This window comes from Lactuca virosa, chromosome 8 (genome assembly GCF_052849685.1).
Source record: "Lactuca virosa cultivar CGN04683 chromosome 8, Lactuca_virosa_CGN04683_v6, whole genome shotgun sequence".
NCBI lineage: Eukaryota > Viridiplantae > Streptophyta > Magnoliopsida > Asterales > Asteraceae > Lactuca > Lactuca virosa.
Genome location: NC_136433.1, coordinates 71,163,943 through 71,235,512, shown reverse-complemented (window position 1 = coordinate 71,235,512; position 71,570 = coordinate 71,163,943). Strand labels below are relative to the sequence as shown.

Sequence of the window (71,570 nt, the reverse complement as noted above, 5' to 3'; positions counted from 1 at the left end):
TTTAAATAGAAATATTATTTAGGATAAATACTCTTAACGAAAATTGTAACGATTTTAAAATCTCAAACTATATAAGACGTATTTGGTTTAAATACATTTAAGGGTGAATCCAAGTAGTGAAACGACAATTTTTCCGTTACACCCGTTTTTCAATAATAATTAACCGGGTACTTTTTACGACGTTAGTTATTGATTATAAATTTGGATAAGATTTTACTATAAAGGGTATAATGATTTTATTAATAAATAGTTAAGGGGCTATAGTGTAACTTGAAGGATATATTGTCTTAATACAAGAATAAATGAGGGACCATAAATATAACTATAATTTGTAAATTTCAAACCAAACACGTGTAAGAAATATAAGAAAGGTCGTATATATTTTATTAATTAAAAATAACACGCATTGTTTAAATATATGATCGTACAACTTCATTTAAATAATAGGCATATGTGGAGATAAATGGTGGAGGAAACGTATCGGAAGAAATATTTAAGTGACACGTAGTAGTTTTGTTTTGATCTTATCCTAACTTCGGTAGTAGTATAAATAGAAAGAAATTTTGAGTTTTTAAATCATACTATTTTATTAAATTTATAAAATATTTTGGAAGGGGGAATTTCACTTAATAAGAGCTTGAGGAGTTATTGTCAGAATTAATTACGATCTGAGATATAAACTTGGAATATAAGGTGAGTGCATCGTTACTTTCATCTTACACATAGATATGAAGTATTTAATATAAATTACATGTTATGTGTGCATATTATCTGTGCTCTTGATATTTATGCTAGATGAACGTTTTATACATGTTTTTAAATGATTTAAACTGTATATGTATTTTATATCTACGAATATGTTGAGTAGGACATGGGTAGATAAATAATGAGGAATGAAATATGATATAGAAGAATATTGGCAGCCGCGCCATAACCCGTAGGTATTTTTTATTTAAGTGTTCACCAAATGTACTCTAAATATCCTGGCAGCTGCGCCTAAAGGATAATATTGGCAGTTGTGCCTAATAGAGCACATCATAATTCTGGCAGTTGCGCCTAAACGATATTGGCAGCTGTGCCTAATTGATAATATTGACAGTTGCGCCTAAATGATAATATTGGCAGTTGCACCCTAAAGCCCTAAACGATATTGGCAGGTGCGCCTAAATGATAATTTTGGCAGTTGTGCCTAATAGATAACATTGGTAGTTGTTCCATTGGCAGTGAGGGAACTTCGTGCATGTTCCTTAGGACAATCCTTAGGAATGAATAAATGAAGAATAAATGATTCTTAGGGTAGATCCTTAATAATAAAGAAGATAATGGGGATGGGTAATTGGGTTAATTGTTCGATGATGAAACATAATAACTATATTATTGTGGGTTGAAAACCCTATGTACTCACCAGGTTTCCCAACTTTATTAATGGGGATGGGTAATGTGGTCAAAGTTGTGATCGCATGGACAAGACATGCGATTGCATGCCTTCATTTTTGTCTCTTTTTGATTGTCGTTCCTCCTTCCAAGTTGTTCTTGATCATTCCTCGACATCCTTCCTTAGTTTAGACTCCAGTTAAGCTCCAAAGCATCCACTAACGCATCTCGGACTCGCGTAATCATCCATGTGCTCCAAATTGCCCTGAAAATGATAACAAATGTGAGCGGTATAGGCATTCTACAAAATAACCACGAAACACACAATACATAAGAAAATTTTGGAGCGAGTTAGCTTTTTATAATGAAATACCAAGGAAATTATGCTAAAAGATGCATGTAAAATACATCTAACAATAAGATCCGTACTCGAGTCAAGGATGACACGGAGATCTTAAGAAGCTTCAAGTGTGAGAATTCCCTAGAGTATATTCTGGTTGTTTATATGTTTGTATTTCAGTATGGTGGTGACTACTCGAGGAGGAGGTTTTGGTTCAAGTCTTGGTTCTCGCTCCAGTGCCGAACCGATTGATGAAAGGATACACAAGTTCATCACGTCTGAGATCACTCGTGGTATTATAGAGGCCACCCTGTGATGTTCGTTACCATCAAGGAGGGGATCATAGAGCTTTTGGATGAGCGTTTAGGGGCATTTCCATGCTGAGATTGTAGTGGGTCAGTTGGGGGCTCGAACTCTCTATTTTCAGAAGTTCAAGGCTTGTGGAGCCCCAAAATTCTTCGGGAATGACCCCATTTCTAGCCGACGATGGATCGTTGACATGGAGAATGCTCAACGAGCGAGTTTCTGCCCTGAGGGGTCGAAGGTGGGATTTGCTTCCTGCCTTTTGAGGGATGTAGCCCATGATTGGTGGGAGGAGGCCAAACACTCTCTGGGAGTTTCGGTCGTGGCAACCATGACTTGGGATATAAGGAGGAAAGCACATCAAAGGGACCAAACATGACATAAAGGTAGATATAAGGAAGAAAGCATCAAAAGATGGAAACTTGAGGACATACAAAGAGTCCAGAAGATGCACACAAGCAAGGGAACGATTTGCTTGCTAAAACAAAGAACCTACTCTTCTTCATCCTTCAAAACCACCAAAAGCTTGCAAAATGAGCACAAAAAGCCCCAAGAGGCTAGGGTTTGCTTCAAGGGTTGTTTACGAGGTGGTGGAGGCTGAGGGTGGAGGAAACCCTAGCCATCACTTCCTTTAAATAAGGTTCAAACATGTAGAATTAGGGTATTGGTCATAACATGTCACCACGTCTTGGCCCATAGAGTGTCACGCCGTGGGAATCAAAATGAGACTCGCAATCAACCTTGTCATTCCACGTCGTGGTGATGCCTCTACCATGTCGTGGCCTTCCATTTTATGCAAAACTCAAAAATTAATTTAATAAGTAATACCTTAAGATTTCAGATGTTACATTTATTTATTATTATACTAAATTAGAGTTTTCATTTTGCTTATGAATATACTATTCATATTTAGTTTATTGATCTACAATAAGCTACTAAGTCAAATTTTTTATAGACAAATTTGTTAAATCAAATAGCCTCTTTAAAGACATCCTAAATTATTAAGGTGATGATAAATCATTTGATTTGGCATCAAATTTAAATGATACTGTTTTATATAATTATATGTGTTTTTTAAACAACAAACTTAACAAATAAGTGTTTGGTAATACATATGATAAAAAATTAGCCTAACGTATATAAATATTACATTTTTGTTCAAATGTAATGTGTGATGTGTGATATCCATGTGGCATATCTTATGCTTTTAAGTATGTTCAAAACACTTGAGTGTTGGTTATAGCCAACGTGAAGCCAACATTCTAATGGAACCTTAATTTAGTCTATTACTTTGATGTTATAATAGACTTAGTCTTATGTTGATTGTATTTGTCTTATGTGATTATCCTATATGTTTTATCTCACTTATCTTCTTCTAGATTTAAACACACGACCCGAAATATTGAAAGATGTAATTTAGTAAAATAATATTGATATAAATATGAAAGTATATTGTTATTATAAGAATAAAGAGATATGTTGTGTAAAATGTATAATTAAAAAACATTGGCACGTGGATATAAGGATGTGACACTTCAAAGTAGCAGACACGTGTTGTCAATGTATAACATGTGGCGGTGAAAAAGAAACATGTCAAGGACGCGACGCATCGAAGAAGAAGCACAACTCATGCAAGATGATACATGGCTAAGTAGACGACACATGTTTAATCATGGCGTCTTCTAGATACGATACATGGACGCAACGTGTCGGTTGGGATTTCAACCAAGTATAAATTGTGTGAAACATGCATTTCAGTGGTTTCTTTTAGGAAAACGAGATTGGAAGCTTGTGATAATGACTGGTAACATGACAAAGTAAATTGTGGGTTGAGTATACGAGGATACAAAAACTAGACGGATCAAGGTATCCTCTTATTTCGTATTTTGTGTAGGTAAGAGGTATAAAGTAAGTATGAAGGGTTGTGGACCCTAGATTATGAAAATTTATTGATCCATTAACGAGTAGTTATCATAATCAAGGAGTTATTGGGTAAACGATCACTATTTTTGGATCCTTTTACTTGGGTGTTGGTTGTGTGATGGAATTTTAATTCTTAAGGAAAGTCCCAACATATATTGTTTGATGATAAACTATAATAACCATTTTCATAACATGTATTATTTCGAGGGGTATAACTTGTTTTAAGACAAATAAGAGAAATAAAGCATGGAGTTTGCTTTAAGTTACTTATAGAAGGTGTATTGGTGTTTAGTTTTGAAGTATAATTAGAATATGAAAAGTTATAAAGTACATTGTCATTTCTAGAAAGACGCGACACAACTACGTATATGCGTGACGCGACGGTCGAAGTCATGGTCAATGAAAGCCAACGACGAGGTTGCGCCAAGAGGGTGATATTGGTTGAGATGCGAAGATGTTTTCGGTGTTGGATACATGTTGAGAGGTCGAGACACGTGGTAAGTAGGCAAAACACGTGGCAACAAGAGGCGACATGTGGTAGGTAGCCAGACGTGTGGAATTGGTCGCGACATAACATACTTGAGGTCACAGTGTGATTCCCCGTATATTTGGTATATATCAACGATTTATTTTGTTTATTTGGAGGGTCGGACACAAGTGAAACTAGAGAGAGAACTACGGAGAGATGGTTCTCAGGATCATTGATCATAGAGTCGATGCTAGAACGTGAGGGTATGAGTATTGACCGGTGTGACACCCGCATAATCCGGTACACGTAAAATGTTAATTTTATACATCATTTTATTGATTTAATAATATTAGTGTATAAAATAAATATTATTGGTGTATAAATCATATTTAAGTTCATATTATGAGAGTATAAATAAAGTAGTAAATAATATGAATTTTATTATGGAAAATATAAATATTATGAATAGTATTTCATAAAAATAAAAGTGAAAATATATTATTTTTTAGCCAAATTAATGTAAAATAAAGTGGAATACACGTGAATACGAACCTATTGACATAAAGAACGTCGAAAACGGAGTTCGTATGAAGAAGTTGTGATTTTTCAAAGATACACATTGTTAATTGTTTCCGGTCGTTGTTTATAAATATCAAGGTTCTAAAATGCTCGCCATGGCTCCAAGGCTTGTGTCTACCGCCAAGTTTTACCAAAACGCCGCCTTAACTCATATATGTGTATTAAAAAGAATAATAGTTGAAAATACATATAAAAATATTAATTATATACAAAATTGTCGCCTTAAGTCATGCCTTACAAACGACGTGGCTCGCCAAGGATCGGAAAAAGCTTGAGTCTTGACATTGCCGCCAAGTCACGCCTTACGTTTTTTAGAACCTTGATAAATATACAAAGTAAAAATATATTACGAATTCGCATAAATGATCTAAAGGAAAGTTGTATTAGACGAAAATGCGAAACTGTATATATAAATAACATCAAAAATGGAGTTCGTATGAGAAACTTAGAATCTTCAAATATAATGAGATAATAGCAGTTTCCAACGCAACAGCCAACAAAACGTCACCTACCAAATGCAAGGCTCCCAAGAGGCCACATGATTTCCTAGATTCCCCCCCCCCCCCCATAAATAACAAACCACCCTTTCTAATTTGTTGCTAATTCCTTCTTTCTCCTCTCGAGATTCTAGTCCCTCGTATTTTTATTTCAACCCATAATATTATTATATTTATATTGCAAACACAAACATTATGAAACAATACATATATGATACATCTCTATGATAATGCACCATTAGTTATCCAACCCGTCGATTCTCACACATTGATCCTATAACAATGATCATATGGGATCTAACCTGACGGATCACTATAAGCAACTAGTTGACTATTTTGCTTTGGGAATTCCTTGTCAAGTGTAAGTCAATAAAGGAAACCATGGATGGGATCGAGTACGCAAATGCATATCATACCTACTCGAAGTTATAGATGATTCACCAACACCTACGGATTTCTAACCCGATAATGTTCCACAAGACTGTCTAGAATAGTCAGTGGTCGTCAAATTGCTCTGTTAGATGACTTAGTATATATTATACTCTAGCACGTAATGGTACCATGACATGTAATAATGCTACAGAACATAGCTCTCCTCTCCATTCCAATATCACATACACCCCGAGACTACTCATTATCCAGTTTAAATGCAATTTAATCACGATAATAAGAATAATAAATATATCATGTTAACTAGACAATGTATAACCATATTTGTCATGCACAGTACATGTCATGTAATATTATCGAATATACATTTAACACATATTCTACATAATAATCATTCAGTACACATATAATCATTCAATTGATATAAAATACTTTTATATGAATGTGTGTCGTGAAAGCAACTGCACATTCACCTTTAAAATGGCGGATGTTTATTCGTGCAAATTTGTCTTACGTCTTAACACTTTTGCTTTCCTTTCCAATGATCTAAACACAAATATTGTTGATACTAATGATCGCCTTATGAATACATAGTCATATGCAATCGGGAATCAGATAGACAGACGAAGCAGATGATCCCACCTTAAAGCAATAAATCAAACGAGAACCATGCAATAAGGCTTTAGACCAAGAGTTCTCAGGCTATCTAATATAAACTACATACGACCCCTAGGGTATCTACTCAACGATCAACCAATATTATCATTACCCTAACCAGTCATGACATCTAACAATATCATACAATCCACATGCAAGACTCTACAAGTCTAACATATCGTGATACAAAGTGCCATACACTGCACATACATGACAAGGAGTTATCCTAGTCAACCAGCATACTCGTACTATAACATTACCTATATCCTACCATATAAAGTGTATATAATGTCGTACATAACATAGTAAAAAAACTCCCTTGAATCATAAAATCGGAGAAGCACTGCTGCACTCTCAACTCCTTGCACCGATCGATCCTGTGAATCGTCTAACACCAAATAAAGGTCAAACCTCAGTCTACAACACAAAACCTTCAAGTTTGACCCAAGGTCGGACTGGTTAAAAGTCAACGGTCAACAAAAGTCAACAGTCGTCGCACCGTGGTGGACCCTTGGTCGTGGCGTGACTAAGTCCAAAAAAAAACGTGTTGCAGCGCTGTAACATCCGGATTCCCAGGTATCTCATTTTAAGTATTTATCTTGAATTTTAGAGAGGGACTCGGCAAGTAGGCGCTCAGACTCGTCGAGTAGGACCGCGCATTTCTTGCCTGATTTAATGAAGGACTTGACGAGTCGATGCGTGGACTCGGCAAGTTCGCGCTGTATTTGGAAACCCTAATTCTCGGGGTTTGTGCCCTATTTAAAGGCCTTTATAGCCTCCATTTACGGCCAATGTACTCCTGAGAAACCCTAGAGAGCAGAGAGAAAGCTTGTAGTGCAAGAGGAAGGCTAATTCACCATTTCTTGCATGCTTTAGCAAAGGAGAAGTGGTTTCCAACAAGAGGAGGTCAAGGGAGCTGTGGATCCAGGGTTTTCAAGTTTAGATCTACACTATTGAGGTATCAAATCGAACTTCCTTTCTGTTTTGGGTTAGGATCTATGATTTAGGGTTTTCTTTAACCTTTTAAGGCTTGAAAAGTTGAGCTTATGGTTCCTTGCTGGGTTAGACCTCAGATATGGACACATAGAGGTCCAGAGAACCTTCCCCTTTCTGCTTTATGCTTGTTCATGGAGGATTGGAGACTAGGTTGCCATTCTTAGAGTTATTTCTCCATTTATGACTTGATGTGGGTTGCATGTACGTAAAGGTTGCACCTTTACGTGGCATTTGAGCACTTGAAGGGTAGATCTGATAGTTAGGGAAGCAGATCTGACCTTAGAAGGTCATTTGAGTAAGAACATGGAAGCAACTCACCGAGTCCACAAGTGGACTCGACGAGTCGAGTCGGGGTTGCCCCGCGATTCTTGACAGGTGGAACCCGTCGAGTGGGTCGATGACTCGACGAGCCAAGAGAGGCTAGAAGGATTCAGAGAACCAGCATGGACTCGCCGAGTCGCCCATGTGCACTCGACGAGTCGGTCAAGGTTTGACCATTGACTTTCGTTGACCTTAGGGTTCTGGTCAAGACTGATTCAAGAAAGTTCAGGGAAGGGTAGAATGGCCTTCTACCCAATCTGTAGCGATGAGGCTATGAGAGAATATTGATCGGGAATGTTATTTGAATAATAGGAGGAGGCTAGGTCGGGACGTTAAGCATGAGAGTTTATCCGACTTCATTTGAGGTGAGTCTTCTCACTATACTGTACCTGGAAGGGTACCTATGTGTGACCGGAAGGTCTTGTATGCTATGAGATGTATGTGTTATATGTGGTTATGTGATATGTATGTGCTATGTGAGTTATGTATGTTATGTATGATAAGGACCGGAAGGTCATGATGATAAGGACCGGAAGGTCAAGAGGTTACGGACCGGAAGGTCGACACGGGTAGGACCGGAAGGTCTACCGGAATTCGGGACGGAAGTCCCCTGAGACACATGGATCGGAAGATCCTACAGGGTTATGGCCTGGAAAGACGTATGTGTTGTATGTGGTATTTGGGGAACTCACTAAGCATTTATGCTTACAGTTGTAGTGTTATGTGTTTCAGGTATTAGCGAGGACCATGGGAAGGCGCCGGCATGATCCGTACACACTTATGGAGACTATGTTTTGAGATTCTGGGATTTGTTTGTTAAGATGACTTTGGATACAGTTTGCTGTTATTGTTTTTGATGATTGAAAATATGATTTAAAAATGAGAAAAATTGTTTTGAAAATTTACGTTGTTACAAGCGCGCCACCACGCCACGGACCTTTCTTGGTCGCGTCGCAGTTTCGATCAGAATCACTTTCTTCATTAAGTGCTTAATCCTAATATATCAAGGCTCATCTTTTCAGTTTTGGTTCTTCTCAATGACTTAATGGATAAAGTTTCTAACTTTATCTATCCCAAGGTCTAGATCTAACTCAATCCAAAACCCTCACAATATTAAGTCTGTAAAAGCTCCTAATTATAAGCATGGTTGGAAATGGACATAAGCAACCATCTTTTCTTCTTCCACAAGTCCACAATATGACAAATTGGCATCCAAAGTTCTAGAGTTACTCAAAATCCAAGAACACAAGGCCAAAGTGACCAAAAACCCATATAAATCTTAACCCAAAGCACAAACTTTAATGAAACTGAGGTCTTGAAGACTTACAATGCAGAAGATGGGAATAAGGGAAGATTCTTGAGTTGAGGATTGAAGCAAACACCAATATTGAACACTTGAGAGCTTCAAAGATTACCAAAATCTCCAAAGATGCAGCCACGGGGTTATAAGGCTAGGGTTTCGAGTTGGGGGAATGAAGGCTGAAGAGAATGATCTAGTTCTTGAGTTAATGTCTTTAAATACGGAAGAAACCCTACCTTTCATGGGCTTGGGCTGCAGCTTCACTGCGTTGTGGTAGGCTATTTGTAACCCCCGTGTTTCTAGGCTAGGCATTAATATTGACGTTATAGACTAGGTTAACCTTTGTAACTCATTTTGAAGAAATGAAAAGGAATTATGTGAATATTATGTAAAAATTATGGTTTTATGCTTAATTATTAACGTTTAATTAATTAAGAATAAAAATGAGCGTCAAAAATAAATATTAGATAAATCCGATATCTATTAAGAAAGTTGTAGCGGGCGTAACAAGGATTACAGATATATAAAGAATACCGAAATCCGAGTTATAACGAAGAAGTTATGACCTGTAGAAGTTTCGCGACAAAACCGGCACTGTGCCGAATGTCGTAAAAAGTGAGTTTATGATAAACTACTTTTTAGCATTAGTGATCTAAATGAAAGTCGTAGTGTTCGTTAAACCGAGAGTATGTATAAAAAGAACGCCCAAATCTGACTTCGTATGAGGAAGTTATGATTTTTTTAAGTTTCAGCTTAGCAGTAGACAGCTAAAAACTCGAATTTTAGATCGAGTGATTTTTAGCCGACACAACCTAAACGAGAATCGAAGGTCTCGTCAATAGTAGCACAACGGTAAAAAGACAGACGAAAACGGACGTCGGATGAAGAAGTTATGAATTTTTAACGGATTTCCTGTCCCGGTCTGTTAAAAATAATAATATAAAAATTAAAATCAAAATTAGCCGACGAAGTCGAAACAAAAGTTGTAGAGCGTAACTTTACCTACGCGTGCATATAAAGAACGTCAAAAACGGAGCCCGTATCCGAAAGTTATGGATTTTAGAAGTTTTAGCACAAAAATCGAGAAAAAAATGCTAAAACCGAGGAATTTCGCATGGCTGGTGTTCGACCACGTCACCCGGAATCTCGCATGCATGCCACGTGCTCACTGCTGATTCGACTGAAGGGAGGCCCAACCGAAGCAGTCCGCGTGTCGCCTCGTGTCCGAAGGAGCTTAGTCATCGATGTGTTGTGTAGCCGAGGGTCCGACGCGTGCCTTCTCATGAGGTGTCCGACCTTCGCATGGTGTGCCACGACCGAAGCCTCGGACCTAGACCTCGGTCCAATCAGAGGCCAACAGCTCACCCCTCGCACGTGCAAGGCACCTGACTTCGCTTCGGATCTGCTGACGCGTGGAGACTTCTCAGCCCTTGGATCAGGAGCCTCGCCCCTATAAATAGAAGGGTGCGAGACCTCCCGGGTATATTTTGGAAACTTGTCATTTTTAACCCCTTTTTCAATATTTCTTTCATTCCAACTTCCCCCAAAGCCCCGGTATTATACCAAACACCCGAAATACACCCCGAAGTGCCCGAGAAGCCCGAGAAATTTATCTTTTCGGTTTTGAAGCCCAACCCTCGCAGAGCCCGGTTTCTCAATAAAACTCCCGGTTTTATTAGAAACGATTGTTTTAGGAAACGAAGTGTTGCCCGATTATCAGTAAATCAGGTGAGTGTGTAGTCACCTTCATCTTACACCTAGATATGAAGTATTTTCTATAAAATACGTGCTATGTGTAATTATATTAATTGTTTAATTTAGGTGACTGTTGAATAGATGTTTTATACAAGTTTTAAACTGTATGTGCATTTTTATCTACAAATATGTTGGGTAAAACATGAGTAGATAGTTGAAGTGTGATGAAATAAAATGATGAGAGGCATCGATGTGATAGTGATCCAGTCATCTAGCGGAGTATGGATGAAGACCACAGACTTTTCTAGACAGTCCAGTGGAACGCTGGCAGACTCGCAACATGTAGGTGTTAATGAACTTGGGTGTTCATTTGTTGTACTTCATCCCCCACATGGTTGTCTTATTTGACATAAATTGATAGGAAACCCCCAAAGCAGTGTTGTCGCCCCGATGAAAATCCTTAGGCTAGGTCCCTTGTGATAGGTGTTTAGGGACGTAAAGTGAGGATAACGGGAATGGGTAATCAGGGTTATTGTTGATTGATGAACTTAATAAGTTTATTATTATTGTGGATTGAAAACCCTATATGCTCACCAGGCTCCCAAGCCTGACCCACTCAGCTTTTTATGTTACAGGTAGTGGACCCCGAGCATAGTCGGAGGATGATGATAGATTTTTGAATTATAGGCCAGTAGTTGTAAATAACTGTTGAAAGGCTTATAATGTCTTGCTTTTGATCTGTATCGGAACATGACATCCCGAAGTTTTGATATGAAATGAAATTATATATTTCTAAAAGAAAAGTTTTGATAAACTTTTATCATGTTTTGTTTTGGGACCAATTCTGCAACATCTTTTAAAAGGATTTCTCTAACTTTATTTTAAAAAGCATAAATTAAATCGGTCTTTTCTGGCCGAGAAATTAGGGGATGTCACAGTTGGTATCAGAGCATTAGTTTAAGCGAACTAGGAATTTGTAGGATTTCTAAACTTAAACTTAGAATGCTAAGTGATGATTGTGAGATGAGTGTCTACCATATTTTAGACACGAGCACTAGTTTATTTTAGGAAAGATGCCTAAAATGCTTTTATGTGCTAAATGTTATATGTTTGCCATATATGCTATTATTTGTTCGGATCTATGGTCTGTTGCCGACCGGATCTGGAAACCTTATGTGTGTAGGATTCTAAGCGTACGATTACGATATTAGAACTAACATGTAAACGTTTCAGAGTGATAAGGGAATTTAAATACCTATCGAGGATAAAGACCTAAATTCGCCTTATTCGGTATATAGATTATAATGGCAAGAACTCGCAGTGGAGTTGCAAATGCAAATGGAAATAGGAATCAACAACGTCAACCCCAAGTAGTTGAGCAAGTACCTGTTGTAGGAGCTGCACCTGAGCCAATGACGATGGTTGGGGTACAAGCAATGATGCAAATGATGTTGGATCGCCAAATGGAGGAGACAAGGCGGTTACTACAACAGAATAGGGAAGAAACTACGATACCTGTTGAACAGCCCGAATTGAATGAAGCGCAATCAGTAGGAGGGAACTACAGTGGGACTCTTGGTCAAGCCAACCCACCGATAGTTAGACAAAACAACCAGGATGTTGGAGTTGATGGACGTGGATGCAAATACAAAGATTTCATGGCATCCAAACCACCGTGTCTATATGGAAGTCCGACACCGGTGGAAGTCATGAATTGGATCTCCGAAATGGAGACGATGTTTGAAAGTTGTGAGTGCAGAAACAAACAAAAGACCGCACTTGTAATTCCTCTGTTAAAATCTGGTGTATTGAGCTGGTGGAAGTTACTAGCTTATTCGATGCCCAAGGGAGAAGCTAACAAGATGTCTTGGGAATACTTTGTGGTACAACTGAAATTGCAATACTGCTCTGAGCAGGATCTTCTGGAAATCAATAATAAGTTCCATAATTTGAAGAAGGGAAAGATGAGCATTACTGAATACGCTGCTAGTTTTACGGAAAAGATGAAGCTTGTTCCTTATCTAGTTCCAACTGAACTCTCCAAGGTCAACAAGTTTGTCCTCGGATTACCAGCGGACTTTGGTCTGATGGTCAAGCAAGCAACCACTTTGAAAGCCGCCATCTGGGCTGCTAAGAATGTTGAGACTCAGATAAGAGAGAAGGGTCTGGAGAGGGTAGAAGTTGGGGAAAAGAGAAAGTTTGAAGGAACTTCAGGTTCCAACAAGAAAAGCAAATTTTCAAAGTCTAGGAAGTTTGGAGGAGGAGGAGGCGAAGTGAAATGGTGTGAGAAGTGCAAGAAAAAGCACTTTGGGGAATGTAGTGAGGGGGTGACTTGCTACAAATGTGGAAACACTGGGCATTATGCCAATGAGTGTCCATCCAACAAGAGGGTATGCTTTGGATGTAACGAAGAAGGGCACGTTTTGAAAGACTGTCCGAAGAAGAAGGATGCAGCAAAGCCCAATCTTCCACCAAAGTCGAAGGCGAGAGCCTTTCAGATGACACTTGAAGCTGCGAAAGAAGAAACTGATGTCGCTTCAGGTACCTTTCTCGTAAACGAATTGTCTGCCCAAATTTTGTTTGATTCTAAAGCCAATTACTACTTTATTTCGCATGAATTTGGTAGAAAACTAGATTTGCCTGTAGATAGACTAGTTAATGCTATAATAGTCGATATTGCTAGTGGCAAGTTTTGTTGGATTAGTGTCTAAGCCTGTAACTATATTTGGTATGTACTTGACCCGGTTATGCATGGTCATTTTGGGTTGCCTTCACCAAAGCAACTTGACAAGGTAATTTAAGGAAAGAGAGAGGATATTATGGTTTATTAATATATTATAAGAATAATATATTAAAGGAGAAATCATATTTATTTGATTAGTATTAGTCATAAATTAATTAGGAATTAATTTGGTGACTAAAAGAGATTAATTAAATAAAGGGACTTAAACTGTCAAGTGTGTGATAGTTGAGTTTTGGGCTGGGAAACCTAATGGACTAAGGGGGAACGAAATTATGATAAAGGATCATCATATTTTCGTCCAAGGGCCCTATTCCAGAAGGTTCCTTGGGCTACTTGGTGGCTAAGGTATCCATTAGGGTTTAGACTGAAACCCTAGCAGCCTATGGTATAAATAGAGACCCTTGCATGCAATTTTCGGCCACTTGTTCCCAAGAAGAAAACCCTAGGCCGAAAATTAGCATCCTCCTCTCTCTCAAAGTTGCCTTCTTGCTTGTGTGGTGTTTGTGATCCATTAGAGGAATTACAATTGTGATTCTAAGCTAAAGAGAAGAAGATTCAAGCTACTATTTGAAGAGGTAAACATCTAGATCTGATGTTATATGTTAATTTCGAAATTATGTATGCTAGATTAGGGTTTATAAGTCTTGGATTCATTGCATGTACAATAGAGAAACCTAGATCCAAGCATTAGGGTTTGTATGAGCACATAGGATTGTTCTTATGCATAAAACCCATCAGTGGTATCAGAGCCTTGATTGGTTTCGGTTGTATGTGATGCAATTGTCGAATTCTTGCTGAAAAATGATTTTCTTGCCTCTGCCCGAACCAACTCGGCGAGTCAGTATCTGGACTCGGCGAGTTCAGATTGCTACTCGGCGAGTTTGGGACTCAGACAGAGGATATCTCGGGATTTCTTGCTGTTTTGGTGAAGAATAATTGCCTTATATGTTTTTAACTGATAAAATTCAAATTTTATTGTTATTGAAAGATTATCCTTGCCAAAACACAAGATAATTACCAATTGATTAGATAATAAATTCCTTATATGATTAAAATTGATTATTTGAATTAATTGGGTAACTTATCTTGCAAGAAATTGAATTAGGTCAAATATAGATAATCACTAAATTAATTGTTTGATTTATATTATTTGTTATTTGATCCTTTGTGTTTTGAAAAAGTTCAAAACTTGCCCTCAAGTTTTGAAATTTAATTTTTTGATTGAAAAGTTTAATTTTGAAAAATTTTAAAATTTCAACCCTTAGAATTTTACAAGTTTAAAATTCAATCTTATACATTATCTATTACAAGATTAATATATATATATATATATATATATATATATATATATATATATATGTGTGTGTGTATAAGAATAAGCTAGTCTTATCGCTAGTAGGCCTCATTCACGAAGCCAGTCTATAAGGTGGGTATAAGGTTGCTGCCTATAAAATGGCGCTTAATGGGTGTACACTCACACCCACCGCTTGCTTGACTGGTGGAGGGTCGTTAGCCGAACAGATAGGATAGGGTACTTAATTCCTCATTATAAGTATAATGGAAATATTAAAGTAACTACATTGTTTTATAAAAATTCCCAATCTTAGTTACTTTAGGGTAAAATGTGAAAATGATGTTATTCCATGGAATTACACTTTGTACCCCTGTCAAACGTTAGTGGGGCGTGCGTGGCTAACCGACACACTAATTTGGGATTGACATTGGTGACAAAGGGTCACTCGATGTTTATCATAGATCAATGTAGCGTGTGTGGCTAACCGGCACATTGATTAGGTGATAATGACATTGGGTGCACCATGTTGATTCGCTTGGTTATTCACAACTTGTTTGCGATCCTCGGCATCCCAGTCGCAAATTTGAAGTGCATATCGAGATTTAAACATGTCATTGAAATGTTCAATGAATCTCAAAAGAAATCTAGGAATTTTCAAATACATTTAAAACTTAATCTCTTTTCGTTTTTCGTGGTGAAAATTAGTAAAAATTTCATTCACTTACCTTCAAATTATTTACTTTTAGATTACGGCATCCCTTTTCTAAGTTGTAAATAATGTTGTTGGATCCTAGCCCTAATTTCTCATTTGGGTGTTTAATTAGGGATTCATTTCTAATCAAACTTTTTCCTTTCTATTTCAGATGTCTAACGCAAACGCAAACAACAACACTTCTGGGTCATTCTCGTTGATGAACCTGTGTCAAAAGGTGACATTTGATGGGTCGAACTTCAACGAGTGGATGAGATACATTTGCATGATAACTCGCTACGAGGACAAAGAATATGTCCTCGATGAGAAACTAGAAAAGATCAACCTAGAAGAAGCTACTCCTGAAGAGATGGCCGCCTTTGAGGCCCACGAGCGTGATGCGACGAAAGTTCATTGCATCATGTTGGCCACCATGAACCTCGAACTCCAAAAGTCCTATGAGGACATGTATCCATATGAGATGCATCAAGATTTGCTGGACAGGTACCACCAGAGCGCGAGGCAAGAGCGCTATGATATCATTACCAACATGATCACCGCTAGGATGGGGAGTGGAGAATCCCTAACTGCTCATTTGCAAAGAATGCAAAGGTATGTCAATCGTCTTCTCAAACTTAATGTTAAGTTTGATGAGGATTTGGCTATCGACATCATCCTCCACTCCTTGCCTTCCTGCTACAACTAGTTCAGAATGACCTACCACATGAACAAGGAAGAGGTCACCCTGAGTAAACTTCAAGGGCTCCTGAGGACAGTTGAGAGCAACCTCAAGGACAAATCTATTGCATCATCCTCTACTGTAGTTGCTCCTGTGTTGGCAATTGGCCAAGGAAAGGGAAAGAAGAGGAAGGCTCCTTCTAAGAGCCACCATAAGGGTAAGACCCAAGATGGTTCCTCTTCTAGTGGGACCAAAGCAGGTTCTGTTAAACCCTCTTCTGACCCCAAGGAAGCAGAGTGCTACTATTGCCACCAGAAGGGCCACTGGAAACGAAGTTGCCCAAAATATCTGCAGGATATTAAGGATGGGAAGATAAAGCCCACCTTTGCAGGTATGTATTTAATTAAATCTAATAACTCATCACTTGCTACTTCATGGGTCCTTGATACTGGATGTGGTTACCACATTTGTTCTGATTTGCAGGGGCTAAGAAAAAGTAGGGAAGTGGAGCATGGAAGGATAAACTTGATCATGGGAAACAAGAAGTCTTCACCAGTCACCAAGATCGGAGTTTATTCCTTAGTGTTAAGTAATGGGTTATGGCTAGATTTAAATAATTGTTGCTATTCGCCAGATATGGCAAGGAACATCATTTCTTTTCATGGATTGTTTAGACAAGGTTTCATATATTCGTTTGATAATAGTAATGGTTCTATTAATGCTTATTTGAATGGTGTCTTTTATTTCAATGCATTACCTTGTAATGGGATTTATGAATCTGTGTTAATTATAGATAATTTAGGAAATGATGTTTTGAATATTGATTCGTCCACAAGTTTGGACAAAGCATGCTTGTGGCATTGTCGCCTTGGCCATGTTAACAAGAAACGCATAGCCCAACTCCAAAAGGATGGAGTCTTGGAGTCATTCGACCTTAGGGACGATGACGTGTGTGAGTCTTGTTTACTTGGGAAGATGACCAAGTCACCCTTTACTGGCACATGTGAAAGGGGTGAGGGTGTATTGGATCTCATACATACTGATGTATGTGGACCCTTTAGATCCACCACAAGGGACGCTTGTCGCATCTACGTGACTTTTACAGATGATTATAGCAGATATGGATATATCTACTTAATCAAGCAGAAGTCAGAAACCTTTGAAAAGTTCAAAGAGTTCAAGAATGAAGTGGAGAATCAGTTGGGCAGGAAAATCAAGATGCTTCGATCTGATCGAGGAGGAGAGTACCTAAGTCTTGAGTTTCACGACTATCTGAAAGAATGTGGAATAGTTTCGCAATTGACGCCTCCTAGAACGCCACAATTGAATGGTGTGGCTGAGAGACGTAATCGAACCTTGTTGGACATGGTTCGTTCTATGATGAGTCGCGCTTCGTTATCAATCTCATGGGGGTATGCCTTAGAGACTGCCATCCATATCCTTAACTTAGTTCCCACCAAGAAGGTTGCCAAGACACCTCACGAGATGTGGACAGGGAAAGCTCCCTTGTTTGCACATATCAAGGTTTGGGGTTGTGAAGCTTTCGTAAGACGAGAGACTCACGACAAGCTAGAACCTCGTAGTGAGAAGTGTTATTTCATCGGCTATCCACAGAAGTCTTTTGGCTATCTCTTCTATAGACCAAGTGACAATGTTGTCTTTGTTGCTAGAAGAGGAGTTTTCAGAGAGAGAGAACTCACAAGTCAAGGAGACAGTGGGAGTCAGATTGACCTTGAAGAGCTTCAAGAGTCAGGAGATGAAGGAACCTCTGACACTGGCGTTCAACCTGAGGAGGAAACTCCTATTGAACCAATTGACCAATCCTTACCTCTTAGATGTTCGAGTATAGTTATTGTTCCACCCCAGTTTTATGGTTTCCATATTACTACTGACGGGGATACGTTTATTAGTGATAGTACACTAATAAATCTGGACGAACCTAATAGCTACAAGGAAGCCATGGCAGGCCCAGAGTCTGCTAAATGGAAAGAGGCAATGGACAGCGAGATTCAGTCCATGTATGACAACCAAGTTTGGAATTTGGTTGATAATGTACCAGGTCATAAGACAGTCGGGTGCAAGTGGATCTTCAAGAAGAAGATAGACATGGATGGGAAAGTGCACACTTATAAAGCACGATTGGTCGCGAAGGGCTTTACTCAAACTCCTGGAGTTGACTATGATGAGACCTTCTTGCCAGTTGCCAAGATAAAGTCTATTAGGGTAATGCTCGCAATAGCTGCGTTTCATGACTATGAAATATGGCAGATGGACGTTAAAACTGCTTTCCTTAATGGGAAGTTGGCTGAGGATGTTTACATGACTCAGCCAGAAGGTTTTGTCGATGTGAAGCATCCAAATAGAGTGTGCAAGCTTGAGAAATCCATTTATGGATTAAAGCAAGCATCTCGCAGATGGAATCTTTGTTTTGACGAGAAGGTCAAAGAGTTTGGTTTTCTGCGAAACGAAGATGAATCATGTGTGTATGTCAAGGCCAGTGGGAGTATAGTGAGCTTCCTCGTATTGTATGTCGATGACATACTGCTCATAGGAAACGACATCCCAACCTTGCAGGAGGTCAAGTCCTAGCTTGGGAAGTGTTTCGCTATGAAGGACCTCGAAGAAGCTGCATATATATCGGGAATAAGGATAGTGAGAAACAGAAGTAAGAGACTGATAGGACTCAGTCAGGATACATACTTGGAAAAGGTACTAAAACGTTTTAGTATGGAAAATTCCAAGAAAGGGGAGTTTCCAATTCAATGCAATACCAAACTGAGTAAGACTCAGAGCCCGAGTACGGAGGCAGAGATAGCTGATATGAGCCGAGTACCTTACGCTTCCGCAGTTGGCTCGATTATGTACGTTATGACCTGTACTCGCTCTGATGTGGCCTTCGCTTTGAGCATGGTCAGCAGATATCAAGGGAACCCTGGTAAAGCGCATTGGATTGCTGTCAAGAATATTCTTAAGTACCTACGAAGGACCAAGGAATGGTTTCTAGTCCTCGGTGGGAGTGATGACTTAAGGGTGCGAGGGTACAGTGACGCTAGTTTTCATACGGATCGGGATAATTACCGATCGCAGTCAGGCTGGGTCTTTACCCTGAACGAAGGAGCAGTGACTTGGAAAAGTTCCAAGCAAGAGACCGTAGCTGATTCAACGTGCGAATCAGAGTACATTGCGGCAAGTGAGGCGTCAAAGGAGGCTATATGGTTGAAGAACTTCATTGGAGACCTTGGAGTTGTGCCATCCATAAAGGAGCCCATGGAAATTTTCTGTGATAATGAAGGAGCGGTTGCCTTAACCAAGGAACTGAGGGATCATGGCAGATCTCGACATATCGACAGAAAATACCATTTTATTAGACATCGGGTAGAAGAGGGACTCCTCGTTGTGAAGAGGGTATCGTCAAAAGATAACCCAGCAGATCCCCTTACGAAGGGACTGAGTAGGGTCAAACATTTGAAGCAGGCTAGGAGCGTTGGGCTAAAGGACGATATTAGTTTAGATTAGATAGGTAGGAAACTTGTAATGGATAATTTTGTATTCAACATTTGATGATTAAATAAAGGTGTGTTATTTATAAGAAAGTTACTATCTTGTGTTGATTACTTATCTATTGTTTCGATTTTGCATGTTTTGACTTCCTGAATAATAAGATTATTCGAGCGGTCCACAATCGCTCATATGTTGGAAGTAGATATGAAAGAAGATTGTCATAAATTGTTTGTAGATTGTCTAAAAGGTTTTAGACATAGCAAAGGTTTGCTACAAAGTTTATGAGTGCTTATGAAATATGTTTTGAGCATTGGAATAAACCCGCACTTGCTAGTATCACTTCATGAAAGTTATCACAAGTGATCGCAAGATGATAATATCATATAATCTTTAAACCTAGAGATATGGTTATTGTTTGCTAGTTGATTATACATTGATAATGCGAAACCGCATCAGTAACTTGATGTTATAAAACGCATTATTGTGTGTAACTTAGCTAGTAAATGATAAAAGCATATAAGTCGAAGTTTTTCTGTTCGTTTCATTCTAAGAGAATAAAAGCAATATCTTGGCCACACGATGATTTGGTTTGACTTATGTGTCGGGCCCGGTCAGGATGAGGTTGATGTGTTCAACTGAGTTCTATGTCGAACAAATCAGAGATCGAGGAACAAATGCTGAACAATATGTATTGTAAGCATGATATCTAGAACAGAGGATTATACGATCCCTTATCTGAAGGACAGGATTTTGATCAGAGTTGACAGAAGCGTATAAGAGCTACGATTGCTAACTGGATTTTGAAGTCATATGTGAGATATAGTTACTAGAATTATCCAAGTGGGGGACTGTTGGATTAGTGTCTAAGCCCGTAACTATATTTGGTATGTACTTGACCCGGTTATGCATGGTCCTTTTGGGTTGCCTTCACCAAAGCAACTTGACAAGGTAATTTAAGGAAAGAGAGAGGATATTATGGTTTATTAATATATTATAAGAATAATATATTAAAGGAGAAATCATATTTATTTGATTATTATTAGTCATAAATTAATTAGGAATTAATTTGGTGACTAAAAGAGATTAATTAAATAAAGGGACTTAAACTGTCAAGTGTGTGATAGTTGAGTTTTGGGCTGGGAAACCTAATGGACTAAGGGGGAACGAAATTATGATGAAGGATCATCATATTTTCGTCCAAGGGCCCTATTCCAGAAGGTTCCTTGGGCTACTTGGTGGCTAAGGTATACATTAGGGTTTAGACTGAAACCCTAGTAGCCTATGGTATAAATAGAGACCCTTGCATGCAATTTTCGGCCACTTGTTCACAAGAAGAAAACCCTAGGTCGAAAATTAGCATCCTCCTCTCTCTCAAAGTTGCCTTCTTGCTTGTGTGGTGTTTGTGATCCATTAGAGGAATTACAATTGTGATTCTAAGCTCAAGAGAAGAAGATTCAAGCTACTATTTGAAGAGGTAAACATCTAGATCTGATGTTATATGTTAATTTCGAAATTATGTATGCTATATTAGGGTTTATAAGTCTTGGATTCATTGCATGTACAATAGAGAAACCTAGCTCCAAGCATTAGGGTTTGTATGAGCACATAGGATTGTTCTTATGCATAAAACCCATCAAGTTTGTACCTGTTAGCCATCGTATGAAAAACATCTTCATTGACTTGAATGGGAATAAGTTCCACGAGGAATTATTACCTATCGAGTTAAATGGTTTCGACATAGTTTTTGGAATGGATTGGCTTAGCGCCAATGATGTCGAAATATTGTGTAGGAAGAAGATAGTAAAAGTAAACCCGTCAGGGAAAGAGTCGTTTATGGTGTATGGAGACAAACACAGAGTAAACTCTGGAATCATTTCCCTAATGAAAGCCAGAAAGTGTTTGGCCAAGGGATGTACATCATATCTAGCATTCGTGATCGATGCTAAGAAGGAAAAGAAGGAGGTGCAGAATATTCCGGTGGTGTATGATTATCTGGAAGTCTTTCCCGAAGATCTTCCCGGATTGCCCCTTGATCGACAAGTAGAATTTCGTATCGACTTGTTACCAGGAACGACGCCGATAGTAAAAGCACCGTATCCATTAGCACCAACAGAGATGAAAGAACTTATGACACAACTTCAGGAGTTATTGGAAAAAGGTTTTATTCAACCTAGTTCATCACCCTAGGGAGCCCCGGTGTTATTTATAAAGAAGAAAGACAGTAGCATGAGAATGTGCATCGATTACAGAGAGCTGAATAAAGCGACAATAAAGAACAAGTACCCGTTGCCGAGGATCGATGAACTGTTTGATCACTTGCAAGGTTCGAGCTATTTTTCGAAGATCGATCTTAGGTCAGGATACCATCAACTAAAGGTGAGAGAGCAAGATATCGAAAAGACTGCGTTCAGAACAAGATATGGGCACTATGAATTTTTGGTAATGTCGTTCGGACTAACCAATGCCCCAGCAGCTTTCATGGATTTGATGAACAGTGTTTGTAAACCATACCTTGATAAATCCATGATAGTATTCATAGATGATATATTCATTTATTCGAAAAGCAAGCAGGAGCATGACAAACATCTGCGTGAAGTGCTAGAAGTTCTGAAAAAGGAGAAGCTATATGCAAAGTTCTCCAAATGTGAATTTTGGATTCAAGAAGTCCAATTTTTAGGTCATGTGGTTAACCAAGAAGGAATAATGGTTGACCCAACAAAGATTGAAGATGTGATGAAGTGGGAACAACCAAAAAGTCCTACGGAGATTCGAAGCTTTTTAGGATTAGCCGGATATTATCGCCGATTTATCCAAGGCTTTTCTTCAATCTCGACTCCATTAACAACTTTGACCCACAAAGGAGCTACTTATACTTGGAATGAGAAGCATAAGGAAGCCTTTGAAAAGTTAAAGAAGAGATTGTGTGAAGCACCGATTCTTTCTTTACCTGAAGGAGTTGATGACTTCGCAGTTTATAGTGATGCCTCTGGAGTTGGGTTAGGTTGTGTTCTGACCCAAAGGGATAAAGTGATAGTGTATGCATCGAGGCAATTAAAAGAGCATGAAAAGAACTACCCCACTCATGATCTGGAGTTGGCAGCGGTAGTATTCGCCTTAAAGATATGGAGGCACTATCTTTATGGTACTAAATGCAAACTTTTCACTGATCATAAGAGTCTTCAATATCTCTTTAATCAGAAGGAATTGAACATGAGGCAACGGCGCTGGCTAGAGTTACTCAAGGACTACGACTGTGAGATACTTTACCACCCTGGTAAAGCAAATGTTGTGGTTGATGCTCTTAATCGGAAGGTAAATCGTGAAAAGAAAAGGCCAAGAGCGTTGAGAATTGAAGTTGTCTCGATGTAACGCCCGTAGATCCGGGCTAGTCAATTTAGAGATAATAGGGGTCGAAAATGACTTTTCGACAAAAGATTATTTAGAATAAGTAATCTTAACCAAGTTGTAGAATATGTCTCAAGGGTTCCATACATATAAAGAACGCCGAAATCCGAGTTATAAGGAAGAAGTTATGGTCTGTCGAAGTTTTTCGGCAAAACCGGCACGGCACCGAGAGACGTAAATAGTGAATTTATGATAGAGAACTTTTTGGCCTTAGTAATCTAAACCAAAGTCGTAGAATATGTTAAACCGAGAACATCCATAAAAAGAACGCCCAAATCTAACTTCGTATGAGGAAGTTATGATTTTTCTAAGATTCGGCTTAGCAGTGCACGGCCCGAAACTCGAATTTTAGATCGAGCGATTTTTAGCCGACACACCCTAAATGAGAATTTAAGATCTCATTAATAGGAGTTCAACAATAAAAATACAGTCGAAAACGGACTCCGTATGTAGAAGTTATGAATTCTACACGATCGTTTAGCAGTATAATCTTCTCATACCGATAAATTTAAGATTGGTCGAGAATTAGCCGATAGAGTCAAAAGGAAAGTTGTAGATGTTGTTTTTACCTACGCGTGGATATAAAGAACGTCGAAAACGGAGCTGGTATGCAAAAGTTATGGGGTTTAGAAGTCGGCAGGGTGCTGCAGCGAAGTGGGTGACGTGGCACAATCTGATGACGAAACGTGGCACCGACTCGACGAGTTGGACCAGCAACTCGACGAGTTGGGGGTCAGAAACTCGACTATTTGGGCCAGAAACTCGACGAGTTCACCCCTTTTCCAGCCTATAAATACCACCCGAGAGCCCCTTCGTTTCTCACACTTTTTACCCTTTCTTTCCCTCTCTAGTTACTCTCTAACACCCCCAAACCCTCCCCCCCCCCCCAAAAGCCTAGGAAAACCTCCTAGCATTAGAAGAAAGCCTTGGAAAGCCCGGAGGCTCCAAGAAAAAGAGTTTTTCGGTTTGAAACTCTGCCCGCGCGGAGCCCGGTTTTCAAGCAAACTTCTTTGTTTCGTCAAAGAATATTATTTTTAGAAGCGAAGTGCTGTCCGAATCACTCTGTATCAGGTGAGTGCATAGTCCCTTTCATCTTACACATAGATATGAAGTATTTTATATAAATTATGTGCTATGTGTATATATATGTTATCTATTTACCTGAGATGTTTGCTGGATGAAAGATATATACTTCTTTCTTTCATATCTGAAACTTTTTCCTTCAGATCTACACTTTCTCATCTCAGATCTAAACTTTTTCTTCAGATCTAAACTGTATACTTTGAGATCTATGTTTGATGAAAGATCTGAACTTCTTTCCTTCAGATCTGAACTTTTTCTTCAGATCTAGACCGTATATATATTTTATGCTTCGAAAGTTATGCTGGATGAAAGATGTAAACATTATTTGTCAGATCTAGACTGTATAAATATTTTATGCTTTGAAAGTTATGTTGGATGAAGGATGTAAACATTGTTTTTCAGATCTGGACTATATATGTATTTTATGCTTTAAAAGTTATGTTGGATAAAAGATGTAAAGCTTTATTTTACAGATCTGGACCATGTATCTATTTATATCTACATAATATGTTGGGGTAAAACATGGGTAGATGAAATATGAGTTGGATGACGAGTTGAGAGGTGATATAGACCATGAGGTAAGGCTGAGAGGTGGACGATGTGAGAAGCCTTGTTCCTAAATGCTGGCCCCGTCATCTAGCAGAGTATGGATGACAACCACGGACTATTCTAGACAGTCCAGTGGAGCACTAGCAGGCTCGCAACCTGTAGGTGTTGTGAACGATGTGTTCACCCGGTGTACTCAAAACCCTAGCGATCATGCAGACTTGGTGCCTAAACCTTGGCGATCATGCAGACTTGGTGCCAAAACCCTGGCGACTATGCAGACTTAGTGCCTGTTGTATAAAACCTTGGTGACTATGCGGACTTAGTGCCTGTTGTATAAATCATGGCGACTATGCAGACTTAGTGCCAAAACCCCGGTGATGATAGACTTCGTGCCGATTCCTTAGGATGATCCTTATGAATGAATGAACAAGAGATAGGTGATTCTTAGGGTAGATCCTTAAGAGTAAATAAGATAATGGGGATGGGTAATTGGGTTAATTGTTTGATGATTAAACCTAATAATTATATTATTGTGGGTTGAAAACCCTATGTACTCACCAGGTTTCCCAACCTGACCCACTCAGTGTATTTGTATCACAGGTGTCGATATGAAGTTAATTTACACTGAGAGATTTAAAAGAGATGTAGATCACTAGTGTAAATGAATGTAAGTTCTGTTTATGCTTATGTTTCTATATTGACGATGACATCCCAAATGTTTTAAAATGAATAAAAATACATTTCTTCGGAAATGCTTTGATAACGTATTTATCATGTTTTTCTGGGAACAAATTCCGCAAGATTTTTATTAAAAGAAGTACTCTGATTTTTATAAAGCATAAACAAAATCGGTCTTTTCTGGCCGTGAAAATGGGGATGTCACACTCGACAATTGTGGAAAGTATAAAGAAAGCTCAGGAGAAAGCTTTAGAGAAAAATCACCGAAAGGAGGAACATTTGGGCAAAACGTTGGTGTTTGATACAAACGGTCAAGGACTGAAGGTATTCAAAGATAGGATTTGGGTACCTAAGACGGGAGGAGTAAGAGATCTTCTGATGGAAGAAGCTCACAAGACCATGTACTCGATTCATCCCGGCAGTACAAAAATGTATAGGGATCTAAAACCCTATTATTGGTGGCCGACGATGAAGCTCGATGTTGCTAAGTATGTGGCCGAGTGTGTAACTTGTGCTAGGGTTAAGGCACAACATCAGAAACCGTATGAGAGTTTAGAACCTTTACCTGTACCCATGGGTAATTGGGAAGACATCACTATGGATTTTGTGACTAAACTGCCCAGAACAAGGAACGGTCACGACATGATTTGGGTAGTCGTTGATCGCTTCACTAAGAGTGCGTATTTCATAGCAGCCAACGAGAAATGGTCTATGGATAAACTTGAAATTTCTTACGCGAAGGAAATTGTGAGGCTTCACGGTGTTCCGTTAACGATTGTATCCGATCATGACAGTCGTTTTACCTCAAGGTTTTGGAGAAGTCTACAAGAGGAATTGGGTACCAAGTTGTGTTTGAGTACAGCTTACCATCCGCAAACCGATGGTCAGAGCGAACGAACAATTCAAACATTGGAGGATATGCTGAGAGCATGTACCCTAGAATTCCAAGGTAACTGGGATGAACACTTACCTCTAGTAGAATTTTCCTATAATAATAGTTTCCACTCAAGCATCAAGATGGAACCTTATCACGCTTTGTATGGAGAAAAATGTCGAACGCCGTCATGTTCGCTGGAGGCTGGGGAAAAGCAGTTTGTGGGACCTGAAATAGTCCATTAGACTGCTGAAAAGTTGAAAGTGATTAGAGAAAGGATGTTGGCAGCTCAAGATCGACAAAAGAGTTATGCTGACAAGAAAAGACAACCGATATCATTTGAAGTTGGAGATTCGGTTTTACTTAAAGTCTCGTCGTGGAAGGGACTTATAATATTTAGTAAAAGGGGAAAGTTGAGTCCAAGGTTTATTGGACCGTTTAAAGTTCTTCAGAGGATCGGGAATCAAGCTTACAAGCTAGAGTTACCGGAAGAACTAGAGGGTATTCATAACACCTTTCATGTGTGTTATTTGAGAAAGTTCACGGGAGATGTGCCCGACATGATTCCCATTTATGAATTAAGGTTGGATGAAAACAAGAGGTTGATTGAAGAACCTGAGGCAATCGTTGACCATAAGACTAAGAAGTTGCGACGCAAGATGGTTGATTTAGTGCTTGTGCGATGGAAACATACGAATAGGCCAAATCTCACCTGGGAAACGGAGAGTGACATGATGAGTTGCTGCCCGCATTTGTTTGCTGATGTGTGATTCCGGGGACGGAATCATCCTAAAGGGGAGAGAATTGTAACGCCCGTGTTTCTAGGCTAGGCATTAATATTGACGTTATAGTCTAGGTTAACCTTTATAACTCATTTTAAAGAAATGAAAAGGAATTATGTGAATATTATGTGAAAATTATGTGTTTTATGCTTAATTATTAGGGTTTAATTAATTAAGAATAAAAATGAGCGTCAACAATAAATATTAGATAAAACCGATATCTATTAAGGAAAGTTGTAGTGGGCGTAACAAGGATTACAGATATATAAATAATACCGAAATCCGAGTTATAACGAAGAAGTTATGACTTGTCGAAGTTTCGCGACAAAACCGGCACGGTGCCGAATGTCGTAAAAATTGAGTTTTTGATAAACTACTTTTTAGCCTTAGTGATATAAACGAAAGTCGTAGTGTTCGTTAAACCGAGAGTATGTATAAAAAGAACGCCCAAATCTGACTTCGTATGAGGAAGTTATGATTTTTTTAAGTTTCAGCTTAGTAGTAGACAGCTAAAAACTCGAATTTTAGATCGAGTGATTTTTAGCCGACACAACCTAAACGAGAATCGAAGGTCTCGTCAATAGTAGCACAACGGTAAAAAGACAGACGAAAACGGACGTCGGATGAAGAAGTTATGAATTTTTAACGGATTTCCTGTTCCGGTCTGTTAAAAATAATAATATAAAAATTAAAATCAAATGTAGCCGACGAAGTCGAAACAAAAGTTGTAGAGCGTAACTTTACCTACGCGTGCATATAAAGAACGTCAAAAACGGAGCCCGTATCCGAAAGTTATGGATTTTAGAAGTTTTAGCACAAAAATCGAGAAAAAAATGCTAAAACCGAGGAATTTCGCATGGCGGGTGTTCGGCCACGTCACCCGGAATCTCGCATGCATGCCACGTGCTCGCTGCTGATTCGACCGAAGGGAGGCCCAACCGAAGCAGTCCGCGTGTCGCCTCGTGTCCGAAGGAGCTTAGTCATCGATGTGTTGTGTAGCCGAGGGTCTGACGCGTGCCTTCTCATGAGGTGTCCGACCTTCGCATGGTGTGCCACGACCGAAGCCTCGGACCGAGAAGCCCGAGAAATTTATCTTTTCGGTTTTGAAGCCCAACCCTCGCAGAGCCCGGTTTCTCAATAAAACTCCCGATTTTATTAGAAACGATTGTTTTAGGAAACGAAGTGTTGCCCGATTATCAGTAAATCAGGTGAGTGTGTAGTCACCTTCATCTTACACCTAGATATGAAGTATTTTCTATAAAATACGTGCTATGTGTAATTATATTAATTGTTTAATTTAGGTGACTGTTGAATAGATGTTTTATACAAGTTTTAAACTGTATGTGCATTTTTATCTACAAATATGTTGGGTAAAACATGAGTAGATAGTTGAAGTGTGATGAAATAAAATGATGAGAGGCATCGATGTGATAGTGATCCAGTCATCTAGCGGAGTATGGATGAAGACCACAGACTTTTCTAGACAGTCCAGTGGAACGCTGGCAGACTCGCAACATGTAGGTGTTAATGAACTTGGGTGTTCATTTGTTGTACTTCATCCCCCACATGGTTGTTTTATTTGACATAAATTGATGGGAAACCCCCAAAGCAGTGTTGTCGCCCCGATGAAAATCCTTAGGCTAGGTCCCTTGTGATAGGTGTTTAGGGACGTAAAGTGAGGATAACGGGAATGGGTAATCAGGGTTATTGTTGATTGATGAACTTAATAAGTTTATTATTATTGTGGGTTGAAAACCCTATATGCTCACCAGGCTCCCAAGCCTGACCCACTCAGCTTTTTATGTTACAGGTAGTGGACCCCGATCATAGTCGGAGGATGATGAGAGATTTTTGAATTATAGGCCAGTAGTTGTAAATAATTGTTGAAAGGCTTATAATGTCTTGTTTATGCTTTTGATCTGTATCAGAACATGACATCCCGAGGTTTTGATATGAAATGAAATTATATATTCTTAAAGAAAGGTTTTGATAAACTTTTATCATGTTTTGTTTTGGGGACCAAATCCGCAACATCTTTTAAAAAGATTTCTCTGACTTTATTTTAAAAAACATAAATTAAATCGGTCTTTTCTGACCGAGAAATTAGGGGATGTCACACTATACATCGCGACAATCCTGGGCCAGCAAGCCTAATTTCCGATTAATTCCAACTTTGCTTTAGGCCCAAAGTCTTAACACATAACCCAATAACCTTATTTCTTAAGGTCTAAACACAATTCTTTGAGACCCGAGACCTTTACCAGATCAAATTATTGCCCAAACATTCAAATAAGAGTTATCTCGGAACAAGATGTTACAGACAAACTGATATTTGATTTATCTACAAAACCAACTTTTTTTTACCACATAAAAAAAATCTCGAAAAGTAATGTTTGTCGGATAACTTCGTAATTCTTAAGGAAATGCCTAACATATTTTGGTTGATCATCAACAATCTCTCATATTCCATCATTGCAAGCAGTAATGTAAAACTGACTAGAACTCTTTGTTTTTTTAGTGAAATAAGATTTGGAAACATTGATTTTTTATTGTTTTAATGTAGATAAAAACACATTTTATACAAATTGTATGCATTTTTAGGTACTTTTTAGTCAAAGTGTCAAAAATCATAGTAAAAGTCTCAAAAGATTAAAATGTACAAAATCATATTCAATATATTAGGTTTTAGAAGAAAAAAAAAGACACGAAATTACAGTTTTCATAAGAGAAAATTGTAAGAAATCTAGATACAATATACGATTTTTTTATATACATAAGACTTAATTGCACTTTGGACCCTTGAAATCTTAGCCTATTAAACGAAGTCGCGGACAAGGAACTATCACTTAGACTGGCCGGTGTGAGCAACTCCCACCGACGTTATTGTGACCTGACTTGCAAGTCTGAAACATCGCCTCGCCTTGACGTTATTAGGGGTTACGTTATGATGTGTTGTTGTGGTAACGAAATGAAACAACTGTTTTCCTCTCTTCTTCCTCTATCACTACGACATTTTCATGGCAAACACTGCCCCCTTTTTGGCTTTTTCATGGCGTTTTTCCGGTGCAATGTCACAAAAAAAGCAAGTGGGCATTGCCCACACCTTACAGCCTTATGATTTCGTTACTTATTTGTTTTTGATTATTTTTTTAAAAATAATTTAAGTTTATCTGAAATTTGTGTAATTTGTGTTTTTTCGCTATAAAATATCTCTAGAAAATTACTTAAAATGGTTTAGTCTGACGTTCTTAATAAGTACAAAGAAAACGGTAACAATCATAGAAATCTAAAATAAAGTATTAATTATTTAATCTATTTTTGTCCTTTTATTCGTTTTAACAAGCTCAATACAAAAAGAAATTATTTCAAAATTAATCCAGAACAAGAATTGTGAAAATCAGAATAATATTCAAAAGTGTTTGTAAAATAATACATAAAACTTGTACTCTACTCTTAATCTAGTAACACCAGCTCTGGAAAAGAGTCCACCATCTTTTTTCTACACCACTTTCTTCACTACCTCAAACCCCACTCCACTCTGCAACTTTGATGAACTCAAATCTCTAAAACCCTAATTTCCCTCCCCAAAATGCCTTTGGGAAAACCCACCACCGCCAGTTTCGTCGTCGTCGCCACCGTCCTCCTCCTCCTCTTCAATGCCGCCGTCGTAACCCCCAAGTCAACAATTGAACCCTGCTCAAACAACGACTCATGTAACGCCCTACTCGGCTACACCCTATACACCGACCTCAAAGTCTCAGAACTTGCCGCCCTTTTTCAAATCGACCCGATTCTTCTCCTCTCTGCTAACTCCATAGACATCTCCTACCCCGACGTCGAATCCCACATCTTACCCTCTCAACTATTCCTCAAAATCCCCATCATCTGCTCTTGCGTCGACGGCATTCGTAAATCTGTAGCTACACATTACAAAACTCGTCCTTCAGATACCTTGTCGAACATCGCTGACGCCGTGTACGGCGGACTTGTCTCGGCGGACCAGATTAAGGAGGCTAATTCCATATCGGATCCTTCTGTGCTTGATGTAGGGCAGAATCTTGTTGTGCCTTTGCCTTGTACGTGTTTTAATGGAACCGATAACTTTTTGCCTGCGATTTACATGTCGTATGTGGTGAGAGCGGTGGATACATTGGCGGGGATCGCGGCGAGGTATAAGACGACCACGACGGATCTGATGGGTGTTAATGCTTTGGGTAATGCAGCCATTGAAGATGGCGATATTCTTGCTATTCCTTTACCAGGTAATACTTCATATAATCCTTTGTTTTTGGCTTTTCTTTGCAAAAACGGCTCTGCTTTTGCTTAAGAACATAGATTCCCATTTCGATTTTGATTTTGATATGGAGTTTATAGCTAAGTAGCCATTATATTATTCAGGGAAAATGCCCAAAAAAGAAAATGCCCAAAAATAGCTAATTATACTTGGGGAGTGTTTGGTTGTGCATTTTGCATGTCATTTTTTACCACTTAAAGAACCAGAATCGAATTACAGAAACTTCTTAAAATTGTTTTGGTCTTGAATAAATTAATAATCCTATTGCATAATTAGAATCGCATCTAATCAAACACTCATATCAAGTGTATATTACCACTTTAAGTCGCAATAATTAGTTTAAAATGCACATAAAAACATCCCCCTATTAGCTTTTGTCCATTTTCTTGGATCTCTGCCTGCTACAATGTTCTTTTTTGTACAATTCACTCTTTTGAACTACCATTCTCAATTTTTCAAAGTATAAATGAGTCTTTTGACTATTCATAGTCATACAAGTCTATAAAATATACAAAATTGTAGGATTAGAAGCATAACATTAATAGGCATATGATGACAATAGTTATATGTATTAAGAAGTGGGAGTACTAATGATGACACAATCCGTGACTTTTGACTAAAGAAAGCCCCTTTTGTGTAACTTTTACACTATTCTGCATTTTATTTCATAACAGGAAAATCATTTCTTACTTTCTTTGAATTTTTCTATTATTGTGGATTGTTTTCAGCTTGTGCCTCAAATTTTCCAAGATCTGCATCAGACTATGCATTATCTGTACCCAATGGAGGCTATGCAATCACAGCAGATCATTGTGTGGAATGTAGTTGCACAGCAGGAAGCAGGTTATAACTTATATAACTTATAACATATAACATAAACGCTTTCTTTCAAATTTCAATCCCATTGATTATATTGTCTCATTCACATGATCTTGTTTGTTATTTATTTCAGATTATATTGTCAACCAGCTTCATTATCAGTTTCTTGTTCAAGTATGCAATGTAAAAGCAGTAACCTAATGCTTGGAAATGTTACTGTTCAACAAAGTAGTGCTGGATGCAATGTCACTTCTTGTGGTTATGGTGGATTTGTCAATGGAACTATAATCACCACGTATTCTTCTTAACTTTACACTATAATTTGTCTATTAGTATTTCCTCATTTTTACCATTACCCAAAAAAAGAAATGAATAAAGATAATTTTATAATTGCAGGTTGTCGAGTTCTCTTCAACCCCGATGCCCAGGTAAAGTAATCTTGAAATTTAAGAATATGAGATTCCATTAATCATCAAATCTTGTAGCTTTTTGTCATTAATGACTTTTTAACATGTTGTAGGGCCACAGGTGGTGCCGCCAGTAACAGCACCACCTACGGTGGTTAGCCCAGACATGGTATTGGCTCCGGCCCCTTCACCCGGTCAACTCAGTGGGTCACCCATGGCGGGTCTTCCCAGCTCGGTGGTGCCATCAAGTGGGTCAAGTATAGTCCTCCCTCCATCTGCAAATGGTCCAAGTGGGTCAAGTATCAATGGAGCTTGCACCTTGGTCAACCCGTTGACCACTTCCTTCATATCCATTGGTCTGGTTTTGTTTCTCAAGGTGGTGAAGGTCGTTCCATTCTTGTAATATTTTGGGTGATATGATCTTTAAACAATGTGTTATTGTTGTTGTATATTTAAGCTTGATTTATGCCCGAAAAAAAAAATGTGTACTTTTTACACGGGATTCGGCTAATTTTGTGGTATGAGATTAGGTGGTTTTTGGAACTTGACATTTGATGAAATGAATCTTGATGATTTGGGGACGTTGTATTTGTCTTTTGCTGTGTGGTTATATTCGATTTGAAATTTTTTTTTGTTTGATGTTTTTTTTTTTGGTTTTATTTATCCTTTTGGTAGCTGATGTCTTGATTCTTGAGAGTCGAAATGCGTTGTAGCTGGCTTGTTTTGGATTCTAGTGCTGTAATTGAGTTGTTTGCAGGTGTTCAGATAGACAGACGCACATGTTTTAGCTTAGTGGGACCCACCGATGTATCTCGTGTAGTCATCAATCATCATGGGTGTTTCTTGAAATTAGGCAAAAAGCAAGTGTGTGTGATTACGTTGAAAATATTGATACTCGATTTGATCAATTGAGAAGAATTTGAGAGGGCCAAGAGCTTGAAGCCATCAATTGTGTATTGAATTGAAGAAAAAGAATGTAAAGAGAATTAGAAGTAAATACAAAAAAGAAAACTAATTGCGATGTATGCAAAATAACACTAAAGTATATAGAATTACCAAAACATATATTATGAATGCCTAAGTGGGGAAGGAATGATCCAACTTGAGTTTGAAAAAATAACACTAAAGTATATAGAGTTATCTAAATATATATTATGAATCCCTAAGTGGTGAAGGAATGATACACCTTGAGTGTGAAAATAAAGGTACCGGAAAGGACTAGGCAAATATGTCTTTGTGGAGATATTCATAGCTTGATCGATCGTAGAGATCGTGAGAAAGCCGACATTTTTATGGCATGTAGACGAACAAAATGTCATTCGGCCTCAATATGTTTTGTAAGCTTGTGGAAAACATAATTATGGACAATTGGAATAATAGTGTTGTTGTCACACTACATTGAGGTAACTACCATGTTAGTCAAAAGTCAATGTAACCATTTTTTGTAGTTATATTGGTTAGACCTCCATATTCAACTTCACTACTCAAGTGAGCCATCAAGGATTGATTCTTATTCTTCCCAAATATAAGTGAATCACCAAAAAAAGAAACAATACACAATAGTAGTCCGTTTGACATTCAGGTCAGGTCACCATCTCTGTAGGTATTTGAGAAGACTATTAGAATCGAAGAAGATTCAAACAAAAATATGAAGCCCATGAAACATGGTACCCTTTGAGGTATCAGTGGATCTAAAGGACATCAGCATAATGATAAAATAAGGAGCAATTATAAACCGACTAACCTTGTGAACCGAATAGGTAAGGATAAGGTGTGTAATTGTGAGGTAAATCAAACAAACAACCAATTGCTTTGTATGTAGTACGTCACTAATAGGAGAACCACTTCCAAGGACCAATTAAGTATTCGACTCAAGTGGTGTGAAAGTTGCTTCTATAAGGCTCGATCGAGAAAATAGATCTAATATGTATTTGGCTTAACAGAGGTATACTCATGATAAGTTCGAAAGTATTTCAAAACCAATAAAATAAATAAGTTTGACAAGACACTTTATCAAGCAAGAACCGAGAAATAATTTACCTTTACGATACAAACAATATCACTCCAAGCAATGATCATATAACATATAGTAATAGTAGAACGGTAACTACATATGTGATATATGTGAAACGTTCAGAATCGTAGTGGCTCAATTAAAAGTTGAATTATAGATTAATGGTGTTGAATTATTTGCATCAAACCCTTAGAACCTATTTAAAACCATAAAATGCTTTTTGAAGTTTCAAACATACCTTTGAGGGTGATCAATTCTACTTAGAGGCTACATGTATAATTCTTCACCAATATTGGCATTGAGAAATGTATCCTTAACATCCATTTGACAAAGCGGCCAAATACATGTAGTAGCAAACACAAACAGACTACGAATGGAGGTCGGCCACATGTGCAAACTTCACCTCATATTAATATTGTATTTTTTTTACAGAACCTTTGGAAACAAGTCGAGATTTATATCTCTCGGTTGATGGTTGTACCATCAGATATGATATTTACTCTATCCACTCTGTCGAAAATCAATAAAGTGATTTCTCTAGAGGTAGAGAACAAGATCCCAAGTTTAGGATTTTCGTAAAACTTGAAGTTCTTTATTTATAATCCTCTACTATGGTGGGTTAAATAAGGCATCCTTGTAGGAAGTAGGTTCATGATAAGACAAAAAATTAGTGTAAAAAATGATAATCATGAACTCAAGAGGGAATTTTTATGGGTTTCGCACCGAATAGTAGACTAATAAAATGCAGAGGAATAACAATTGATAACTGAAATTGTTGGTAAGGATTTAGAAAGATTCCACAAACTAGAATTTGATTTTGTACAACTACGAAGTTACCGATAAATATAAAAAAACATACCTTAAGGGTTATCAAAACAGATCCTAGAAAAACACTCTTTCCAAAATCTCCCTTAGTTAGCACTTTGTGATGAATAGTACCAAAAACTTAACCTACAAACATAATATGGTATATCAATACTTTTAGTATTACCATGAGATCATATAACTTATTTGTAGGGGGTGTTTGGCATTGCTTATTAGCTTATAACTTATTAACTTATTAGCTTATAAGTTAATAAGTAAGTGTAGGGTAACTTATGTAAAAAATGACTTATTAGAGGTTCCGTACCGGAATAAGTTACTTTCATTCAAACACTTTTTTAACTTATAGTGGTGTGGAACCTAATAAGTTGTTTTGAAAAGCTTAGCCAAACAACCCCGTAGTACAAGGATTATAAAAAGAACATCATATTATATACTATACAACAACATATGTATGAATGGATGCAAAATTATGTTCAAACAACTTACAATCAAACCATAGCCACTAAATTTAATCCAAGTTTGCAAAGGTTAATGGAGTCAAACAAAAAGATCAAAATCAAATTTAACGAAATCATTAGACATCATGTTAGCTTCATTAGGCATCTTGTCGGTAGAAATACACATCATATGTGATTTAGCAAGGTACAATGATACAAAAATAAATGCAATTCAATGTTATCACAACCACATGCCAAACACATGTGTGTTGGCCTTTTCCCATAGCCAAATTCTTAAAAAAAAATCAACATGTTAAGGGTTTTATTTTACTTTTTTCAAATTAAAACTATACATAGTTGCTAAAAAAAAATCAATGGTTAATTGTATTTGTATTTGTATCAATAAATTGGGATTATTGATGAATGAATATCCCTTATTTTGATTCTTTTGCCGGCCTGGCCCAACCCAAAAGTCAACACGGGTTTCAACTTTGATGACTAAATAAAGCAAGCTCCTTCCATGAAGGTTCTAGAGACCCACAAAGAAGCTGGTAAAAGAGAAATTCAAAATCAAGACTGCTTTTGTTTTGTTTATAAAGGCAAGGCGTCTGATCCAATCTTGTATTTTCTTCCATACGGTTCGTTACAGGTATGTGCGTATTTGATCATGTCTTTTTCAATTTCATTATCTTTTGTGTTTTCCCCCTCTTCTTAATGGAATTAATGCCTAGGGTTTGGTAATTTATTCAAGCGATTTGTTGGTTCTTTGTTTCTGTTGGAGGATCGTTGACTATTTACTATCTTTTGTCAATCGAACGTGGAAATTGTTGTTTTCTTGGTTCTAGGGTTTTTCTGGAAGTATTTGTTAATGAATCGAAATTTAGGGATTTGAAATTATGACAAAATTTACTTGCTTTTTCCGGAATCTAAATGGTATCTGATTTGAAGCTCTTATATGTATCTATGGTTTCGTTTTGGCACTCCATCTGTTTCAAGAGTAGAATTCAAATTTCACCGTTGACGCCTAGTATTTCAACAAAACTAGGGTTTTATTAGATGTATCTGTTGAAGAATCGGGTTTTAGGTATTTGAATATTCTTCGAGATTACAAAATTTTCTCCCTTTCCCGGATCTAAAAGGATCTTAATTAGAACGTGTTATCTGCGCTTAGAGTTTCAAATAAAGTTTGTGTTTTCGCTGATGGGGGGTTCCATTGTACGTCAAGAAAACTAGGGTTTTATTCGATCCTTTGTTGATGAACTGGGTTTTATGAATTAGAATCCAAAAGATTACGAGAATTGAGATTTCGTTTGATTTTTTGAAATCTGAATCAAATTACTTCGAACCTAAATATAATTTTTTTTCTTTTGTTCTTACAGATTCTTTCATAAGATTGGAGGATATTTGGGATTTTGGGTTCTGAAGCAATTCTTCAAACTTTGGCCAATTAGCTACTCAAATAAGGTAAGAGACCCCAAACTAATTCTTGAATTCTCCATTGAAGAACTTTTCATATTCTTGAAGTTGACTAGCTTTCTATTCTTATCATCAACTATTTCAAGATTTGAATTTTTATGATAGAGTAACTAACACTGTGTCATTCTCTCTTCGAGATGCACTTCCGGCCATCATCATACCATAATGCAGATTTTGATCTTGTTTTTACATCCGAATGGACTGCAAGACATTCATCCAGTTGGTTGAAGAGAAAAAGCAGCGAGTTTTGGCCAAAAAAGAAGCCCCTTTGAAATGGCAGCAGAAGCTGGAAGCTGCCATTGAAGCAAACGAAAAAAAATCGAAGATTTCAAAGCATAAAAGAAGATCATCTGAAACTGATGGTGACACTGAAAGTGATGATGTCAGAAAGTCAAGAAGAAAGAGTCAACACAAGAAACATAAGAGAGATAAGAAAGATAAGAGATCAAAACGAAAACTTAAAAGGAGATCTTCTAGCTCGAGTGATGAAAGTGAAAGTGAATCTGAAAGTGAAATAGAGGAAAGAAGGAAGAGAAGGCACTCGAAACATCATCATCAATATCATCATCATCACCATCATCATGATAATAAAAGACATAGGCGAATGGAATCTAGTGATTCGGATTCTTCTAGCTTTGATGATGATGATGTTAAAAGACATGAAAGGAAGCACCATAAGCATCATCATCATAGGAGATCAAATAGCCGTGAATTGAAGTCATCTGATGATAACAAGGATCATCATCATCATCATGGTCATCATCATAGGAGATCACATAGCCGTGAATTGAAGTCATCTGATGATAACAAGGATCCTCATGGCCATGATTGTAAAGATGATTTGAATGAAGGATATGATGGGAATAACAAGCACAGGAATGGAATTGAGGTGAATGGAGGGAATCTGAATGCTGAAACTGAAAGTGATGGAATTGAAGAGGGACAAATTGTGTAGGTTTTGTTTAGGGGCATTATTTGAAATGAACATGTTGTGTTTGGATGCTTTTTAGTTTTTATTCTATTCCTCTAACTCAAAACTCTTGACTGCAGTTCGATTTGTGTTCTTAAATGTGGACTTGTTGACTGAATTCATATGCATTTCTTTCATTATTTCTGATTATAAAAATATTCTACTGGTAGTTGAGCAATCTCATATTAAACTTTGGACTAAAATGCACAAATGGTCCTATGTCGAAAATTGCCACTTTGGTCCAAAAAGTTTTGGACTAACATCAGTGGTCCAAAACTTTCATTTTGTTGCGTCTTTTGTCCAATCTGTTATGATTATTTTCAAAATGATAGATTTGTCCCTGTTGATATGATTTTCTCTTTTTTATTATTTGTTTTTCTGATTTAAAAAAAAACAAGAAAATAAAAATAAAAATAAATCTCTCTCTAAAACAACAAAATAAAATCTCTCTCTCTCTCTCTCTCCGAAATCCATTCCCCTCTACTTTGTACCTTATTTCTTTTTCCCCACCAAAGAAACCTCCACCATAAACCACCGACCGCTGCCAGTGGCAGACCATCCTCACCAATTTCAGCATCATCAGGCACAACCCACAACTTCATCCTCTCCGATCATATTACATCCGAGGAGATGAGTGTGTCTCGCATCCATCTTAACCACTATTCAGGAGACTAAATTCACTCACATTCATCACCATACTAGCCACCAGAAACCACCACCTGGTCGGAGAAAGGAAACGGGGGAGTAGAGGGTGGTGGGCAAACCCTAAATCGTCGAGTGACTACTTCAACAAGTCGAACCCGCTATCATAGCAACGACGGCGGAGAAGAAGGGCAAACCCTAGCAGGATCCGACGAAGAAAGAGAAACAACGGTTTGGGAAAATTGTGCACAGTCAAGACGGTTTACAGCGCATCCCCATTCTCGGTTCATCTTCTCCATCAGTCCAGATATGTTCGTTCTCGTTTGGGAAAATTGCGCACAGTCGAACCTGTTATCAATTTTTCATATCTATTCAGCGCCACCCCATTCTCGGTTCGTCCTCGTTGCTGCCCTTGCTGCCTCCTGTTTTGATTTCCTTCCGGCGAGAACGAAGTGAAGGGAAGGGAGTTGGGTTGGGTTTGATCGGTAAAGGCAGTAGGGGAGTAGAGGGTGGTGGGCGGCTGCGGTGGTGACGTGGTGGAGCAAGGTGGTCCTCGGTGATGTTGAGGTATTTCTTGGTGTCGCCAGTGGTCAGGGAATGAAGCAGCAACGAGGGGTGTCGCCAGTGGGTGATGGAGGCTGCTTTCTCCATTTGGGTTTCACAAAAAAACAAAGTGGTCGTTTATGAGAGAGAGAGAGAGAGAGAGAGAGAGAGAGAGAGTTTTGTCTTTTTTTAAAAAAAATATTTTTTTTAATCAGTCAAATATTTAAATAGATAAATAAAATTGAAAAAGGAAAAGGTAAGGATAAAATCGTCATTATAAAAAAGTTTAAAGCAAATTGGGTCAAACTTGCAACAAAATGAAAAGTTTGGACCTCTTATGCTAGTCCAAACTTATTTAGACAAAAGTGACAATTTTCAGCTAACCACAAGGACTATTTGTGTAGTTTTGTCTAAACTTTGTTTAGTGATTTATATAAATAACCAAAATAGGAGGTAACATAATAGGAAAATGGTCATCTTTTTTTGCCATTTATGAATTTGCTTTATATGGTTCCACCTATAATAAACCTTACAGTATTTGAAAGTTTCACATCTTTTGGCCTTTTTGTTGTAGAAATCATTATAAAGCAATTTTGTGGTTCACAAAATCCATTTGATGAAGTTAAAAGATTATATTGTATTATATGTGAAGAAGGTTGGTTATGCCTCTTCTATTTTGGTTTTTTCTTTAATGAATATGTAATGACACATAATTCTATATTAACAAAAATTTCACAACAATAGAACAAAACTTCATACATTATTGGTTAAAACTTAAAACTAACTGTTTTTAAGAGATCTAGGCTGAAAAAAAAAACCCACCGAAAGTTGATCATTATCTAAGGAAACAACAAATAAAAAGAAAGCCATTGGAGATGAAATGATAACACAGTAACAAGAAAACGCCTCTAGAAAAACAGACATTAACATCAGCTCAATTTCAAGTTCAAAAAGAAACTAGACACATACAAAGAAAGCTACTTAATAGTGGAGGAAACCCTTAGGAACACACAAAAAAGATCTTTAATTAGAATCACACTTGACAATACAAGAGCTACTCATTATCATTAGATATTTCTACATTGGAGGAAGAAACTTGTCTCATTTGTTGATTGTTTGAGTGCTTCTGTAAAAGTTTGTTGTCTATGTAGGTGCTACCACAAGTAAGAATATCGAGCAATGGATGTTGTTACCCCCCTTTTAAACCAGTTGTTCAGATTCTCATGGTTCCTGTCAAGAAACAGCTAGACTACCTCATTTACTGCACAAAGTATGTGAGGAATATGAGTATCAAAATGAGGGAGTTGGATGCTACAAGAATCGGTGTGGAAGAGCAAATGAACCGAAACACAAATAGCCATTTTGAGACTACAAGACCGCTTCATTTCCCTCGATGGGTCCATGAGGATTCTGTGTCATCTATCGGATGCTAAGATGATAGTCTCAAGGATACTTGTGTTCCGGTTCATGTGTTCTTCAACACCGAATCTTGCAGCACTCAACTTCCTCATTTTGAAGTCCATATTCGTCATATATTTTATGAGGAAAATGAGGTAGCCTAGCTATCTCTTAAAGGAACCATGAGAACCTCAACATCTGGTTTAATAATGACAGTAACAACATCCTTTGCTCAAAATTCTTACTTGTGGTAGCACCTACATAAGCAACTAATTAAATGCATCTTAGATTCGTTTAGCTTTCGCCCTTACACCTATGATTTAATCTGCAAAAAAAAAAGTCATCTTAGAATCTATAACAAATACAAAGATTAACTTTAGGCACTTATAAACTTAACATTAACAGAAGTTGACGTTAATCCCAAAGAATGATACTTAATTTTGTCCATCTTGGTTTACTTGCTATTTTCCTTGCTATTTTCCGTTCATTCATTGTTCTTGCACAAAGTATAATTCTTTCTAAAATCATTCGATGATTCATCAAATGTTGATGTTTCAATTTAAGAAAAAACACAAAAAAACAATGGATTGTATATAAGAATTTAAAAACAAACACAACAAAACGATGGATTGTATAGAAGATGCTTGTGAATTAATACATAATGAAATATCATACCTTCACCTTTGCTTTTTTCTTGCAACTCCTTCTCGATTCACAAATCGCAATTGGGGAGAATAAAAAAGTAAGGTTGTATGGTTTTCGATTGAGGATCTTGAGTAAGGTTGTATTAGCTTCCGCCCCCGAAAGACCTGCGATTCAATCTCTAAAAAGAGTCCATCTCAGAATCTAAAACAAATTTACAATTAACTTTATAAAACTCTAAAGATGATGATAAGTAATAGAAATTAACCGAGGTTAATTGCAAAGAAAGTTATTCAATTTTGTTAATCTGTGTTCACCCATTGTTCTTACTCAAACCCAAATTCATGTAATAGTCGACGAATCAACGAGTGTTGATGTCATAATCTGGTTTCATTTTGAAAAAGTAAGTTAATAGATAATTAACGAGCATACCTGCACCTATACCTGCAGCTTCTTCTCGATTGTAAGGCCACGTTTGGCTCTCGATTTACAGAACTATATGGAGAGCGAGGGTTACGTAGGGTTTGATGCGGCGGCGGAAATGGGTACATGATGTTTTTATATGCCAGTGATTGGAATATGATGAAGGGTTATTTAATTTCTTTATTAGAAAAGGCTAATAAACATCAATTGGGAAATTAATTAAACTAACCATAATATAATATCTATGTAAAGAAAATAACAAGAAAAATAATATTTTTTGCAAAATAAACATCAATTGGCATTCCAGACTTGATAACAACATTTTTTCTAACAAAGAAATACATTTCGGACTAACATTTTGAAATTAGATTGACATTCAGATTTCAAAGTAAAAAATTTGGAGTTCGAAAAAAAATACACTCTTGAATTTCAAGAATTAATCTGAAATCTAATGAACATTTTCAAAATTTCAAGAAAAAGTTTAATAAAAATGTTAACAAACATAATAAATAGGATATTGGAGAATAAATTTCATTTGATTGAAAATTTATGGTATTAAACACTTTGAAATGACATTGGGACATAAATAGCGAGATTTATTTGAAGAAAAGATTAGTTCGGAATGAGATATTCAAAAGAATGTTTTTTTAAAACTAGAAAAAATGATTATTCTCTATAAATCCAGAATGATTAGTTTAATTAGTTTCAGAAATAAAATAAGTATAGAAAAGAGTCCTTAATTAACCTTGGTTCAATCATTTCTATTAAAGATTTAAAAAAATAAATAAATAGAGGAAACTATGGAAATGATATTTAAGTCATTTAACATGGTTTTAAAACTTTTGATTTCGATCAAATTACATATTTATAAACCAAGTGGGACACATATTTTAAATAAGCTGATAAATTTTGTTAATTTGAAAAAGGTTAGATTAAATTCATAGAGCCTGGTTTTGTTTCGATTTTCATTCTTAAGCAAAATAAAATGACTGTTTTCTAAGTTTGTTTTTACATCTCTCTTTGTCCTCACCGCCATGTCTTGTGTGATGCAATTATTTTAATGAATATCTCTCATTTAAATTATAAATTATTATATTCATGTTAATATATTATTGGATTATTATTAGTTACAAATAATTAAGATTAAAGTAGTTGCTGATTAATAAACATGAATCACTTTTGAAAGAGTGCTAATATTATTATGATGTAAAAAAAAAAAAAAACTCTTCTGATACAGTTTGAAACCAATAACTTCCCAATACCAGATATTCCAAAGACCAAAACAAATCACCCAACTTGATTGATTATAGAATAGAAACTACAACTCACATTACCTAAAAGAGCAATAAAGAATCCATAACTATAAGCCACAAAACACATTCGATAGGTACCAAAGATCAAAGGAACAAAATTCGATTCTCTAATGTTGTCAAACAATGCATACACTTGAGAATTTGGACCATTAAATTTCAGACACGATGAAATAAATATAAATTACAAAGTCTTCTTGCCATTTGGCATCACCTGGTTTCCAACATGTGGAGCTTCTATGAGGGTAAAATTGTACATTTACATCTCAAAAAATGATGTTATTCCATGATTCCAAACTGAGATGCTTGGAATAAATTATAACTAAAGTATACAACAATCCACCAATTTAGATTTTGGACCTCAAAAGTTTTTCAAAATCTTCTCATTAGGTACACCATTGTCAACAAGAATAGAAGTAACTTCCTACAAAAAACATTCATATGAAAAAACATTACTAATTTACTATTACGAATACTATTGGTTGCAGTTTATTAAAAAAAAAAAAAAAAAAAAAAAAAAAAAAAAAAAAAAAACAAACAAACAAACAAACAAACCTCAGCCATCTGTTTTTGACCACAAAGCACAGCCCCGGTTGACTCGGGTGCATAGAGTTGTTTAGCTCTTGCAAAAGCTGCTTGTACATAGCCGGATTCACCAGCCCAACTATCAGCAGGCTGAGACAACACTGGGATGATTGTAACCCCTGAAGATTCCCAGGCTTTGAATCTATCCTATAATGGTTGAAGAAAATGGAAGATTAGAATCAGTTTGAGGTTAAAAGGGTAAGAAATTTTAAGGATTATAGTGAGAACCTGATAAGCCATTCTTTGAAGGTTTCTTGCACCATAGTATAACCTCACATCTGATCTCTTGTCTGCACTAAATCCTGATTCGATTAAAGATCGAATTGGGCTGCATGAATGAGATATTATAATAGGTATTCAAATTCAGTTCATCATGAGGCAACAATCAACATCAAGAACATCTATGAAATTGATTACACATACTGAAAATTCTTATTAGTTGCTATACAGCAATATAACACAATGCATCATGGTCATGTATGGAGGATGTCATGTAAAGAATTCATCTAATTCTAGAGCTTCACCATGGCAAGCCGATATAGGTTTTAAACTGAATCAGGACAATCTCATGTCCATACTTTTACTTTGGAACATTGAAAAGTTCAGGATTTTCATCTTTGAAATCGGGATCCGATTTTGTTTATAGAAATCAATCGAGATGAAAAATGAGAGTTTTGTTGATGTTCAATGAATCTATGATTGGATAGTACCATGTAAGTAATTGAAGAGCAAAAACACGCAAGTAATCACATAATTATGATATAAGTTTGAGATCTAAATTACCTAATTCCGGATCCCGTTGCAAAAATTAGAACAGATTGGTAATCCTCAGGCGGAGATATCTGATCTGTATTGAATCCTTTCCCCATAACAGGGCTCAGCTCTACAACATCGCCTTTTCCGAGACCACACAAGAGCTCCGCCGTGGATCCAGCGATACTTTTAACCAGAAACTCAAAAACACCGGTCGTGGAAGCCAGTGACGGAGGCGAAGCAATCGCTAAAAAAGAAGGCTTCTCGACATCAGGGAGGCGGAGCTGTAGGTATTGTCCGGCAAGGGTGTAGGACGAGGCCAGATCCGGGGATTCCGAAACGTCGATGGTTATGTGGAAGAGAGATTCTGCAGCAGGCTTTACGTTGGCTAAAGAGGCGGGGGTCCAGAGAGTGGTGTCTTGTTGTTGACGAACTGCCGCGGCGATAGCGAGGGATCGACGCCGGATAGGGTTTAGATGGCGGCGGATGATGGTGGCCATGGGAAAGGATGAGGTGCGGTGACGTGCATGAGAGCTGAGGTGAGGAAACGCAAGAGGGTTTGGTGGGGAGAGAGTGGTGGTAACCGACATCGTGTGTATATTGTTTTGAGAGCGCCGCCGGGAAAGTTGGACGAGAGGGCGGCAGATGCTAGAGTGCGCATGGCTATATTTAACTTCATACACGTGGCAGGTCTGGGATATGGCAATGGATAGGATCCCATTTTTTGGACGCCCGAAAATGTATTCGACCGGATTTTTCAAAGATAGGTAACCATTGAACAAAAATACAAGCACTCGACCCAAAAAAAAAAAATGTTATTATTAGGCTATACGGTACAAAAAATGTTATTATTAGGCTATACGGTACCGGTATAATAAAAAAAATATTATTATAAGGCTATACGGTATAGGTATAATAAAGGGCGCGTTATGCTCACATGTCATGCATAATAACGCAAAAACACTCTCCCCAGTCTGTAATGTTATGTTTTATCATCCAGCTAACATTGCTTAATGAAGGATGGAGTCGTGCGGTGGGCTAAAGATTGGTTGGAATGGTATCGTCAGTTCGTGTTCCATGACTAGCGAGTCCAGCGAGTTGGAGGAGTTTATACGTTGCGAGCAAGTTGGTAAACATTTGTGTTGAATGCATGCACATATGAAGAGAATATAGGCGCTCACCTTTTTTGTTTTCATGCATCGTGTGAGAAGACCAAAACTAACTCCTTTTTATTTATTTATTTTTTTGTTTTTTTATATAACTTTGTATATACTTATCAAGATCCTACTTCTCTCAATTCTATATAAATTTCATTAAAAAAAAAAAACCTTCCGCTTCAGTTACCTTCAATGGATTCCCGAAGAAAAGCTAAACAAATCAGTTCTAGCCAAAGACGTAAATCTACGCAAGACAAATCAAGTCAATGTTGTAAATCAAACTAATAGACGCGCAAAGAAACCGACAAATAATTTTGAGAATTATATGTCGATTAGTTGCGAATAAAAGATCCAATTATTAATATGTTTACCAAGTTTCGTCCATAAACCAGATCAATCCTTATCGATTAGATCTAGTTATAAGAAAGGTAGAAGAAGATTGTCTTGTTGTTGGACGAAATTAAACGCAAGACAGAAAAGTAAAACCGACATGTCGATGGTTGATCTTGAACTTGAAATAACTGCACGGATCGGACTCCTATCCTTAAAGGTTTTTACTTCGCTTCTACTAGCTGTAAGCAACAGAGTAAAAGCCCAGGATTTAATGCAAATCTATCGATTTTCCAACAGCATTGGAAATCGATAAACACAAAGCGAATACTCGGAAACTGAAAGAAAAACGCATAGAGAGGGTGAAAGCTTCGATTTTTGTGAGAGAGTAATACGGCTCCTAGGGAGTTGTATTTATAGGTATCGAAACCCTAGAAGGCATGAAACGGGCCTTCATAGGTCGATCCCTAGAAACCCTAGGGTGACGACTTGCTCTCCAAGCAAGTTGTTTCCTGATCCTTCCAGAATATTCCGACTTGTCCTCCACGAAGTCAACGGTGGTCAATAATTTGACCCGAACTCATCAAAAATAAAAGCTCCTCAGTTCCCAGCGACCGATGTGTCGTGCACCTAAATTGCGCCATTTCGCGCACTCTCGGCGTCGGCTAGTGCTAGGTTAAGCTAGGTGCGCGCGTGGGCTTGGCCCATTCCTTTGATCCACTAAAACCTTTGAAGGCCTATCAAGTGAATAAGCTTATAAACCCATTAAAAGTTTCTTCCCCACCAATGTGGGATAGAGGAAACTAGCTAATTTGCAACCTTTCCTCTATAATTTCCAACAATCTTCATCAAGTTGGAAAGTTTCCTTTCACTCATACAGATGTCACTTGGGCGTCACAAAGATTAAATCCTAGTTTAATGAGAACAAACAAAGAAAGACCAATTCGATGGTATCCTTATAGGTTTAAACCACGAACCTTATGACCTCTCCGGTTTACCCCCACACATCGCTGGTCGTCTTTGCGTTCTCCCTGAGCGCTAATATGGTCATGCGCTATAAACCCTTTTCATGACCCTTTAGAAGATAAACCACTAATCTTCACTTTAGGAGGCACCACCTCTAGATCATATAGACAAAGTTTTACAACATCTTCGTTGCTTAGATGTCTCCAAAACTTTGTTAAGAGTCGTAACTCAACCTCGTTCTCGGCAACGACGTACTATCCTACCTCACATGGATCTGTCATTAATGATAGCACCTTCTATCGTTAGTGACTTCGTTGTTACCCTTTAAACTTAAGAATTAAGAGCACTGATACTGAGTTGGGTTTCCATCACTAAGCGATTCTATTATGGTTTTAGACCCTTGACTCTCGTGGTAGATGTAACCAAGTCTCTTGTCAGAGGTTTGGTAAACGGATTTGCCAAGTTTCTACTTGTCTTGACATAGACAACCTTGATGGTACCACTTTCAATTAGTTGTCTCACAAAATTGTGTCTCAGACCTACATGTCTCGACTTCCCATTATATACCGCATTATATACTTTAGATAGTGTGGCCTCACTGTCACAGTACATGGGTATTGAAGGAATTGGAATATCCCATAGACGGATATCCATAAGTAGATCTCGAATCCACTATGCCTCTTTGCCCGCTGCTGCTAAGGCAATTAGCTCCGCTTCCATCGTTGAATGAGTTATGCATGTCTGTTTCTTGCTCGCCCAAGAAATAGCACCACCAGCTAGAGTATAAATCCAACCACTTGTGGATTTTGAATCATTAGTGTGATCAATCCAACTGGCATCGGAATAACCTTCAAGTATTCCATTAGATGACGAATACATCAACTTAAAGGTACTTGTCCTTTTCAGGTATCCTAGTACTCTACCCACTGCCTTCCAGTGCTCCGTCCCTGGATTAACAGTATACAGACTCAGTTTGCTTACAACAAATGCGACGTCGGGTCGAGTGCAGTGGGTAGCATACATCATGCTTCCAATTGCACTAGCATATTCTAGTTGAGCCATTGCTTTGTAACAACCCAAATTTTCAAAAGAAATTTTCGGTTTTTAAATAGTCCAAACACTTTTCCATAAATCACGAGATCTCAATACAATTTTTTTCAAATTCATATCCATAACAATATTATTTCCAAACATCTTAGTTTCCCATAAAAATGTCTGAGAGAGAGTGCACGTCGCGCTATCAAGCCTTGCTATTGCCCTTGGGCTCAAATATACCTGAAACAAATCCACAAAATGTAAGCTAATGCTTAGTGAGTCCCCCAGAGCATACCCCACACACAATCCACATAACACATATCATATTGGCTATAAAAGCTACATATATCACATAAGCCATGCATACAACATATAAGGAAGCCATGGAAACCCTCCATAGTCTTACACCTAGTGCTACTGGAACCCCCACGTGGTCTTAACTACCTGCCATGGGAACCCCACATGGTCTTCCTGCCATGAGAACCCCCACATGGTCTTCACTACTAAGCAAATATCATACAAGCTAAACATGAAAATACACTAGGATGCCATGGAAACCATCCAAGGTCTTATACCAATTGCCACGGGAACCCCCCGGGGTCTTCCATGCAAATGTCATACTAATATAACGCATAACCAATCGACAATCCACCTATCCTAAAATGGGCCGGCCTTGGTGCCTTACACCCATTGGTATAGTGAGAAGACTCACCTCTCGAATGTTGAACTGACAAGCTAAGATCAGATGTATCCCACACACTGCTCCTACTCAACTACCTATAACCAATATGTGATTAACTTGTCATAATCCCATGATTACCCTAAAGTCAACCCTAGTCAACTCTGGTCAAAGTCAATGTCAATAGTCAAGGTCAACAGTCCATGTTGACCTCAACTCGTCGAGTGCATTCAGCAACACGTCGAGTTAGCTGTATGACTTGTTAACTCGCCAAGTTACCTTTGTAACTCGTCGAGTTCCTTCCGATTCCACTCCACTGAATCCCGCATCAACTCGCCGAGTCACCCTAGTGACTCGTCGAGTTCATCAAATGTCCAGAAAACTAAATTCCGTTCAGACCAAAACCCTAATCCTTCACTGCACTCCTTCAGAATCTTAGAAACGGGCAAACCCTACCCCGACTCATCGAGTCAACTAAGGGACTCGACGAGTTCCTTCAGTCCCTTTCATGTTCAGCATCCCAAACTTTAGATCCAACCTCCCCTTGTGCAGATACCATGTAAAGTTTCAAACTTTACGTGCATGCAAGGCCCTCCAAGCCTATAACATCAATATTAAGCTTCCTACAAGGTTTTAGTGCATGTAAAGGGGCTAATCTATATAAAGCGAGCAACTTTATGTCATTGGGGACCTAGAGAGGTCCAGATCTGGAACCATATCCTTGTGATAAGTCCAAATCTGAGTTTGACTCCATTTTGCACCAAAAAGGGCCATTTACTTTCAAGAAAAGGGATCTAAGCAACTAGGGATCAAGGTAACGACTTTATACCTCAAGATGATGGCCAATACAGAGTAGATGTTGGATCTACTGCTTCCCTCCTTGCTCCTTCTTCTTTAAGCTCTAAAATCCTTCACAAAAGCTCTTTCTCTCAGTCAAGAAGGTGTAAGGTCGAACTAGGGTTTTCTCTGGCTAGAAGGGTGTTAAGGGAGGCCACAAGAGGCAGATTATGTTCTTTAAATAGGGTGCAAACCCTAAAAATTAGGGTTTCTCTTTACAGCTCCTACTCGTCGAGTCGGGGCCTTCCTACTCGTCGAGTAGAACCCAAATCTCGCGTCCTTATAATAGTCTCTATTCGACGAGTTGGAGCACCCCAACTCGCCGAGTCCATGCACAAAACCCTAAAACTTATATAAATCAATCCATACCTGGAACAGGTATTACAAGTCTCCCCCAGTTGAACTAGACTTCGTCCTCGAAGTCTGCTGGTCCAAACAAATCCGGGTAGTGATCTCGCATCTCGTCCTCCGAATCCCAAGTCCACTCGGAGCCCCTACGGTGCTGCCATTGCACCTTTACCAGCGTCACTTCCTTGTTCCGAAGAACCTTGGTCTTCCTATCTAAGATTGCAACCGGCCTATCAATGTAGTTCAGGATCTCATCCACCTGAATATCGTCCAGAGAAACGACTGTGGCCTCGTCGGTGACACATTTCCGAAGTTGGGACACATGGAAGGTGTTGTGAATCTGGCTAAGCTCATCCGACAGATCCAATCCATAGGCCACCTTGCCCACCCGGGTCGTAATCCTGAACGGTCCTATATATCGGGGACCTAGCTTGCCCATCTTTCGAAACCTGATGATTCCCTTCCACGGGGACACCTTTAGTAACACAAAGTCCCCCACCTGGAACATAAGATCTGATCGTCGCCTGTCAGCTTAACTTTTCTGACGGCTCTGCGCGACCCGCAGTCGGTCGCGCACCTGCTGAATCAGCATCGTAGTCTTGAGCACTACCTTAGTGATCCTCATAACCCGATGACCAACTTTGCCCCAACAAACCGGGGTCTTGCATCTCCTACCATACAACATCTCAAATGGAGGTCGTTCGATACTAGCATGCTAACTGTTGTTGTATGAAAACTCTACCAATGGAAGGTACGTATCCCAACTCCCTCCAAAATCCAACACACATGCCCGCATCATATCCTCAAGTGTCTGGATCATCCTCTCACTCTGGCCATCCGTCTGGGGGTGGTATGCCGTGCTAAAATGCAACTGACTGCCTAGTTCCTCGTGGAACTTCTTCCAGAACCTAGTTGTAAACCGAACATCCCTGTCAGAGACTACCGACACCGGCACCATGTGTCTTGCCACCACCTCTTGCACATAAATATCCGCCAACTTCTCAGCTGATATACTCTCAGAAATCAGAATAAAGTGGGCACTCATTGTCAAAACGGTCTACTATCACCCATATGGCGTCCACACCCCTCGCCGTCCTCGGTAACTTCTGTTGGGTTATGAGCATTCTAACACTCCTAAGTGTACATGCAACCCTAAATACCTTGGATCTATGTTTTCTCTATTATACATACAATTATGAACATCCAATGTATTATCCTAATCTAGCATACAAAATAATAAATATAACAAGATAGAATACATACCTCTTTGATGTAGAATGTCTTCATGAAGCTTGAGTGCCTAGTGCCCCAAGTGTGACACCTCAAATGGTTCACACAACACCAAATACATTTGGAATAACTTGAGAGAAACTTGAACACTCCTTGAAATCGTCTAGCCCTCACACTCACACATTAGTGCACGATTTCTTGAGCCATGGGATTCTTTTATATGGTGGCTATTAGGGTTACACCATGTAACTCATAACTTTACCCATTCTTTATGCTCCATGGATTTTAACCTCCATGGAGTATCCATGGGTCACCCCATGGACTTAGTCCAACATAAGGAATCTTGGATCACAAGCCCACATATATAAGAATGAATGATTTACACAATCAACCCATATATTTAATTAGTCTCCTTTTGATCACTTAATTAATTCCAAATTAATTCTTGATCAATACTAATTAAATAACCTTATTAATATATTAGAACTTATAATATATTAACCAACCTTAAGTGTTATTTCTCTCATTATAGTCTATCCAAATGCATGATGCCATGCAACCCAAATGGACCATGCCGGGTCGGGTCAAGTCTTACCAATTATAGTTATGGACTTAGACATTAATCCAACAGTCTCCCACTTGGATAAGTCTAAAACTATTATTGCGTATGACTTCAGGAACCGATCAGCAATCGTAGCTCTCAAAAGCTTCTGTCGAACTCTGACCTTGTCGATGAACTCTGACCTTTGTCAATGACTTGTCCATTAGATAAGGGATCATATATTCCTCCATTCTAGATATCATATGGACTGAGACATGGATTATCAATCATTCTCTCTGTCCATTTGTTGTTTCCCGATTTCCGATTCATGATGACTGACTGATTGAACAAATCAAATCAGTCCTGGCTTGGCCAAGCACTCACATGTATCATCTTTAAATCATCGAGAGGCCCACAGATATCGCTTTTATCCCGAAGGTAAAAGGAATGGATAAACTTCGACTCATATGGCTTGTTCTACTACTTGTTGAATCATACACAAAGGCACGTTTTATAACATCGAGTTACCAATGCGTTTTCGTGCAATCAATGTATAACCAAATCATAGTAACAACTCATATCTCTAGGTTTGAAGAATATAAGATATTATCGTCTCATGATCACTCGTGATAAAATCCATGAAGTGATTCAAATGAGCGCGGGTTGAATCCAATACTCAGAACTTATGAGCACTCATGAGTGTTGTAGCACCACTTTGTCCACCAACTTGGACCTCTACAAACCAACCCATGACAGTCTTGATTCATATCTACTTCCAACATATGACCGACTGTGGATGGTTTGAATAACTTAATCATTCAGGAAGAGCGACTTAGTTATTCTGGAAGTCAAAACATGCAAAGTGAAACACAAGAATAAATGAATCAAATATGGTATCAAACCCTATGAATATAAATAAACACTTTTATTTATCACCATACTGATTACTCATTATTCATTGTTTCGGTTTTATCAACTTTATACTTGAATTTAAAACAATAGTTGTCCCATGCTCCAAGCATGTACACTATGTTTTCTAAACACTAGTCATGCCATACACCAAGTATGCATACTATGTTTGTCTATGATCTTTACTTTGTAAAATAGATCAATTGAACATCACTCCAATGATCCTCTTTTCACAGTCCCAAATCCTTAATGCAAATGCAAGAATTCCAAATTCATGCCATTTACTGAAATCTGTTAGATTCTAAACTTATATGCATTGATCCTCTTAATGATTATGCACGAAGTCAGAAAGACTTGACAACAATCATTACAGAGCATTCCAAAGGAGATCAGCTCCTTGGAAACATCCTTCTTTCATTAAGTTTCCTAATCTTACACAGATTGAATAATTTCTAACTTTGAAACATTTCCATATTCCATTTTGACTATCACTTCTGAACAAGAGTTGCCTCCTTACAGATTATGTCAATATGGTCCTTCCAGAATTAACATTATACTTCCAACTGTCCTTGAGCAACCAATCTTTGGTAAACCTTAGATTGTCCTCGACAATTGCTTAATCATTTTAGTCATATCCAATTCTAGACCTTTTCCCTTCATAATGCCCCAGGCATTTGGAAAATTTTAGAAAGGATGAATATAGCACATGTAATCGATCCTATATCCGAAGCATATGGGACACGATTCATGATGTCTCACATAAAGACTAAACCAGTCTTTTGCTATAATATTTCCATTTCAATTTGCCAAGTTCTCAAAATTCAGATTATGAAAAGGGATGTCGTAATCATAATCGAATTTTAGAACGCAAATAATGGACCCATATATAGAATTTCCTTATGTTGAGCCATTCCAACATGAAATTCATATATATATATCCTTGATTAAATACGATTAAAATCTCAACCTGGCTCTGAACTTTTGTTTTCTATAATTAACATTGCTAACTTGCAACATTTGTCATAATTATCATGCTCCCACTAACATGATGATTATTAGCATAACACTTATGCTCCCACTAGCTTTGACATGTACTCAGAAATCAGCTGACTTTCTTACCAAAGTTCAGATTTCTGATACTAGATTGTTTTGATAAAACTTTATCAAAATCATACACCTCTCTTAGATAGCTCACATGTGTGTCTAAACAATTTTAGGACTATGAAAAGGGATGTCGTAATCATAGTCTCAATTGTTTAGACCTTTGCCACTTCTCACAAGTCCATGTTAGCGTGCCGGTAAACCACACACGCTCCACTAACGACTTTGAGAATGCAAATATCACAATTGCTATCTAGCTAAAATCTACTTAGTGAAAGTGTTTCCTCACCATCATTTTCATGAATCGGAGAGAAACCTTATGACACTTGGATTTAATAGTGTATGTGTTCTTATCCATGTGAATTTGTCAAAACCATAATCACAAGACAAGGTTAGTGACAAATCCAAACTCATATTGATTAAACTTGTGCAATCTTAAATTATTGCCATTTGGCAGCTCAGGTGCCTGCCATTGCTTCCAAGTAGTTGTGCAACCAATTGAGAACTCTCAGAACTCCTATGCAAAGCCAACTTGAATAGGCACAAAAATTTCAACACGATAGGTTATAAACCTCAAGTCGTGTGCTAGTGAAGGACTTTAGGTTTTATTCTTGATTAAGTCTTGAAACTTTCAAGAGCTTTAAGACTCCCACTGTCCTCTTGACATATAAGACTCCCTTGTCAAATATTCAAGAGATAGTGCAGATTCTTTATCAAGACTAACACTTTACACAATTGGCCTAAGTTGGTCTCTGTTTTATCCAAAACATCACAACTTACCAATTTCAAATGTACAAGAGTAGATAACCTTTTACTCTTACATTTGACTAGTGTTAACAAACCCTCTTTAAGATATGTCACTCAAGTTACAATCTTGGAGTATGACTCTAAGAATTGTTTTGGAACGAAGTATGACTCATCTTTTTGATTTAACCATTTCAACAATTCATGACTCCTCTTCTTAGTCATAAGAATGCACTAAGATGACTTTAGAGGACCAATTGTGATATGGTATCTTAATCATTAAGATGATCATAAACATGATACTAAAGTACTCTCCCATCTTTTCAGATTTGAGAAACTTTTATCTTTCTGCCATACTTTGATTCTTCTTATTCGTTCTGTCTCACATTGAAACTTCTCCAATGCTACAGACTTATACTTAAACTTATAAGTATAACCATATTTACTGAACTTAAGTAGATCATGACGAATAGTCTTCTTGATCTTTTGTGGTGGACTTGACCAGTGCACAAGAATGTGTACTCGATCCCTTAGTCCTTTCCTTATTCACATAAGGAATTAGTCTTAATTTTCCAAGCTGAAAGTTCTCATTCATCATACTATACAACTTGCATGATTCTAAGTTTCGGTCCAATTGAACCTTGGGTGATGAGAATCTTTCCTTATTTGGTAATATTAGACACTACCACAACCGAAAGAATCAAATCCATTTTTCCAATATTGCTATCAATGGAATCTTATAAGCAACAACTTTTCACAAATGCCATTGTAAGGATACTTAAAATAAATAAAATCAAAACTTTTTTCTTTTATTTTAAAACTTTGCGGAAAAACTTATCCTTACAATCCATATGAAAACCTTGTTGTTATCTATTCCTAAGCAATATAAATATCATAACTCTTAAGTAATAGCCCAAAATTCTGATCACCGAACCATGCGATTGAAATCCATCTTCGCGATCAGAATCAGCATGTACTTAATAGAGTTAGACAATGGACTTTACCTGAAGTAGAGCCAAACTTATTGACTTTAACATCCTTAGGTAAATTTGGCAGCTTCGTAACCAATGCCCCTTCCTTTGGCAATAGTTACATATGGACCCTTGATAATGGGACTATCTCAGACTTCGCCTCTCTCTTTACCATTGGGTCAACCGACTTGACTATGGCCGATCCCTTTCCATTGGGAAGAGAGAGCTTTACTGGATATCCAATGTCATCATTGTCAATGTCCATAGCGTTTTAGGAAGTTTATCTTAGCAAATAGATAAGATCATTAAGGGTCTTGTCTTGGTCTGTTTCATAGGATTCCCAAAAGAACTCACTATGTGACTTAGAAAGTAGTTGAGCCACCAACTTTCTCAAGACTTTGACACCCAACTCTCCCGGCTTGTCAATATGTGACTTCATCTCCAAGATGTGATCACACCTAGACCTTGCCTTGCCAATAGGGCTTGAGTGACCTTAAACTTTTTAGGAACTTGTGGGTTAGGGAGAATAATTGGAGGAGGTGAAAGAAGTATGATATCCATGGGACATCATCTTCATTTAGGAAAGCTTGTTTCAAGAGATTTGGGAAGATCATAAATGTCTAGACCAGACATCTTTTTGGGAGATATTCAAGATAGTTGATTTAAAGTCCTTAATATGACACCCAATATGAAATATTAAGGCTAGGACCCAACAAACTATTTTATAACTTAGAAGAGGGATGCCGTAATCCAAGCTATAAAATATTTGAACGTAGGTGAATGACGATTCACCAATTTCCACCATGAAAAACGAAATAATTTATTAGGTTTTAATTGGATTTGAAAGTCCTAGATCTTTGAGATTCGTTGAACTGTTCAAAGGCATGTTTCAATCTCGAGTGTGCCCTTCAGGTTTTGTGACTGGGATGCCGAGGATCACAAAACAAGGTGTGAATAACCATGCAAATATACTTGGTACCCTTAATATTTACCCCTTAATTAGTGTGCCGGTTAACCACACACGCTCCACCGATACTATGATAAATATTAAGTTACCCTTTGCCTACCTTGTTAAGTCCAGGTTAGTGTGCCGGTTAACCACACACGCTCCACTAACGACTTAAGCAAAGTGCAAAGTGTAATTTCATGGGTTAGTACCAAGTTCACATTTTCCTAAGTAACTAAGATTGGGTATTAATAAGAGTTTAGTTACTTAGTATTTATCATTAATACTTTTAATGAAAGGAGAATTATAGTCCTTGTCCTACCCGTTCGGCTAACGACCCTCCACCAGTCAAGGAAGCGGTGGGTGAGAGTGGACACTCATTAAACTGTCATTTTATAGGCAGTAACCTTATACCCCCCTTATAGACCGGCTTTGTGAATGAGGCCTACTAACGGTAAGACTGACTTTACTCTTATACATATATATAAATATTATTAATTTATAATATTATAAAGTATAAGGGTTGAATTTTAACTTTTAAAATTCTAAGGCTAACTTGGAATTAAAGTATTCATAAGTGAAAACTTTTTCAAATTCCAAAACTTGAGGGCAAGTTTTGAAACTATTCAAAACTAATTAATTTCATAACTTATGAGTTTAAAGTAGTTTTAATTAAAAAAAAAAAAAAAAAAAAAAACTCTTCAAGTTCCATAACTTGAGGACAAGTTATGGAAGACTTTTTTTTATTGTAACTTATGGAACTAATTAAGGTTACACTTTTTTTTTTAATTTAATGAAGGGACTCTTGAACCTCCATAACTTGAGGACAAGTTATGGAGTCATAAAACCATTTAATTAGAACTAGACTCTTCATTTTGTAACCTTTGCCAACTTTTATGAGTTTTATGATTCTTAAATGTGACTTTTCATATAACTTGAGGACAAGTTACAAAAACACACTTTGGAATCAACTCTTAGATTAAAATGGATTGAAAACAACTATTTCACACAACTTTTCTATTAATCTAAGAACCTCATAAGAACAAGATAATTCAAATCATCAATCTTCAAGAAATTAGCATGAACATACAAACTAATACAAATCTTGAAATTATGACAATTATCTTAGAAATTGGATTAGCATGAACATTACCACATCAAAAACAAGTTTATAAGTCCAAAAACATCTTAGGGTAATGTTCCTAATCCAATTCCAGCCAAAACAATCGAATATATGCATCCAACTCGATTTTTCAGCTACTTTTGCAAGTATAACAAGAAAACAAGCCTAGGCTCTGATACCACTGTTGGGTTATGAGCATTCTAACACTCCTAAGTGTACATGCAACCCTAAATACCTTGGATCTATGTTTTCTCTATTATACATACAATTATGAACATCCAAGGTATTATCCTAATCTAGCATACAAAATAATAAATATAACAAGATAGAATACATACCTCTTTGATGTAGAATGTCTTCATGAAGCTTGAGTGCCTAGTGCCCCAAGTATGACACCTCAAATGGTTCACACAACACCAAATACACTTGGAATAACTTGAGAGAAACTTGAACACTCCTTGAAATCGTCTAGCCCTCACACTCACACATTAGTGCACGATTTATTGAGTCATGGGATTCTTTTATATGGTGGCTATTAGGGTTACACCATGTAACTCATAACTTTACCCATTCCTTATGCTTCATGGATTTTAACCTCCATGGAGTATCCATGGGTCACCCCATGGACTTAGTCCAACATAAGGAATCTTGGATCACAAGCCCACATATATAAGAATGAATGATTTACACAATCAACCCATATATTTAATTAGTCTCCTTTTGATCACTTAATTAATTCCAAATTAATTCTTGATCAATACTAATTAAATAACCTTATTAATATATTAGAACTTATAATATATTAACCAACCTTAAGTGTTATTTCTCTCATTATAGTCTATCCAAATGCATGATGCCATGCAACCCAAATGGACCATGCCGGGTCGGGTCAAGTCTTACCAATTATAGTTATGGACTTAGACATTAATCCAACAACTTCATGATGAAGTCCATAGTGATATCTTCTCACTTCCACATGGGAATGGGTAGCGGTTGAACCTTGCCATGAGGCCGCTGATGCTCGGCCTTGACCTTCCTGCAGGTCAAGCACCGCTCCACAAACTAGGCGATCTCCCGCTTCATGCAGGGCCACCAGTAACTCAGTCTCAAATCTATATACATTTTCATAGCCCCTGGATGTATAGAGAACTTGGACTTTTGTGCCTCCTCCAATATCTTCTGTCTCACTCCTCCAGTCACCGATACCCACACTCGACCGCACTGTGTCAGAAGACCTCGGCTATCCTTAACAAACAAAGTACTGGGCCGAAACTACCTTCCACACCTACTTGTACCTTCCCCAAAGCTCTACCTGATAACTCCAATTCGTCCCAAAATAAATCATATCCCACAGACTACCGCATATCTCAAATCCTAGGTTGTCCTAATATTTGCTCTACTTACATCAATCAGACCAATCATAACAGCTTGCCTTTATGCATGCAAATTATACACAGAAAAGGATCAAATAGACTTTCGAATAAAAGATTCTACCATAGGACCACAACCAGACGAGGAACAAGAAATAAGGCCAAATTAATCATTATAAGGCTATAAGCTCCTAACCGTATACAATTTTAAAAGCATACACATAGCAAGATCCATACGATTATCATAGCTCAAATATCGGTATAATGGCTAACACATTAGGGAACTACTTACTTGACTCGGCCGATCACGCGCGTTGCACTCTCATCTTTTCCATTCTTTAAAATCTTTAGGTTTTTTTAAAACAATTTTACCATTTCCTTAGTTTGAGTCCTGACACACCCGAGAGTGTGCCTGAATCCCTCAAACCAAGGCTCTGATACCAACTTGTAACAACCTAAATGTTCAAAAGAAATTTTTGGTTTTTAAATAGTCAAAACACTTTTCCATAAACCACGAAATCTCAATACAATTGTTTTCAAATTCATATCCATAACAATATTATTTCCAAACATCAGAGTGTCCCATAAAAATGCCTGAGAGAGAGAGTGCACGTCGCGTCATCAAGCCTTGTCCTTGCCCTTGCCCTTGGGCTCAGATGTACCTGAAACAAATCCACAAACTGTAAGCTAATGCTTGGTGAGTCCCCCAGAGCATACCCCTCACACAATCCGCATAACACATATCATCTTAGCTTAAAAGCTACATATATCACATAAGCCATGCATACAACATATAAGGAAGCCATGGAAACCCTCCAAATTCTTACACCTAGTGCCACTGGAACCCCACGTGGTCTTAACTACCTGTCATGGGAACCCCCACATGGTCTTCCTGCCATGGGAACCCCCACATGGTCTTCACTACTAAGCAAATATCATACAAGCTAAACATGCAAATACACTAGGATGCCATGGAAACCCTCCAAGGTCTTATATCAATTGCCACGGGAACCCCCTGGGGTCTTCCATGCAAATGTCATACTAACATAACGCATAATCAATCGACAATCCACATATCCTAAAATGGTCCGGCCTTGGTGCCTTATACCCATTGGTATGGTGAGAAGACTCACCTTTCGAATGTTGAACTGACAAGCTAAGATCAGATGTATCCCACGTACTGCTCCTCCTCAACTGTCTATAACCAACATGTGATTAACTTGTCATAATCCCATAATTACCCTCAAAGTCAACCTTGGTCAACTCTAGTCAAAGTCAATGTCAACAGCCCATGTTGACCTCAACTCGTCTAGTGCATTCAACAACTCGTCGAGTTAGTTGTATGACTCGTTAACTCGTCGAGTTACCTTTGTAACTCGTCGAGTTCCTTCCGAGTCCACTCCACTGAATCCCGCATCAACTCGCCGAGTCACCCTAGTGACTCGTCGAGTTCATCAAATGTCCAGAAAACTAAAGTCTGTTCAGACCAAAACCATAATCCTTCACTGCACTCCTTCAGAATCTCAGAAACGGGCAAACCATACCCCGACTCGTCGAGTCAGCTAAGGGACTCGACGAGCTCCTTCAGTCCCTTTCATGTTCAGCCCTTTTCAGTGGGATCTAAGGTCCCAAACTTCAGATCCAACCTCCCCCTTGTGCAGATACCATGTAAAGTTGCAAACTTTACGTGCATGCAAGGCCCTCTAAAGTTATAAAATCAATACTAAGCTTCCTACAAGGTTTTAGTGCATGGAAAAGGGCTAATCAATATAAAGTGAGCAACTTTATGTCATTGAGGACCTAGAGAGGTCCAGATCTGGAACCATATCCTTGTGATAAGTCCAGATCTGAGTCTGACTCCATTTTGCACCAAAAATGACCATTGTAGCAACTAGGGATCAAGGTAACAAATTTATACCTCAAGATGATGGCCAATACAAAGTAGATATCGGATCTTTTGCTTCCCTCCTTTCTCCTTCTTCTTCAATCTCTAAAATCCTTCACAAATACCCTAAAATTGCTCACAAAAGCTCTTTCTCTCACTCAAGAAGGTGCAAGGTCGAACTAGGATTTTCTCTTGCTAAAAGGGTGATAAGGGAGGCCACAAGAGGCGAATTATGTTCTTTAAATATGGCGCAAACCCTAAAAATTAGGGTTTATATTTACAGCTCCTACTCGTCGAGTCGGGGCCTTCTAACTCGTCGAGTAGAACCCAAATCCCGCGTCTTCATAATAGTCTCTACTCGACGAGTTGGAGCACTCCAACTCACTGAGTCCATGCACAAAACCCTAAAACTTATATAAATTAATCCATACCTGGAACAGGTGTTACATGCTCGACCAGAATTCACATTTAGTTTCACACTTGAATCAAAAGGAGTGTTGAATTCCTTAATGTTCAAATGTTGAAACTTTGTCGGAACTTTCTCTATATAGTGAGATTCCTAGCCTTGGAACCAATTCCATTTAAAAGCTTCAAATGTGGAGACCAGCCATCATCACCATAGGGAAACATGATAGGATACTCCAAGGGCATGTAGCTAGGATGAAGTTTACTAATCCTGCGTGGACTTCTAATTTTGGAATGTACAATTATATCATACGTACTACCAACTTCATCTTCGCCAACAATGATACAACCCAAAGTACCAGGCGCCGGAGGACCATTTAGACGGTCAGGAACGTCATTAAAAAGACAAACCGCATACTCAGGTAAGTTCCTTTCAGTAGCAATATCTTTTGCAGTTTTAAAAGTCCTAACGTATTCATTATGAGTTGTAAAAATATCCATAAGAGTCTGAACTATTGTTGGATCAAAACACTGGTTGTCAGTGTTTCGAAAGGCAGAAAGCCTATTACGCAACTCGTGGTCTGTATCAATCATATACAACTGCAAAAACTTGGGCCCCTTTTCGTCAACGACATCAAAAGCACCTATCCAATGACAAACCTGGCCGAAAACTTTAAATACATGAGGACCAGGCGTCCTATTAATATCCTCATCTACCTTACCTCCGAAGGATGTTATACTGAACATGTTATTATAACCCCTTATGTTTTTTATGAAAGGCGGAAAATCATATAAAGCAAGCAACAATTCATGAGGCACTAGTGGACAAAGCAATACAACAGACCCAGACCTACAACAATGCGTATAGGCGGGGGAATCTGGGCGCGATAGATACAAAACCCTTTCATCAAACCAGAAAAAAGCAGCACATGATTTACAAATATAACTACAATCACCAATATCATCATAAGAAGGCAATAATCGATTTTCAACAGAAATAAGTGAAGCCAAATGAGGAGAGAAACGACGTTTGGAATGGAACATTCCCGACATCAGGTTCTAACTATGGTAAAGTAAGAAGAAGTAGACAACATACCTAGAAAAGAAAGAGAGACAAGGACGGAGAATAAGAACGCAACACCAGAAGAGGAAGGAAGAGTAAAGAAGAAAGAAAGAGGAAATAAAGAAAAGCGAAAGAAATAGTATCGGACAAGGAGGGAGGCAAGGCGACAATGAAAGCGGATAAGAACACAAAAGAAGAATGAGAAAAGGAAATCGTGATAGTGACGTTAGAATGAAAAGAAGAACTCCAACGCAAAAGATGAAAGAGAAAAAAGTGCACTGCAGCTAAGACTTTTAAGAATTTATAGTATATAATAATTGTTTTATTTTTATTGATTTTTAGTTTTGTCTCTTTTATTTTTTTTTTCAATTTCACCTTTTTTTTTCTCAACCACATACCTTTGTGCACCAATATAAAAAATGTGATTCTCAAGTTCTTCTATTATGGTGTTTACATCCTTCTTCAACTCTTCCAATGTATGGATGTATCATTAGAGTTGGAAAGATAACTGATGGGGTGAAGAATTTTCGACCAATCTTTTAGTGGAGAAAATGAACACATTTTTTGTAACCAGATGCAAATTTATGATTTCAGAGGATCATGAAAGTTTGGTATGAAATTCTTATGTTTTTAGATTCTTTATATAAAGTTCCGGAGGTGTAGTAGGGGTCACATTTTGGTATTTTACAGGCCATCTGGAGATTTTCGTAAGTGACCAAAAGATTTTCACAAACCCACCAACCAACATAGAATTTTTTACAGCCTCCCTCCTACATATCACCATCTACAAAAATCATGGTTAAAATGGCAATCTTTATTATTTTTAATTAAATATTAAGAAATATTTTGTGGGATTAGCTTGATTTATATATTTTCTTTAAAAACCGTTAAATTGATTTGTTTATTTTGAAAGCTTCTGATACAGCAACAAAATAATATTTCTTAAGCGGGAATGAAATTTTATGATATGCCTAATATTAAACGTGTTGTTTTGGTAAAAAGTCCTTATTATGGCACATAATTTTTAAAATCTAAATATATCATAAGTAATGAATTAAGACAATGTTTTTATCAAATTATATATCGCTTTAAATTAGTTATAAGTTAAGTAGTAACTAATAAATCATGTTATCACATATATTTTAATGATTCTACTCTTGTTTATTAATCGTGTATATACTATATACATACTTAATTTATCTGTTTTCACTACTAATAAATAAAAGAGAAATACCAAAATAAATTGTATTCCTTGTTTAAAGAAAAATGATAGAAAAACATTTGTAAGAAAAGGTCCCTTACTCTCAACACTGTAATAAAAAGCAGAAGCTCAACCCTCTGTATATGTCCCGAGACGACTCGGTTCTTAGATTGTCAAACCCTAGCATTCTCTCTTTCTCTCTCTAACTTTTCTCCGCCATGGCTTCACGGAGGCTAGCTGCCTCCCTCATCCGCTCCTCCCTCCACCGATCATCAACCAGATCTCCATTTACTCACTCCACCAGAGCCGCACGCGCACTATCCCAATCACACCCTTCTCCTACCGGTTACTTTCTTAACCGTGTAGTCAACTACGCTACTTCTGCCGCCGCCGCTCCGACCAAGCCAGCTGCAACAACCCCTGGTGAAGGATCTAACTATGGAAAGATCACTGACGAATTCACCGGAGCCGGCGCGATTGGACAGGTGTGCCAGGTGATTGGTGCTGTCGTCGATGTGAGATTCAGCGAAGGATTGCCGCCGATCCTTACGGCGTTGGAGGTTTTGGATAACTCGATCAGGTTAGTTTTGGAAGTGGCGCAGCATTTGGGGGAGAATATGGTTAGGACTATTGCTATGGATGGTACCGAAGGGCTTGTCCGTGGTCAAAGAGTTCTCAACACCGGTTCTCCTATCACTGTAAGTTTTTTCTCGATCTCAAAAAAATCAGATCATTTTAAGAACACGATCCGATTTTGTCTGGATTTCTCGTTCGAGATCCAGTACTTTATCATTTTTGTAGCCTGTTGGTTTATGGTTCAGATCGGTAAAGTCAACATGTTTAATTGTAGCCAAGTTTTCTGTATGCCATTGTATATGGTGATTTAACACTATTGCGCAATGATCCATGGAGCTAATCAGCTAATTCAATGTCATTGTAGGTACCTGTTGGTAGAGCAACCCTTGGTCGTATCATTAACGTCATCGGAGAGCCAATTGATCATAGAGGCGATATTAGTAAGTGTAGCATGTCTTTCATCCATTCCTAACGTATTAGTAATTTAGTATCTTAACCTTTTGATTCTTTTCAACAGAAACCGACCACTATCTGCCAATCCATAGAGAAGCACCAGCTTTCGTTGAGCAAGCAACTGAGCAACAGATCCTTGTCACTGGAATCAAGGTTGTAGATCTTCTTGCTCCATACCAAAGAGGAGGAAAGATTGGTTTATTCGGTGGTGCTGGTGTAGGAAAAACTGTTCTCATCATGGAACTTATCAACAATGTTGCCAAAGCCCATGGTTAGCAGATAGATACTACAACACTTTTCAGTTTTCACCACATTGATTTGTAATACATTTCACCACATTCTTAATTTTTTATGAACTCTCGTATGTTTTCCCAGGTGGGTTTTCCGTCTTTGCTGGTGTTGGAGAACGCACACGTGAGGGTAACGATCTTTACAGAGAAATGATGGAAAGTGGTGTCATTAAGCTAGGCGATAAACAGGTTCACCATTTTCTTACTTTTTTACTATCTTATTTCAATGTTATGAATGTTATAATCTAATGTATGTTTTCATGTTTGTAGAGTGAGAGCAAGTGTGCACTTGTGTATGGTCAAATGAACGAACCCCCAGGTGCCCGAGCTCGTGTTGGGCTGACCGGACTGACCGTAGCTGAACACTTCAGAGATGCTGAAGGCCAAGATGTGCTTCTCTTTATCGACAACATCTTCCGTTTCACCCAGGTGTGTGTTTTTCAATTTCTCTTCTTTTCAAGTTCCAACAGTTTAACTCAACAAGGGCAAATTGGTCTTAAAGTTTATATCTTTTGACATCAGGCAAACTCTGAGGTGTCTGCTTTATTGGGTCGTATCCCATCTGCTGTTGGATACCAACCAACTTTAGCTACTGATCTTGGAGGCCTTCAAGAACGTATCACCACAACCAAAAAGGGTTCAATCACATCTGTTCAAGCTATCTATGTCCCTGCTGATGATTTGACCGATCCTGCCCCTGCCACCACCTTTGCTCACTTGGATGCCACTACTGTGCTATCCCGACAGGTAAAAGGGTATTTTAGTCATTTTGTCATCTGTTGTATAACTTTATGACACTGGTTTAACTGAATTACAGATTTCTGAGCTTGGTATCTACCCTGCTGTGGACCCACTTGATTCCACATCGCGTATGCTGTCGCCCCACATTTTGGGAGAAGATCATTACAACACGGCTCGTGGGGTCCAGAAGGTTCTTCAGAATTACAAGAATCTTCAAGATATTATTGCTATTTTGGGAATGGATGAGCTTAGTGAAGATGATAAGTTGACTGTTGCACGTGCTCGTAAGATTCAAAGGTTTTTGAGTCAACCCTTCCATGTTGCTGAAGTTTTCACTGGTGCCCCTGGTAAATATGTTGAACTCAAGGAGAGCATTGCTAGTTTCCAGGTGAGTTTAGTAAATTACATAATTACCCCCCTTAGTTCCCCCCTTAGTTCTTGTCTTGTTAAAAATATTGTGGAAATTTGATGTTGATGTTAATCTCAGGGAGTGTTGGATGGGAAGTATGATGATCTTTCAGAACAGTCGTTTTATATGGTTGGAGGAATTGATGAAGTTATTGCGAAAGCTGAGAAGATTGCTAAGGAATCTGCTGCTTCTTCTTAGATGTGATGAAATATTATTGTTGTGATAGAGTTGAGATGAAAAAAGAATGAATAATTTTTATTGATATGGTGCTGGAAGCGCCGGGAGTTTTTTTTTTTATTTTGAGAAAACTGAGATTAAGTTGGGATTTTTTTTTGGATCCCTGTTTTTTTGAGTTTTAATGCAATGAAATGGATGCCAGCAAAATCCCTATTTCGGCTTTTGTTGTTGGATAATAATAAGAAGAGGGATATATGTGTTGGGAATTGGAATTTGTATAGTTGCTCATTTTGATTTTCCAGACATCTGTTGAAATTTGTCTTCATATTTCCTATGAACTTGATAAAAGGTCGAAATTGGATATTTAACTCGGTGAGTTGAAGCGGGTTATAGATGTAGTTTAAAATATAAAGTTAATGAGAAAGTTAAGAGATGGTAAGTAATCATGAAGTTTAACAAATAAAAAGTCACTTGGTACTTTTTTGTATGAATAAATCTTTTCTGGAACAAGATGAAAGCTAGAATCCCTATAAATCTGCCAAGAATCAAGATCACGCTGCGATGGCATATTGGCAACCAGTTCTTAATGGATAAGCCCATTTCCAGAAGTCCACTCTTTTTGTTAACAGCTTGTTTGCAATAGTTTAAATGATTAGGCCCAAAAACCTTTTAACATTTTACTAAGCTTATGGACCCATTTATGGAGGCCCACTCTTTTGGTGGGGTTAGAACCGTAGAAGTGAAGACAAAAAAACCGGTTTGAGAAAAAAACACAAAACTGAACCGGAGCCGGTTCTTAGGAAAATAAGTCTAGCTTAAGCCGTTATATGGTCTTAGGTTTCTAGTCATTTGATCCGGTTTGAGAAACCAATTCACAGAACAAACTACCCATTGGTTTTTCTTTATAATCTTTTAACTATTTTGGTTCAAAAAATGCTCCTTTTGCACCTCTATGTTAACTATAAATAAGTTTCGGTTGTGTTTCATCACCGTATCACTCAAAAAGTCATTTAATCTTGTAATGCATGATTATTTTCGCAATCAGTTTTTTTTTTTTTTTTTTTTTAATAAGCTATCACCATCCCAAGGGATACTTCAAAGTTAAACGCATAAAAAATGCAAAACTATGATTCTGTTTGTTTGTTTGTTTATTTTTATTGGCAAAACATCTTTTTAACCTTTTATATTTGTAGTTGAAAGACATTTAAAGAAAAAAATATTTGTTTTTCAGAAGACAAAAAACATAAAAAAGTTTTTTTGACATATTTTTCCAAAAGACAAAAATTTTATGATTTTGAAAAACTTTTTCTAAGTTCTAACTCTAATATGATATTTCTTTTTCCACCACTATTATTGACGCCATTGCCGCCACCGCCGCCGCCACCACCACCACCACCACCGCCATGTCTTTTTATTAAAACTTTAAAAAACAATCAATCTTTTTTAGGAAGACTAAAAATATGGAAAAAAAAACTTTAGATCCACATCTTATTTTGCATACATACAAAAAAAAAAAAAAAAAAAAAAAAAAAAAAAATATATATATATATATATATATATATATATATATATATATATATTACCTCTTAAAACCATGGAAGGGATGCTGTGAAGCTAACCGTTTTAATTAATGTGTCGAGCAATCCAGTTACATTTTCATTTTGCTAACCCTTTTCTGCTGGAAATGACTCACTAGTACTTGTTTATATGCTAATTCGCTTTTAGAATTGGTATTATATGCCTTGAATATGTGATTTCAGATTTCAAATTTCAAATTTCATAGTTTTCTTGCATGTGTCTGTTAGGTTCATGCCTCCATTACAGATTTCTCATATTCTACTTTAATTGTGGTCAACTGAATTATCAAAGCAATAATTGCTCTACAAACGGGTATTGTTCACCAATCTATACAGAAACAAAAAGTGTTATCACCTCTAAATATGTTTACACGTGATATCCATCATTACATTTCAATTTCAATTTCAATTTCTCCTCACACTCTATAAAACAAAATGACAATATCATTCATTCACTACCTCTCCTTGTTTGAACTCTATTAATAGCTTTCAATGCCTGAAAACATCCAACAATAAAGATCATTATTCATTAACATGTACCAGTACTAAATAAGCCACAATAATCTTTAACAGAAAATCAGTGTACCTCATCATTCCAATTAGTCGACAAATTAATTGCCACAAGTGCCACAACTTGTACAGAAAGTGCACAAATGATCCCCATCCATAGCCCCTAAAAACACAAATCTTCAATTCATAAAACCATATCATGAATAAACTTCAAATTTACACTCAAAATAAGGTACCAAAATCTCACCATGCCTCCAACATGAAGAACAAAAGCAAATAGCAATGCACAAGGAATTCCCACAACATAATAAGCTCCAAGATTGACAATTGCACACACATTTTGCCACCCACATCCTCTAGCAGCACCTAATTTTCAAGAAAATAAAAAAAATTAAATAATGTGTTACTTACTTACTTATCACTAATCATTCATACCTGAAAGAACGCATTGAAATCCATCTAAGAAATCTGATAATGCAAGTAGTGGCATCATTTTTGCAACATATTTAATAACTTCGTCATCATTGCTATATAATTTACCCCAAACATTTCGTACTAAAATAGTAATAGTTCCTACTATTAAACCCTCCAAAATTGCTATTACAACCACAACACAAACAGCCAAACGTGCAGCTTTAGGTCTTGATGCCCCTAACTCATTTGAAACTCTTGTACTACAATAAATAACCAAATGTTACATATTAATATAATATAAAAGTATATATTAAATTAAAATTATAAATATTACAAATTACAAACCTTATTGCTCCCCCAAGGCCAACAGAAATCATATACACCATCCAACATGTGTTAAGGCTGCCAAAATAAAAAAGGTTAATGTCATAAATGGGTAACTAAGTATTTTTTTTTTTTTTTACAAAACACCATTGTTAAAAAAAAAAAAAAAACCCGTAGAAAGACAAGCAAATGGAACATTTCGTTATCCTATAACGACATTAACCCAAATAAAAAACCAAAAAACAAACATAAACTCAATCCTATTCTTATTGCAAAGAATTTTATAATGAGAAAAACCAACCTAATTGATAATACAGATGTCTCTAACTTTGGATTTGGGAGAAGACCAGATAACAAAACTACCATATCAAATGTCCAATATTCAAGGCTGCAATACACGATTGTCAAATTTATATACAAAAATTTACTTTTTTCAGGTATTAAAACGGACAAATATATAGCAGAGAATTGTAAATATAAAGAAAATGTAAATAAGTTTATTGATAAATGTAAGTATATTTATATTATAGGTTAAAAAAAATATAAATTACATTGCTATTTCTGTAAACATACCAAATCATAAGAGCAGAAGGAACAGCAAGTTTCATGAAGCTAAGAACATCATGGAAAGCTTCTTTTGAAAAACCAGTCCAGGTGTGTAAACAAGCATTAGAAAACTTGACATAAAATCCCAAAAAAAACACATTCACCCAATTCGATATTGTATTAGCCAATGCAGCCCCTTTGATTCCAAACCCTAATTTAAAAACAAGAACCCAACACAAAAGTGTATGAAGCAAAGCTGTGATCCCTGAACTTATCATCATAGGAACCACAATATTTTGTGTTTGAAGAAATTTATTTAAACATTGAAGTAAAGCATATGCAAATAAACTTGGAATCATCCAACGAATAAAAGTTCCAGCCCCATTTGATATTTCTTGATCTTGACCTAAAGCTATGAAGATTGTGGGAGTGTAGAACCAGATAAATGCAAGTGGAATGCTTAGGGTTGTGAGAGTCAACGTTGCTCTTTGCATTTGAATCCCAAGCATGTGGTATTGTTTAGCTCCATAGGATTGTCCACATAGTGTTTCTAATGCACTTCCCATTCCTAACTATAAAAAAAGTTCAAAAAAATTGAGTCAATAATTTGTTTAAATATTGATCATTTTGGATTGAAGTCGAAAAAAGGAGATGAGATAGTGTGATTAATGAGTAGTTTCACCAAGACACTAAAACCAGTGAAGGAAGCAAAAGATGTAGCCATGGAAGCACTGGAGAGAGGGAGTTGTCCAAGATGACCAACAAACATGATTGAAATGACTTCAAGACAATACTGCAACAAGCTTACTGCTATCAATGGACATGCTAATCCTATTTGCTTCTTTACTTCATCGTATACTTGTCTTCTTAAACCTAACTCCTCCTCTTCTTCTTCTTCTTCTTCTTCTTCTTCTTCTTCATGTTGCCTTTGGATTAATGGATCTTGAATTACTTTTTCTTCTTTCATTTTTGGTTATGTGCTCGTTTGCTTTGTGGAAGGAGTTAAATAATTATAGGAGAATAATAAGTTACATGAATTAAAATTTTGGGATGTGGGTCGCACCTTTTTTTGGATTTATTGATATGTTTCTCCATCATTTTGTCTTGTAACTATTGGACTCTTTGTTGTTCCTTTTGGTTTATCTTATTATATTCCTTACTTTGATGTTTACTTAGCCTTCCTTGTGGACTTCATTTTTACTTTATTTTCAATTTAACCGTAATAATATAATGTTTTTGGAAGAAATTAAATCGGTAAAAAAATAGAAACTAAATGAGCTGGAATCAATTGTGTTTGGTTGATATGTAATGAAATCTGAATTCTTTTTATTTCTAGATTTGTCAAAGGATTAGAAAGTAAGTTATATAATACGACCGAAATGTTTTTTTATTGATTTGCTGTAACTCCTTCTTCTTATTATTAATAAACTAATAAAACCTTCATTTAATTAAAAGTTTCATTTATTAAAATTTCTTCTTCTTATTATTAATAAAATAATAAAACCTTCATTTAATTAAAAAATTCATTTATTAAAATGTTACCTGTTTAAACCTATCTTTTTATTGAGATATTCCATATAATTTATAAAACAAAAGATACAAAATGAAAATATATGATTTCACTAACTACAAACACATTAATTTTTATAAATTGTATGTTCGACTTTTTGTCACCAACATAATCTCATTTAAATATTTTTTAGGAATTTTTTTTGCCGCATATAAACTAATAAACATTTTTATTATTTTCTTTTTCAACCTCAAACCAAACACTCCCTCTCTAATTGTATGTTCGACTTTTTCTCTACATACACAATTAATCTTTATAAGCTAAAAAGCAATCACATATTTTTACCGAAAAATGTTTTGTTTTCAAACTCAAACTCAATCTCGAACACTTCATCACTACACAGACAATAATCTTTATAAGTTGTATGTGTGCCTTCTTTTGCATCCATAATAATTAAACTCCTTTGATTCCTCATTTTCTTGTTTTTAATCCTTTAAAGATACTTTTTATAATTTTTTGTTTGCATTCTTTAGAACTAAAT

At 37.3% G+C, this 71,570-nt stretch overlaps 5 protein-coding genes, 1 long non-coding RNA gene and 1 pseudogene across 9 annotated transcripts; 3 read left to right on the top strand and 4 right to left on the bottom strand.

Annotated features, from left to right (window-relative positions):
• The first annotated feature begins 30,618 nt into the window (after positions 1–30,618).
• Positions 30,619–33,275, top strand: LOC145132437 (lysM domain-containing GPI-anchored protein 1-like). The gene is made up of 5 exons (XM_079067219.1): positions 30,619–31,385; positions 32,146–32,260; positions 32,370–32,531; positions 32,633–32,664; positions 32,757–33,275. Exons 1-5 carry the CDS (start codon positions 30,713–30,715, stop codon positions 33,044–33,046), a joined length of 1,272 nt encoding a protein of 423 aa, XP_078923345.1. The 5' UTR covers positions 30,619–30,712; the 3' UTR covers positions 33,047–33,275.
• A 3,174-nt stretch (positions 33,276–36,449) lies between these two features.
• Positions 36,450–38,483, top strand: LOC145129994 (uncharacterized). 3 transcript variants are annotated; one of them, XM_079064838.1, is made up of 3 exons: positions 36,450–36,568; positions 37,299–37,383; positions 37,567–38,483. In XM_079064838.1, the coding sequence occupies exon 3, from the start codon at positions 37,592–37,594 to the stop codon at positions 38,348–38,350; it is 759 nt and encodes a 252-aa protein (XP_078920964.1). In that variant the 5' UTR covers positions 36,450–36,568; positions 37,299–37,383; positions 37,567–37,591; the 3' UTR covers positions 38,351–38,483. The 3 variants fall into 3 exon arrangements, with proteins under 3 accessions (XP_078920964.1, XP_078920962.1, XP_078920963.1); XM_079064836.1 differs by having other exon boundaries at positions 36,451–36,568; positions 37,533–38,483; XM_079064837.1 differs by lacking the exon at positions 36,450–36,568 and having other exon boundaries at positions 36,587–37,383.
• A 1,976-nt stretch (positions 38,484–40,459) lies between these two features.
• On the bottom strand, positions 40,460–42,163 carry LOC145134346 (uncharacterized). The gene is made up of 3 exons (XR_013719081.1): positions 42,023–42,163; positions 41,624–41,771; positions 40,460–41,273 (listed from the first exon to the last, which is right to left on the bottom strand). It is a non-coding gene; the product is annotated as an uncharacterized LOC145134346 (long non-coding RNA).
• Positions 42,164–43,399: 1,236 nt separating this feature from the next.
• On the bottom strand, positions 43,400–45,326 carry LOC145133634 (FAD/NAD(P)-binding oxidoreductase). Its single transcript, XM_079068564.1, has 4 exons — positions 44,692–45,326; positions 44,137–44,236; positions 43,879–44,055; positions 43,400–43,747 (listed from the first exon to the last, which is right to left on the bottom strand). The coding sequence occupies exons 1-4, from the start codon at positions 45,249–45,251 to the stop codon at positions 43,685–43,687; spliced, it is 900 nt and encodes a 299-aa protein (XP_078924690.1). The 5' UTR covers positions 45,252–45,326; the 3' UTR covers positions 43,400–43,684.
• A 2,172-nt stretch (positions 45,327–47,498) lies between these two features.
• Positions 47,499–48,176, bottom strand: LOC145130478 (secreted RxLR effector protein 161 pseudogene; annotated as a pseudogene).
• Positions 48,177–63,610: 15,434 nt separating this feature from the next.
• On the top strand, positions 63,611–66,414 carry LOC145129196 (ATP synthase subunit beta, mitochondrial-like). The gene is made up of 8 exons (XM_079063917.1): positions 63,611–64,200; positions 64,443–64,518; positions 64,596–64,802; positions 64,907–65,010; positions 65,092–65,250; positions 65,344–65,568; positions 65,639–65,950; positions 66,050–66,414. Exons 1-8 carry the CDS (start codon positions 63,721–63,723, stop codon positions 66,167–66,169), a joined length of 1,683 nt encoding a protein of 560 aa, XP_078920043.1. The 5' UTR covers positions 63,611–63,720; the 3' UTR covers positions 66,170–66,414.
• A 1,594-nt stretch (positions 66,415–68,008) lies between these two features.
• On the bottom strand, positions 68,009–70,507 carry LOC145134793 (protein DETOXIFICATION 16-like). Of its 2 annotated transcripts, XM_079069624.1 has the most exons (8): positions 70,202–70,507; positions 69,547–70,091; positions 69,275–69,361; positions 68,995–69,051; positions 68,671–68,909; positions 68,483–68,601; positions 68,312–68,398; positions 68,009–68,221 (listed from the first exon to the last, which is right to left on the bottom strand). In XM_079069624.1, exons 1-8 carry the CDS (start codon positions 70,484–70,486, stop codon positions 68,174–68,176), a joined length of 1,467 nt encoding a protein of 488 aa, XP_078925750.1. In that variant the 5' UTR covers positions 70,487–70,507; the 3' UTR covers positions 68,009–68,173. The 2 variants fall into 2 exon arrangements, with proteins under 2 accessions (XP_078925750.1, XP_078925751.1); XM_079069625.1 differs by lacking the exon at positions 69,275–69,361.
• Positions 70,508–71,570: the final 1,063 nt, after the last annotated feature.

What these genes read in the sequence shown, in the direction of transcription:
- LOC145134793 (XM_079069624.1), bottom strand. Translation starts at nt 70,486, where the DNA reads ATGAAAGAAGAAAAAGTAATTCAAGATCCATTAATCCAAAGGCAACAT. An exon ending in CCTTCTGCTCTTATGATTTG is followed by an intron (nt 69,362 to 69,546) that starts GTATGTTTACAG and finishes CGTGTATTGCAG; the next exon opens with CCTTGAATATTGGACATTTG. An exon ending in ATTTCAATGCGTTCTTTCAG is followed by an intron (nt 68,602 to 68,670) that starts GTATGAATGATT and finishes CTTGAAAATTAG; the next exon opens with GTGCTGCTAGAGGATGTGGG.
- LOC145129196 (XM_079063917.1), top strand. Translation starts at nt 63,721, where the DNA reads ATGGCTTCACGGAGGCTAGCTGCCTCCCTCATCCGCTCCTCCCTCCAC. An exon ending in TTAAGCTAGGCGATAAACAG is followed by an intron (nt 65,011 to 65,091) that starts GTTCACCATTTT and finishes TCATGTTTGTAG; the next exon opens with AGTGAGAGCAAGTGTGCACT. An exon ending in ACATCTTCCGTTTCACCCAG is followed by an intron (nt 65,251 to 65,343) that starts GTGTGTGTTTTT and finishes TTTTGACATCAG; the next exon opens with GCAAACTCTGAGGTGTCTGC.
- LOC145133634 (XM_079068564.1), bottom strand. Translation starts at nt 45,251, where the DNA reads ATGTCGGTTACCACCACTCTCTCCCCACCAAACCCTCTTGCGTTTCCT. An exon ending in GCAACGGGATCCGGAATTAG is followed by an intron (nt 44,237 to 44,691) that starts GTAATTTAGATC and finishes TCATTCATGCAG; the next exon opens with CCCAATTCGATCTTTAATCG. An exon ending in TTCAAAGAATGGCTTATCAG is followed by an intron (nt 44,056 to 44,136) that starts GTTCTCACTATA and finishes CAACCATTATAG; the next exon opens with GATAGATTCAAAGCCTGGGA.
- LOC145129994 (XM_079064838.1), top strand. Translation starts at nt 37,592, where the DNA reads ATGGACTGCAAGACATTCATCCAGTTGGTTGAAGAGAAAAAGCAGCGA.
- LOC145132437 (XM_079067219.1), top strand. Translation starts at nt 30,713, where the DNA reads ATGCCTTTGGGAAAACCCACCACCGCCAGTTTCGTCGTCGTCGCCACC. An exon ending in TCTTGCTATTCCTTTACCAG is followed by an intron (nt 31,386 to 32,145) that starts GTAATACTTCAT and finishes GATTGTTTTCAG; the next exon opens with CTTGTGCCTCAAATTTTCCA. An exon ending in TCTTCAACCCCGATGCCCAG is followed by an intron (nt 32,665 to 32,756) that starts GTAAAGTAATCT and finishes AACATGTTGTAG; the next exon opens with GGCCACAGGTGGTGCCGCCA.